This window comes from Sebastes umbrosus, chromosome 4 (genome assembly GCF_015220745.1).
Source record: "Sebastes umbrosus isolate fSebUmb1 chromosome 4, fSebUmb1.pri, whole genome shotgun sequence".
In the NCBI taxonomy this organism is placed as follows: domain Eukaryota; kingdom Metazoa; phylum Chordata; class Actinopteri; order Perciformes; family Sebastidae; genus Sebastes; species Sebastes umbrosus.
In genome coordinates, this window is record NC_051272.1 from 26,783,635 (window position 1) to 26,855,723 (window position 72,089).

Genomic DNA, 72,089 nt, shown 5'->3' on the forward strand with positions numbered 1-72,089 from the left:
TAAACATAAAATAATTAAGAAATAAATTAAAAAAATAAATAACTTAATAAAAAATAAATGCAATAAATAAATAAATGCAAAAATAGATAAATATATTTAAAATTTAATAATAATATTAATTAATACATAAATAAATAATGTAAAATAATGAAAACTCGGGTCGTTATACCTGTATCAACCACAAGAGGTTGCCAGGGAACAATAGATTTTCCATATTTATTTATTAAAAAAACATGCGTATATGAGTTGTGAGACAAAAAAAAAAAAAAAGACATATCTGGTTCTGGTTGTACTTTTTTTAAAAAACATTAAACACTTGAAAAGGAAGCTCTCTGCATCATTTTATTTTGTAAGGGTAACTGTTGGTGCTTCCGGTCGTCAGCTTGACGCAGCTCGGTCCTTCAGCGGCTCTGAGCAGAGAGAGAACAAGAGAACAAGAGTCCAGCTGGATACGAGGATGATTTACCTTCACACACTGTTGCGCCTTCCAGGATACTCCGGATAAAACATGGCAACTACAGTTTTCACTCTTTGGTAGAAATAATTAAAGAAAAGAAGCTTTGGGTGATTTTATTATTAGCAGTTAAAAGAAATAGTCAACTGAGAAGCGGCTGAAGAAGTTGGACGTGATTTACTGAGGGTGAGTGTGACACCAGTTTTCACATTTTGTTCCTCTGATATTAATTTGTAGAGGTTTTAACAGTTAAAGCTGGTGTTTGCTGTGAGGAGGATGCTGATGGGGGCTGCGGTTAGAGAGGTTAAATACGGAAGAAGGATGTGGCATTTTACTGAACACCTTGTAAACACACAGAGCTTCTCTGTGTGTGTGTGTGTGTGTGTGTGTGTGTGTGTGTGTGTGTGTGTGTGAAGGAGACAGTTGCTGCTTTATTGTTTTTTTTTTTTAATTAATTTTATGTTTAATTTAAATTTTACAAATCCCTAAATGATTACTGTTTACATTCATCTCTATTGGCCACTTACAGGACAGGTAATTAGACTTAATGACTGAGCTCACTCTGCTATTATAACAAGTATCAAACAGCTCCCATGCTGCTTTGCTCGTCAGCCAGTCACACTTCTCTCTTTCTTATGCTTTGTGGTCTTGTAGAGAGGTGGCTTAAAGGTGTGGATGTGAGGTGTGACTGGGTGTCTTCAGCAGGGTCAGTACAATAGGGACCTGAACAAGGTTGCCAGGTCTGTGTGCATCATCCTGCTATATATTAGTCCATGCATACCACTCAAACATACAGTATAGTGCTGCTCCACCCTCCTTATCACAAAGTGCAAAATGGTCCTTGTATAATGACTAAAAGGGAGGTAATGTGGTCTTAATAGCAGGTCCAGGTTGTTTGCAGCTGCAGTAAATAGTTAAAGTGGAGATGGTTCAGCAGGTTATGGCATCAGCAGCTTGAAAGACATTAAAATTATGTTTTTTTTCCTGACTGCAGCCTTGAAAGTTAGTGTTTCTAGCTGAACTAAAACACATAATGGAAAAACATACTTTAATTGCCAGAACAAAATATAGCACAGACCTCATGACACAATGTTTTTCTCCCGTAGATAACAGCTCTGATAATCACTCCTGACAATTATAGGCAGGATATCCTGCTGTAACACCTGCCCTCATGCACTGTAACATCATAATTAGTATCTGTTAACGGTAGGTGCAAAACAGACATTTTGTGACTTTAATTTTCACGAGCTCATCTCGGAAATAAATACTTTAATTATTTCATCCATTCATCATCCATGACTGAATGAATAAAAGTATTTCAGCCAAGTCAAAGCGAGCTTTTCACCACCTGTGAATGGCTGAGTAAATGAATGAAAACATTACACTGGTATTCTCAGTACATCACCACTACCAGTGTGACATCACAGGAGCAGACCGGGAGGAGCACGCTGGTTATGACACATTAGTATCTTAGCAACAGACAGCATCCTTTTTAGCTTGCCGCTCTGAGAACAAAAACACCTTTATGGACACAAGGTGCTGTGCTGTTTATCTGTCCTTAAAGCCTCTAGGAAATTATTTCAAATATGACACAAGTTATCACTGAGAAAAACATGTTCAGACGATAGTTTTTATTACGCTCAAAAAGTGTTTCAAGACATACATGTGTCTTTCTCTCATGCCTTCTTTTCCTTTGCCTGAGGCTTCTCCATTTTGGAGGTTCGGCGGTGACTTTGATCTGTGTGTGTGTGTGTGTGTGTGTGTGTGTGTTCGTAATGTTTAATACTGGTTATTATTGGGGTTTCCAGAGGGCAGCCATGACCTACACCAGGGTCAACCTGCATGGCCTCACATTCTGCGTGTATGTTTACGGCTCTGTTTAAATCTTCCTCTGTGGGTATTTCTAGCCAAACAGTACCATTAGTCTAATTAAACTGAAGTCTTTAGGGCTGTAAAACCACAGGAGTGAAGTACTTACTTCTGTACTTTTCCCCTTCTTTTTTGTTATTTTTCTGAAAGAAATAAACATTGAAATGTTCCCTAAATTCAACAAATTTCAAACACTTTTGCAACATTATTTTATGATAATATACTTCTGTAAATCTCTGATTTCTGTAGGGAAATGCACACTCTGCCTGGCAACAGATACGGACACCCAGTGTGTTGCTACCGTAGCATCTTATTTTCTCCCTGCAGTGGTGTTTCTAGTAATTTATGATTTTGTCGGCTGTCGGTGTAAGACACACATAACCCACACTTGCTCCTGTAAAGTGTTACGTAAGACCCCTAACGAGTAACTGCATGTTATCCTGGACACCAGCCATCACCGTGTATGTAAACAACAACCTACAGTACAGTTTAATTCACAGAGATTGTGCTATAATTCTTTATGTTATATTATAGAAACGTCTTTGTTTATTCATTGTTCATTACGTTGAGGAGAGATCCCTCCCTGACCACAGGTTACCAAAGTTTTTGTGATATTTTTGTGCAGTTTATTATGGCAATTTTTTTTTAATTTTACGACAAAGAATGATCTACACAAACAAATTGGTACCTTTTTAAAATACATTTTTCAGAGCAAATTGAGCCTTTTTAAGCCTTAATTATAGAGATTACAGCGATAACAGGAAATGAAGGAAAGAGAGCGATGCCTGGGCTGGACTTGAGTTAAGGAAGTTGCAGGACATGGTCGGCGTCTGAAGCTTCTTTCACATGATAAGAGATTTGCTCTTCACTCACTGTGAGGTAGGGCGCAGAGACTTGCAGAGGCAGCAGGTAAAATATCTCCCCAAAAAGAGCGCAAGGAACGCCATCCACTGTTTCTAGGCAACAACAACAGTTGCAGCTGTTCTCATTGGTTGCGCTTTGAAAGGTAAGCGCCGGCAATAAGGTCAAAGTTGAAATAATTTGAACTTTGAGCGCAGTGCTCGCTGGCGCCACGCCAAGGGTAGTGCTTCCACCTAGTTGGGCGACACCGCTCTCCCCATACGAAAACAATGGCACTGCCAACACAGAGTGATTTTACATGTGTCGACAGCTTTACTAAGCTTCATGGGTTCCTCAGCCTTTTAAAAGCCTAAATTAGTTGAACATTAGTAAACAAATCCACTCCTGTATGTTGGTTGATGCAGAGATGGTATGTTGGTAATAAACTGCTTTTAATGTTTGATTTCATGTCTTGCTCTGTGCCACCATGTTTCTGTGTTTGTACTGTGTTTTAGTTTTGTGGTTTTTAGCCACGTTGGCGATATAGGTGGCAATATCTGTTGGTCGGTCCGCCCATATTACTGTCTAGACTGTAATATCTCAACAGCCACGTGACGGATTGACATGGCATTTGGTACAGACATTCATGGTCCCCAGAGGATGAAGTCTACTGATTTTGGCGATCCCATGACTTTTCATTTAGTGCCACCAGCAGGTAAAAGTTCTCAGTTATACAGTGACAAATTTCAACATCTACTAGACAGATTGGAATTGGAATTTGTTCAGACATTCATGGTCCCACAGAATGTGTCCAACTGAGTTTGGGGATCCCCGAATTTTTTCCTCTGGCGTTATCAATTTGATATTTTGAGTGAAATGTCTTGACAAGTTTGGTTCTGTACAGACAGTCACCCTCAGGATTATTTGTAATAAGTTTTGTGATCCCTTAACTTTTGATCTAGCGCCATCATCAGGCCAAATTTGTAACATGTCCAATAACATGTCCATAACTATTTAGATAATGGATTACTCATTTTTCAAGCAACAATACCGAATTTGATAGTTCCAGGTTCTCAAATGTGAGAATTTTCTGCTTTTCTTCAGCCTTTCTTTACTAAAGTGATTATTTTGGGGTTTTGGGCTGTTGGTCACACAAAGCAAGCATTTTATGACATCACCTTGTGCTCTCTAGGACATTGTGATGGGCATTTTTAATTTTTTACTGTTCAAAAAAATTTATCTTTTGAATGAGAAAATAATCTGCAGATTAATCAATAATGAAAGCTAGTAATGCAGCTAATCCAATGGTTTATGACCAAATACTTGCAAAACTAATGACACTCCCACCAGCTTCTGCTTTACTTTGTGTTTAGGCTGCATCCACGGCATCACGGTCCCATCCACCCACCCTAGCCAATCATGAACCGAGCACAGCCATAGCTTGTTAGCGCAAGCCACCTAGCTGCTACGTTAGCACTACAGTAGCTGTTTGGCTAGAAAGACACAACAACTAACCATAATATCTCTATAACTACATTTATGATCAAACTGACACATGTTCTATTGCACAGACTCAAGACAGTTATGGAAAGTTGAAGTTACATCTCCTCTCTCGAACAATTCCCGAGCCTCCGGCTGCACGACTGCTTCACTCAGAGCAGCTGTCAGTCATCACATCTCATTCCCCTTTAATAGCATCAAATAAGAAATTAAAACCAAACTTATCAGAAAAAATTAACACTAGAACAAATATCAGCGTGATGAGAACTACCTAAAATGACAGAAACCATCTTTGGGAAAAATGTATTTGACGTGTACTTTGATTTTTTAGTTTAGCCCATGTCCCATCTGCTAACATGGAGGGGACGGGACTGCAGCCAGCCACCAGGGGGCGATCAAGATGTTTTGGCTTCACTTTTGGGGAGCTATCATGTCGTCCATCTTTATACAGTCTATGTAACACACTAAGCTATAATTACACATAAGAATGTTTGCATACTTATGCATGTAGCTCAAAGCACCACTGTGCCAAGAAACAGCCAGTGTGAGCATGTAAGGAAACTAAAGTTTATTCTACTTATTCCTCTGTTTTCTTTCCTCCAGGGTAATTAACTGTGACCTCAGACCATGGCCTACACTCTAGGCTCAACCACTGAGGGCCAGACGCGAAGTGTTGGACCTCAGCACTGCGTCACTCGGGTGGAGCTGTCCGTCACCGCCACCAGCCTGCTGGACCGAGATGTAGCCTCCAAGTCAGACCCGTTCTGTGTTCTCTTCCATGAGGTGGATGGAAACTGGGTGGAGGTAAGGATGGAGGGATGATGGGATAAGAGAAAAAACTGACAGATGGCGAGAGAGATGTGGAGGAGGAGATATATTAGAGAAAGGTACAGGAGTGAAGAAGAGGCATGTTTTGTTTTAACAAAACAGGTGGAACAATGGAGAATAAATCAGCAGGGGGATGAAAATGGCAGATTGAGGAGAAAAGGCTGAACAGTGAGATAATATATTAGTGTTCGGATCATAGGGAGTCAAATCCATTTCTGGTGCTTCTCCGTGCTGTTTGCTTCAACTCCATGGAGGTGGAGAGAAGAGGATAAAAGGGAGGCATAAATAAAAAGAAGATTGAAGGGAGGATGGAAAATTTGAAAAGTGTCAGAAGTGCTTTCAAGGTCGCGTCCACCATGCTGGCTCCTCTAGCAAAGAAAGACTAGAGGATTTTGTTTGTTGTCTATGTTCCTTTGCCGACATTATATGTTGTGAGCCAGATCCACACTCATGATGTCTTGACCATCTGGCATGAGCCCCGGCGTGCTGAGCCCAGTAGGATGTTGCAACATTTGTGAGCGTTCTTCCAACGTTGGTCTGGCACCGCGCAGACGCCATTAAGGATGCCAAGTTAATGATATAAAGTTCCACGAGTAGGTTCCATAATGGGCCGATTTTAGCTTATTGCAGCTATATCTGTATTAGTGTATATGTCAGCCGACAAGTAACAAGACTTTTATTTTAAACTATACAGTCTATGGTTTTTACAAACTAGTACAAATTCAGTATACAATTTGTCTTTTAGGTTGCACAGTTAAACCTTATTATTTTGTTCACTATTTAGTTATTTTTAATAGGGCTGTCAATCGATTAAAATATTTAATCGTGATTATTCGCATGATTGTCCATAGTTAATCACGATGAATCGCAAATTAAACGCATTTTTTATCTGTTCAAAATGTACCTTAAGGGGAGAGTTGTCAAGTATTTGATAATCTTATCAACATGGGAGTGGGTAAATATGTTGCTTTTTGCAAATTTATGTATATATTTATTATTGGAAATCAATTAACAACACAAAACAATGACAAATATTGTCCAGAAACCCTCACAGGTACTGCATTTAGCATAAAAAAAAATGCTCAAATCATAACATGGCAAACTGAAGCCCAACAGGCAACAACAGCTGTCAGTGTGTCAGTGTGTTGACTTGACTATGACTTGCCCCAAAAACTGCATGTGATCATCATAAAGTGGGCATGGCTGTAAAGGGGAGACTCGCGGGTACCCATAGAACCTGTTTTCATTCACATAGAGGACAAAGGACTGGTCATGCCAGTTTTTTTCTCGACAAAATATAGCATAATTTAGGAGTGTTTTTCAGCCTCCTTCGCGACATGCTAGTTTGACATGGTTGGTACCAATGGATTCATTAGGTTTTTCTACTTTTATATGATGCCAGTATTTTCACTCTAGCTTTAAAACTAAGCCCACTACAACCTAAAAATCGCAAGTTGCGTTAATGCGTTAAAGAAATTAGTGCTGTTAAAACTGATGTGCGTTAACACGTTATTATTGTGTTAACTTTGACAGCCCTAATTTTTATGTAAACTGCTGAAAACCACACAATGTGCTTGTCAACATTGTTCACATAATATGGGATGGATGATTCCCATGTTTAAGACGTCTGAACATTTACTTCAGCACAAAACTCCATATGGTTGTATGATTGCAGAGTTGCTCATGTGAGGGGTAACAATACTGACAGTATAGCTCTATCACTTAAATTTGAGTTTAAGAACCTTTGATGATGGACCTTCGCTGACATGAGGCACCCATGCTTTTTTTGGCTTTGCGGTTTCAGTCATAATCATAACTGGGATGTTGACATGAATGGAAACTGGCAGTTACAGTAACACGGTGGACCAGAACTAGCAATCAAAAGTGCACTTAAAGCCCCTGCACACCCATGGTAAAGCCACACGTGGTTATGATTATTTTGTTTGATTAGACCTCCTCTCAGGACTGTGTGGGCAGGCATATACAGTATGTGCTTCACTGGCATGTCCATGTCTCTCCTGTTAGCTTTATTGCACCTGTTAGGGCAGGACAACTACAGCTGCAGTAAGTGAAAACACCTGTGTGGGTGTTCATAGCTTTCAAGCCTCTTTAAGTGTTCATTATACTGTCCACAAGAAAGGTAATGAATTCCCCCTCAAAATTCAAGGCTTAGTTAATGATCAAAAGTAAATTATTGCTTGGTTGTGTTGGACTTCTTCCAAGTGTTTGCTGCCTCAGTCCAAAGACATACAGGTTAAAGGCTTGGTCACACCAGCGATGACATTTCACGGCAAAATCAATTCATTCCAATGAATTAGTGCATCCGATTGAGGAGGTGAAATGAACTGAGAAATCGTTCCACGTAGAGTTCAACTTGGCAAGCATATTCATGCCGTTGACCAATAGTAAGCCATCTTGACGGGGACAAAGAGCCTTAGAGTCCAAAATGGAGGAAGCTATCATAGATTATTAGCTGTGTTACACCATTCACTTTTATTTAACCTCCTCTGTCGGAGTAAAAACTCTTCCACAAATTAGGAACCGTTAGCAGGCTGTTATTAGACAGGAGTTGATGGTACGAATACATCTTTTGAATTAACTGTGTGAACTTATTTTCATGTTAGCGATCGAGCTACTCTAACAAGTTTGCTAACAACTAGTTAGCAAGCTTGTTAGGTCGTAATCTCTATGACCAGATTCTGCATTTATATGTAGAATCTGTAGGCAACGGCACAAAATTTCGGTACCGGAAGCGTTGTGGTTTCCATTTGTAGTCCGAGTAGTATCGAACAATCACGTTCGAGGAGGCTTTTAGTTGAATGCTGGTAAACAGTACGTGTGGAGAGCAAAAGAGGCGGAACGCATTGGCCGAAATGCAATCTCGGAACCCATCGTCTATCGTCCAACGACGATTTATCTTTTTATTGGTTTAAATTTAGCTTATAAACTGGCTACTTGTGAAACAGTCGGTCGTACACATCCTCTCTCAACTCCAACTCCATTATTGCCTCTCAAGTTGGTAATCGGACTGTAAACAATGAGCAGCGCACGGAAGAGGAAGTCTTTGCCTGGATATCCGCTGGCTACACTGGAACCCCCAAAATATAGCCCCTTGCCCCTAGAGGCTTATCCGTCATCCGACCGGAAGCCGATGGGTTCCGATATTGGTTAGGTTATAGAGCTTTAGTTTCCCAATTTAATAACTTTGTATTGAACGAAATGGCATGGGCAAGTAGATAGAAAACTGGAGAGAAAATAGAGAGACGCTCCGAGAGAGACTGAGAGAGTGACCAGCGCTAGTCCGGCCGAGCTGGCTTTCATGTAAATGGTTAGCTCACCAGCTACGGCAGTTCACCAACTAACCCTTTGAGTAGTCACTATGTCACCAAGCTTCCGGCCCCACCTATTTTGGATGGACGAGCAAATGTCACTTTGTGGTGTGACCACCGCTTTAGCCCGGTGATGGACTAACAACCTATCAAGGATGTAACCCACTTTTTGCCCCAATGTGTGCTGGAACTGGCTCTGCTCCCTGACAACCCTGCACAGAATAAGCTGGAATAGAAGATCGAAACCAGGATTAGTTAAGAATCTAAATTAATGAGCGCTGTCAGAACTACAATCAGAATTGATTATATTTAAACAACACTTGACCACAGGTTTGATACATAGAGCTTTTCAGTGGTGCTGCATCAATCAGCAGTTGAGTTGAGTCCAGGCACTTTCTATTTTGTGTTTTCTATTTGGGGAGCCTTATCCCTTCGCTTTAATTCTGTGAAAAAGATGTGGTGTGAATGTATGATACACAGTATTTTCATAGAAAAATAAAAATATGGGCGCTACGTAGAAGCTGCCGAGGAGGAACATGGTGATGAAGTTTTGGTGTGTGTAGGCTGCTGCTTCAAGGCTTTCTGTAGCGAACAGCTGGTCAACAGGGCAAACTAGCTTTTTGTATGTGTGTGTGTCTGTGTGTGTGTGTATGTGTAGGCGAGTGCCTCGGGTTGTAGCTAGCTGTCGGTCAGCAGGGCATGTGGCTCCGATGTGAAATTGCCAACGGTTACTATGGCAACGGGAAGGGAAACAAAAGCTTAGTGCTCCTGGAGTGAGGGAACGATGGAGGAGGCGAAATGAGACCCGAACCTTTTCTCGGATATTATCCGCAGCCTGCTCTTTCTCTCACATCCCGGCTTTCTCACTTTCTCTGATCCCCCTCCTGTTAGCTTTGTTTTCTCTCTACCCTCCTTTCTCCGATTGTCTTTCTCATTTCTGTCACCAGACTTCCCCTCTCTGTCTCTCTCACTTTCTGTCTATCTTCGTCTGTCTTGTGAGATGGAGGTGTGAGAAGCAGCTGGGTCCTACAGGGGGAAAGAGAGAGAGAGAGAGGGGGTAAGAGTGTGAGAGAGAGGAGGTGTGAGAGAGGGAGATGAGAAAAGGGTGGAGGGGAAAATTAGCGATAGAAAGAGAGGATTGAGAAGGAGGAGAGAAAGACTGAGATGACAACGTGAGTGAGCGACAGATAGAAAGAGGAAGTGAGTCTGAACAAGACGAGATTGAGGGAAAGTGGTGAATGAATGAAACCGTGATGGGGAATTATGATAGCAGCTAAAGCTGGTGTTAGAGAGGCTTTAAAGACCATGATAGGCCTACAGAAATATGGATCTCAGCTATGTAAATGACGTGGCACCCAGTTTGCAGACTGCTTTGGCTTTTTTCTAAATTCCTTAAAAAAAATGTTTCTCTCCCAACTGTAAATCCTCAAACTAATCTCAACACGTGTTATGGACACAGATATACGCCTGTAACGCTGCAAGTGAGAACTCACATCCAATGTGATGTTGTACCATGTACTGTAGGGATGTTAAACTCAGTGGGGTTCAAAATCACATCTTTAGTGCAGCCTTATGTAGCCTTGTAATGTCATTTGCTGGATCCGTTTTGGTGATATTGAACCATGTTTTCAATGATATTTCTGCTTTATCATACACATTTAAATGGAGCTTCTAAGGGAAGTAAGCTTAATGAGCGCACACCGGCTGTGACCGCTCTGTCCTCCGCGTGGCGATTATCTCATTAACGTTATGGTTCCCTTATAGTGTTGGGTTTAAATCTGAAATATTGCCAAATAGGCGCTTTTGCTTTTTGCTTCGCGTCGTCTTGTCTGTCAACTCTCTCTCGTCTTGTGTGTGTGAAATATGACACCTTCTGCTCTGAGCTGAGACTCTGTATGGAGCAGATGCATTCACGGTCAGTTTACAGCATCCATCGTCCGACTTTGTATTGATAACACGGCGCTGATACGCCAAAATGAAGTAAATGGGTTTTATTTCTGTAAAAAAAAAAAAAAAAACATTGGTGGGGGGCGGTTCGTACGTAAAGTAATCGGTGTGTGCCCGACCACCGTGTAACACCGATAACACCGACTACCGCGACAAGCCTAGTCGGGAGGGGGGAATCGGGACCAAACTCGGCTTGATTCTCGTGTAGTGTGTATCCGGCATAAGAGGGGAGAGCCCTAGTGAATAAGCAACGGGTTTTAGTGTTAAGGTGTCGTAGGCACCTGTTGTTGAAACACTGTAACTGCAATTATACTGATTGTCCAAGTGATTCATTTTTAACAGCAAGTTCTCTGATGTGTGAGTCTTTGAAACCATTTGGGCTCGTCCCTTTGATTCAACCTCCTAGCATTGAGCTGTTCAGCTCTGATGTCTCTCCATCTATTGAACACTAGACACAGAAACTATACTCATGATATTCATACTGGTTATTAACAATTTTTAAATTCCCACACGGATGTACACACTTAGCTCTAAGCCACACACACATTTACCATAGTCACAAAAGTCCTTTTACACACAGACAAAGTGTGAATTAAGCTTTAGGACTATAACAATCACATCCATGCTCGACCTCACTTTAAACATTTGCAGATAGTTTTGAGCAGTCAAACAACTTTCCAGTCAACACCAGCCAACCCCAAAGAATTGCGAATCAACGAATAAGCCCTACCGACAAACAATGGGAAAGAGTGTGCTCATAAAGGAGATGGTAGAGCACATGATGTTATTGAAGGTTGTGTGATATTTATTCTTCAGGTTTGACTACAGTGTTAAGACATTCTTGTTATCATAACCCTGCGGTAAGCTATTGTTGCATCCAGCTGTTCATATTGTTATTATTCCACCATTTGTATCTCAGAGGAAAAGGCTTGTTTCAGTTGCCTGTTTTGTTGGCTTCTATTTTTTTGTTTTCTTTTTATCCGATAGTAAACATGTACGGATAAAAAAAAGAGGCTAGAAAATGGATGAAGTGCCACAAGGGTCTGATTCATTTCCATAGTCCGGTGAGCCAGCTTCAAATCCAGTCACACAAATATGAGACATGCACTTGAGCCTGCCGGGCTGCCATGATGCCGCACCAATATCAGTTTTTAAGCCACAAAGTGCAGTCATACTCCTTTGCTCTCTTCCCATGCGTCAGACAGATGGATAAGTGCTGTAAGCACTGTTAGCAGGCTGAAGTTAAAACCCTTTTCCCTCTGAAGTAGGTCTGTAGCCTGTCTCTAAGTTCTTCAGTAATAATTTGTCAGAGAAATGTAACATATTTTTTAAAAGTAATGACATGTAAAGGGTACATTTTATAGAAGTACCTTATGCCTATACAGTTATTTGATACTACTGTATACTAAAAGTGAAAACACTGACAAAATCTCATGTCAAACAACAGTGGAGATTGTCAGCTGACTGATGACAGATTAATCAGGACAAAGTGATGTATATTTTCCACTGTGAGTCAGTGCAAACAGTTGAGCTGCACACTAGAGGAAAATAAGAAAAGAATGAATGAACAAAGAAGATGAAAGGGGGAGGAGAGCAGCTACATTGTAAGCAGCAAAACCAACTCCTGATGTACCACGTGTGAGAGAACTAGTGTCCACTGAACGGGCCGTGAAGTGGAAGTTGGTGAATAAAGCAGGGAAATTGAAATTCTACATTCCCCAAGTGCCTTCAATAAAAGTTAGAGTGTATAAAAGCCTTGGAGCTTGGAAAAGCAGATTACAACGATGCTGGGCTCTGTGAGGCTGTACTTATAGGCACAGCGATGCTTTGAGCTAAATACAGATTTCACCATACTGAGATGCAGCTGTTTAGTAGGTGTACTGTTTTACCGTTTTCACCATCTTGCTTTAGCTTGTTAGCATACTAATATTTGATAATTGGCACAAAACACAAAGTACACCTAAGGCAAAATGGAATGTCATTATTTTGCAGGTATTTGGTCATAAACCAAACTATTGGAATATTTTAAAAGACAAACAGATGTTTAATGACCAATATATGAATGCAGATTTAAATAATAAAAAGACATGCCCCTCCCTCCCCCCGAATAAATTATAATGGATTTATATTATGAAATATTATAATATAGTTTTCAAAATGTTTAACTTAAACCACAAATGTCTACATCATTGTGGCACTAAAAGAGAAGTCAGGGGTTTACCAAAGTCAGTACGATTCATCCTCTTGGCAGATCAGGAATGTCCACAAAAAATGTCATGGCAACCCATCAAGTAGTTGTTGAGATGTTTTGGTCTGGACCAAAGTGGTGGATCGACCGACCATCATTAATGGCACGCCTCTAAAAAGGACCACTAGTAGTAGCTAAGTAGTAGCACTTTTATTCTGTGTGTGAGCTCGTTCAAATCAGCTCACTTAAATTTAGCACTTGGCAATTTTTAACACTCATCTCCAAACACTGAAACGCCACATCACCGAACACTGTAATTGAATATGACAACAAACAAAGTAAAGTGCTTTGTTTAGTGCTTGTTAATCAGCAGAAGCACAGATGCAATTCAGTTTTGACATTTCATGGCAACTCCGGTCTACCAGTGCAATGACCATTCAAAAATGCTTTTTATATTCACTTAAATTCAGAAGTGGTGACAGGCTAGACGTATACTGACCTCATCTAATGGTGGATAAACACACTATGCAGTGTGTTCAGGGTGAGTCAGACTGGAGAGTAGCTCGGCCAGTGAGTTATTAGTCATCCAACCACCTGGTTTAGAGGACCCAGAGCAAATAACATGACTCTCACAGTGCTCTTACAGACTCCCACACACTCTAATCTGTCTGTGTACTGTCCGGGCTATTTTTTGGGGCCATCAGAATTCAGCACTTGTACTACCTCAAAGCTCGATCCACCTGGGAAAAGTAGTTGAGGACGTGAACAAATTAAGTTGAAGGTTAAACATTAACCTATATTAATCTTTTTATTATTATTATTTTAACATTGAATCAAATCACTCTGTAAGATTCTGAGTCTTTTGGTCTTTTTTTATCTCTTTGGCTTGGTTTTACAGTATATTTACCATGTCGATGTCACCATAGTGCACTTTCACCAAACTGTTTTCATTACCTGCCCAGCACCTCATGGCCGGACAGACAAAGTTAGCAATTAGCTCGGGAATATAGCAGCTAGAGACCAACATATTTTGCGCTGTTCTCAACAATTGTTGGATTGTCCTCAGGATGCATTGTAATATATTTCGTGATCCTCTGATTTTCCAGCTAGCGCCCGCATCAGGTCAAAATTTTAACTTTTCTAATACTTTGGTTTATGACCAAATACATGCAAAACTAATGACATTCCCACCAGTTTCAGTTGTAGTTTGTTTTGTGCTAATTAGCATGTTATTTTTACTCTCATCGTGAACATGTTAGCATGCTGACGTTAGCATTAAGCTCAAATCACCACAGTACCACGGATATATTAAGAAAAAATACAGCCTCACAGAGCGGCGGTAAACTCTTTGTCTTGTTTTTCACGCCTTGGTGGAGAACTAGAGCACCTGCCAGGTTTCTTGAAGAAAGAAAACAAATTTATGTGCACAAATGATTAAAAACACAGCTGCTAATAATGGGGTGCCTACAAATACTGAATTCATTCTTTCGTATTAATATCGTTGGGATATTGCATTTATTCGACCTTGACCTCTTCACACTTTTCTATAAAGGTTCTGATGCTATCTGGACGTTGTTTCAGCAGTACTGGCCAGCTTTTACATTACATTGCACAGTGGAGTCTTTAAGCACAGTCATTTTAACATTTCATCACTTGTGGCTCTTGTAGTTCATTACTGGTGATAAGACGGAGACGCTAAATCCAGCAGAGTGTTAAATGCAGTAGACTCCAGGCAGCCAGACATTAAAGTGGGATCATCCTCAACTCAGGATAGAAGTGACAGTATGGTACAGAGAGATGCTGGGTGGGGAGGAGTCAGAGACAAGCCTGCACTGACACAATCAGAAACCTGCATAATGTTAGAATAATGGGATGATATAACCAGGTTTCCATTGATACAACTCTGTTTTCCATTTAAACATAATATCTTGAATATGATCACAGCCAGGATACGACTTACAGTGTACTAGTGTGCATGTAAACATAAACAATTTGATTTAAACTTGACAGATTTAGTTAAATGGCTAATTGTTATCCACAGTCCCTGGGCGGGTTGATGTTAAAAGTTCAAACTGAAGAACAGACTCTTATTGGTGCCTTTTCAGTGAACCTCACTGTTCCACTGGATGCACAGGTACAACCACAGTTCACTTGAATTGCATGTGTTTAAATCATAGACTGTATGTATAGAACAACAACACAACTAACTATTACTAATCTATTACACAGACTTGTGACGATTGTGGAAAGTTAAAGTTTCATCTCCTCTCTTTGTACAATTCCCGAGTCAATCATGATGTCTCAACCCATTTTTATAGCATCAAATATCTAATTAAAACCAAACTTATCAGAAAAATGAACACTTGAACAAACATCAGCGTGATAAGAACTACCTAAAGTGACAGAAACCATCCCAGGGAAAAGTTTCATTTGACGTGTAATTTGACGTTTTAGTTTGGCCCATATCCCTTCCGCTAACATCCAGGTAGCGGTATTAATGACCAATACTACAGCCAGCCACCAGAGGGCGATCCAGATGTTTTGGCTTCACTTTTGAGGAGCCGTCATGTCGTCCAACTTTATATACAGTCTATGGTTTAAATGCTTTTTTTCTTTTTACTTTAAAAGTCTTTCTTATTGTTTCTTGTCTTTTAGCTCAGCCGCACTGAAACAGCTGTGAACAACTTGAATCCAGTGTTTGGGGTGAAGTTTCAAGTGGACTACCACTTTGAGGAAATCCAGAAGCTTCGCTTTGCCATGTTCGATGAAGACAAGTGTGCCACACAGCTCTACGAACATGACTTCCTGGGAGAATTCATTTGTACACTGGGGGTGGTATGGAATGATTTCTCCTTTCTCAGTTCAAAGTTGGTTCTGTATTAAATAGGATGACAGAGTATAAGTTGCCATACAATGTATTGACCTTACGTGGTCTATCCATTTTTATTTTTATTTGTTCCATTTCCGGTTTAATCTTTAAACTTCTGGTCGCTATTGCCGGCTATTTTAAACACAAGCCCAAAGTCTCGTTCCTGATCAGACTGCTATTCATTGCTCAAAGTTGGGAACACACTTCCACATTTTTGAGGAGTAGGATAAGCTAGAATAAATATGTTCAGTGGTTCATATTTCTTTAGTTTTGTGTTTTCTCTTACTAGATTCATTGCCTCTGTGTATGTCTTAAATTGTCCACTAGATTGTGTCCAATAAGAAACTTCACAGACCGTTGATCTTAGCCAATGGAAAGCCAGCTGGCAAAGGATCCATTATGGTAAGAATCAGTACTCTCTCTCTGCATCTTAAACTTTATTTCTGTCTCTCCTCATGACACACACACAGACACACTGTACCGTGTTATCAAAGGTTGTTGGTCATGTGGATGCAGCCGCCGTTGTTCACTATAATGGGATGTTTGCTATTGTTGATGATGACAGTGATGATCAAGATGTTTTTGAGCCTGCTGCTGTTCGTGTTATTGACGACTGTTATTGTTGCTGCTGTACCTGCTGATGTTGATGTGAATTTTAATAGTTGGCAGTACTTTTGCTGCAGCTAATGTTGTGCTGTAATGTTATTTTAGATAACAGCTCAGGAGCTGTCTGACAACAGAATCATCACTTTGACCCTGAGTGGGCGTAAACTGGATAAGAAGGTAGGCAGTTAGACCCACACACATACAGACACATACTCTGGATGCAAATGCAAGCACACACACGCACAGAAGCATGCACGCACGCATGCACGCATGCACACACACACATGCACGCACATACACACACACACACACACACACACACACACACACACACACACACACATATACACACACACACACGCATACACACACACTGTGCATTGGAGAAACACACACTACTTTAGGACACACAAGGAAAGCTCACCAGCGTTGCAAAATGGGAAATGTTAAACTATCGTACCAGAGGCTTAAAATTATCGTAACAAATAGGTTTATTTATTTACTATTCTGTTTATTTTTGTATTTATTTTATTACTTTTAAATTTATGAATTCATTTTGGCATTTATTTTTTATTTAACCTGTGTCATCATTTTTGATTTTGGCTGGTTCTTTTTTTTTTTTAAAGCAACCTGACGTAGCTATGATGCGTGGAAGGGTGTACAGTATGTGCCCATAAGTCCATCAGTGTGACATTTTTGTAATAGCCTACTATCAAAATTAACTACAAATTGTAAGCGTCACAAAATGCTCAAATTATCGTACTTTATGGCACTTATGGGCATTATTGATCAAACATTGTACAGAGGGCAAAATGATCATACAAATACAATAATTATTGTACATCTGGCAACGCTGAAGCCTACACCAATAAATGGTTACAGTAAATGTTTTCACACCCTTCACCTTTGTCCGCCAAATAATGGCGACAGATAGTTGGTAAGGAAAACCAGGCAGGGTGTATGGTGAAGGGATGAATGACAGCGGGTCAGGAACAGCACAGCTTGAATTGTGATTTGAACTAATGCTGATGTGTGACTGCTGTGCACCCTCTGGTTAAACCAACAGGATAAACACAAAGCACAGTCATTGCAGAAGTATCTTTTAATACATACGTTAATTAAACAAAAAGAAAAGTCTTCTCAGTGAAATATGATGTTTATCTTTATTTTTGGCCGCTGCATTTTAATCTACTATAAGCTATATACTGTATTTATACCTAAACTATTAGTCAAATCATGCGTTGCAGTTTGGCTGAGGAGAGGAGAAATCAAGATAAAACAGGAATCATCTTCAAAAAGACTTTAAAACAAACTGTCTCTGTTCTGTGCAGGACTTCTTTGGGAAGTCAGACCCCTACCTGGAGTTTCACAAACAGGGAGAAGATGGCAAATGGATGCTGGTGCACAGGACAGAGGTGAGTCATGAGTGGGGATTAAAAGCACCTTCGTCTAACTGTCATTATTGTCAACCATGAGTGGTCATTGTCAGCTAAACCAGGTCTAACTTTAACAGTAAGTGTACAGCTCCAAGTGGAGGTAATTCTACTGTGGCTACAACTGCATAATATATCTGCTGCTGTGTAATTCAATGATTATGTGCCTCTTTCTGTGTCTATGACTTCAGGTCATAAAGAACACTTTAGATCCATCATGGAAATCCTTTACTGTGCCGCTCATTTCTCTCTGCGATGGAGATGTGGACAGAAACATCAAGGTTAGTCGTTAAGAGTTTCATCTGTTACAAAACTGTTACAGTGTGGAATTTCTACTTTATTAAATGTTAGCAGTGCAGGTTGACAATTGCAAGAAGGAAAGGACGTAGCATGTTCATGCACTCGCTAGCGATGCATCAAAGTTTGATCATGTTGTTTCGTCATTGGATGCTGTGTTATAAACACAAAGTCTAGACAACAGTGCAATATGAGAAAAGTGTTCGAGTCCAAGTCCAAAAAGTGTTATTGTTCATATAAAATGTAACCAATACCAGAGAAGTAAACACTGTTCACCATTGTAAAATGGGAAAGGTGATGGCATGATGTGATGTGTTCTACAAAATGACAGGTCCTGTGTTACGACTATGACAATGATGGAGGCCACGACTTCATAGGAGAGTTTCAAACCACAGCTTCCAAGATGAGTGAAGCCCAGAACTCAGTGGAGGTAAAACATATTTGACATTAGTGTGATTGAGTGTGTTTGTTAGTTCAAGTTACTGTAATCTGTCAATTCAAGGGTGAATTCAGGAAACCTGGAATGGACCCAAACGCAGATGAGGGAAGTGGCAACTGGTGTGTAGATGGGAGGGGTAGTCAGGTGATGAGGAAGGAAAGTCCGAGGGCATCTGGTGGATGGATGGAAAATGTCAGTAAAGGGGCTGTGGGAAATAGGGAACGTGGCTGGAGAGGTGGGACAGAGAGACAGTTATCTGTATGTATATCTGTATGCTATATTTTATTGCAGTAAATACTGGATTACCTGAATGTTAGCTGTAACTTCATATATCTTTATTATAGGGCTGTCAATCGATTAAAATATTTAATCACGATTAGTCGTATGATTGTCCATAGTCAATTGTGATTAATCACACATTTTTTATCTGTTCAAAATGTACCTTAAACGGAGATTTGTCAAGTATTCAATACTCTTATCAACATGGGAGTGGGCAAAAATGCTTGCTTTATGCAAATGTATGTATATTTTTATGACTGGAAATCAATTAACACAAAACAATGAAAAATATTGTCCAGAAACCCTCACAGGTACTGCATTTAGCATAAAAATATGCTCAAATCATAACATGGCAAACTGCAGCCCAACAGGCAACAACAGCTGTCAGTGTGTCAGTGTGTTGACTTGACTATGACTTGCCCCAAAAACTACATGTGATCATCATAAAGTGGGCATGTCTGTAAAGGGGAGACTCGCGGGTACCCATAGAACCCATTTTCATTCACATATCTTGAGTTCAGAGGTCAAGGAACCCCTTTGAAAATCTAAGTAAATCATCTCTTTTCTACTCTTAACAGCATTTATCTGATCTTTCACAAAATAAACGAGAATCATGCTCTGTTTTTAGCCAATGGATAGCAGTTTTATTTTATCTTTTAGCTATACCCAATAACTTTGCCCCATACTGGCTAATTTACAGTTTAAATGCATCCAGTCGCATGTATCAACAATGAAGCAGGAATAATCATGCACTGATTTGCATGGCTGCATTCACACATTCTGGCCACTTAGGACCAGTTGGGTCTTAAGTCTGAGCTGCTAATTTAGAAATACTACTGAGATGTATTATTTTCACTTTCGCATTTCTGGCCTGCTAAAGATATAAAGATGCAGGGATCAGAAAACCGTTCATTCATTAGTAGCTCTGTGTGTGTGTGTGTGTTTATGTGTGTATCTGTGTGTGTGTGTGAGAGAAAATGTGTGTGTGTGTGTGTTCATTTGTGAAACTGCGTGTGTGCATGTGCCAAAGCAGCCTCATGACTTGTTCTCCCACTGAGTCTCTTCATGTGTGGTAATGATGGGGCGACACACACACACAAACACACACACACACACACAAAATAACAAGATGGGGGATGGAGAGAGAGAGAGAGAGAGAGAGAAAGAGATGGTGTGAAAAGAAGGATGAGAAAATGAGAGGTGCTTTTGAGATGTAAAACAGCCTTTAGCTGAGCCCTAGTAACACGACAAGGCATTTAGAGCTACCTGTCATATGAATCACCAGCTGACTCAAGGCATGTGAGTCTGTGTAGTGTGAGTGTGTGTGTTCATGTCTCAAATGTCTCTTTTCATCAAACACATTGCTGTCTAATGTGTATTTGTGTGACTTACAGTATTAAAGAAAGTCATTTTTCTTTCATCTTCATGTTCGTCACGTAAAATGTCCACAAAGTGTTGATGTGTTTTCTATTTACATGTAGCTTCCCATAAACTGTAACTACACCACTATAGTATAGTTTGCTTATAATACATCTCCAAGTTTGACTGTCAAGTTGTAGTTTCTGTAGGCGGTGTGTTGAATACATGCAGATCCAAGTCACAGCCTCTCAGTCGTCTGTTCATTTCCCCCCCCATCTCACCGCTACTCTTTACAACTATGCTGTCATCTCTCCTCTACCATCCCTCATCATTTCCTCCCTTATTTTGAAGTTTTTTTCTGGATTTCCTTTTTTCTGATACTGATACATGCCATCTTTCCTTTTCTCTGCAATTGTGTTTCCCTCTCCTCAGGTGGAGTTTGACTGCATCAACCCCAAGAAACAGAAGAAGAAGAAGAATTATAAAAACTCTGGCTTTATCATCGTCAAGTCATGTAAGGTGAGGATGGATGGATGGATGGATGGATGGATGGATGGATGGATGGATGGATGGATAGATAGATGGATGGATGGATGGATAGATGGATGGATGGATGGATGGATGGATGGATGGATGGATGGATGGAACTTTGGTCTCGTAATTTTCAGCAGCATCCATGTTTGTTTCACAATCTTAATCTTTGGTTGCGTTTAATTTAGGGATGTTAATAATTAACCGTTTAACCGTTAACCGACATTACGAATTTTAACCGATTAACGCTATTCAAACGGTTAAAAGAAATATTAATAATTAATAAAAAGCTGAGCAAAACTCAGAGGAGCGGTTTGTCACTCAAAGGAGAAAATTTGTTTCCACCTTAAGAGAGTCTGAGCTGGAGTTACAGATACACGAAGATGGCTCTGGTCTTGACACACACTGTCTGCTACAGCTACGTTCACAGCTATAACGCCACCGACTAACCAACACTCACCGCCGCCACACACACACAGTCTGTCGGACACTCACTAAAGTTACGCCGCACTGACAGACCTTATGTGTGTGACTACGGGGAACACAAAGCCTCCAGCAACGCTTCAGCTGCTAACGTAGCACAAACACACACACACGTTTTGTCGAACCCTCGCTATCATTACGCCGGGCAGTCAGAGTATCGTTACGCCGGGCAGACACACAGCTGACAACCTGCTAAACTAAACTAAATGATGCGGTGGTGGTGGCAGACTTTTACTAGGAAAGTGGCTGGATGTCCGCGACACTACACGCAGCACTGTGGCTGCGACAGTAACGCTCCCGGACGGGTGAACTGGGGACTCAGTTGTCTGTTGTGCTCATACACTGCAGCTGGCGCATCGCTACATGAGACGCACTAATCTTGTCTGTCAACGGATAATAATCGGTTAACGAGGGTCGGTTATCGGAATAATTTTTTTTTCAAAATTAGCATCCCTAGTCTAATTTATGACTAGTGGTATTGGGGCAGATAGTGTAAATGATAAGACTGATGGTTGTGTTCTCACTGTCACAGCTATAATTAGCCCGGCACCTAGACCTGTGGATTCACATGTAAAGTACATTTCCCACATCATCTCTTTGCATCTCTCCTTATGCAGTTTTTTGCATCGGCCTTAGAATAACTTTATTATTATACCACTGCAGAATCCACAGTTGAAGTATCACAGTAATTAATGTGTAATTAATGATGAATAAATTCAAATAAGATCCACTATCAAGTTAAATCCATTAAAATTCAGAGCTGGAGGAACAAAAATAACTGTCTTGAATGTCCAAGAAATCTCTGCAAGTCTTGTCACCTCATAATGACCCGTCTTACCCTCGACTCAATAGAACATTTGATTAAACCATCGTGGTTTTGATCAGCTGACACACTCCTTACTGGGTGTCCATAACTCCCTCTTAATAACTAATTAGTGCGGTAGCTTCGAGCCCCACAGAGGACACATTAAGCTGGAACACTGAGTCTTTAGATGCCCATTGGAATGACATTAAAGCTGCGTGCATATGATGACAAGCTTTCATAATTGATTCTTTTCCTTCTTCCTCTTTTCTTGCGCACAACCATGAACAAGCCTTTGTACGGACATTTACACATCCAGCACATGCACAAAACGGCTAATACAGTAATTATATTTGTTGGCTGCCGGCAGGGATTAGACTAATGACAATAAAATCCATGCTAAATATTCATTGTAATTGGAGTGGAAATTTTGTTCAAACATGATAGTAATTGGTGCTCCATTGGCGGTACCTTGAATCAGAAAACATGGGCTGTTTTGTCATTGGAAAACAATTGTGCTTATGAAAAGTGTTAATGTATTTATATATTGTGTCTGTTTAGTTAGGTTGTTAACTACATGGTGTTAAAATAAGTAGACAAGTAATTAGTCAGACACTGTACCTTAAAGACATAGTTCAGATTTTTTGAATCGGGTTATATGAAGTACTTATCCATAGTAAATGCATTACCTCCAGTAGATAGCGGTCAGCACGCCCTCCAATTTGGAGAAACATACAGAAGTACCTGCACAGGAGCAAAGCAATGTACTGCTGTGGACAGGGCCGGCAGCAAAATGTATTTTAGCCACCTAAAAAAAAAATCATTATCAGTTTAAGTGTACATTGTAGAATATTTTCTCGGCTTTACCTTACCGTCTGACAGCCCTTTCTGACGGGGAACTTAAGCCGTTATCAATGCTCTCTTCAAAGTGTTTTAAAGGGTTAGTTTGGATTCACCAAAGTCACACAATAACACAAACAAACTAACCGATCGAGGCAGCGGTAGACCAGAAGCTCCCGTGTTCTCCAAGGTATAATTACTGTTTTTGTCAATGGAGTCTGGTGGCTTTGAAGAGAGCATTGATAACGGCTTCAGTTCCCCATCAGAAAGGCTGTCTGACAGCAAGGTAAATTGGTGAAAATATTCTAAATATAGCATACACCTAAAGTGATATTGATTTTTTTTTAGGTGGCTAAAATAGGTTTTGCTGCTGGCCCCGTTCACAGCAGTACATTGCTTTGCTCAGTGCTGGTACTCAAGTCTGTTTCTCCAAACTGGGGGCGTGCTGACCGCCATTTGCTTTAGGTAATACACTGACTATGGATAAGTACCTCATACAACCCCACTTCGAAATAATTTAACTATCCCTTTAAGTAAAAGAATAACAATAGTCTGTGTTCTTATTTATAGCAGAGTTAACAGTGTATGATGCTGGTGAGATTCACAACAATCTAATGATTTAATTTATTTGATCAGAGACAATGCTTAACAATCCTACTTTCCTTTTCTCAATAAATCAATACTCTCCTCCTCTCTTACTGGTTATATTTATTTTCCTAAACTGTTTTCTTACTTTGCCCTGTGACTCTCGTCTCTCTAGATTACAAGAGACTACACTTTTCTGGATTACATACTTGGAGGATGCCAGCTCATGTTTACGGTGAGTTTAATATCAGCACGCCTGTTTTTCTGCTTCTGCAATGATGTGGTAATGAGATACATGTTTCCGCATGCCTTGCTCTCGAAAAACAGATGGAAAACATTCCGATTTTCTATTTTCATCTCCCGGGGTTACAGTTGGATCACGATCATTTACATACAGAGAGGAAAAGTGTGAGGGACAGAAAAAATGAGGGGAGTAGAGAAGAGAAGTGTAATGGGATTTTGTGAAACATTGAAATGTGGTGGGCACTTCTCTTGAATTGTGAAAACAGGAGGGCAGAAAGGCAACAGGAGAAAAACAGGCGATTACAGGAAATGTTTATTTTGAAATGATGAATAAGTTAGCGTGAGATTAAGATATGGGGATAGAAAGAGAAAGAGGTAAAGAAAGCGATAGGGAGATGGGTATTTCACCAGACGGAGGGAGAGGGACGGAGAATCGTCATAGTGTATTTTGGTCTCTTGTTAGGAGAAACTCCTGTGTGTCCCTGGTGATGTCACACCTTTGTGTGTAACTGAGTGAGTGAGAAAGAGGCCTGTTTTGTAATAGCCAATCACACACACACACACACACACACACACACAAACACAACATATAAACACACATTGTGTTGTTATATTAATATCCTCGGTGCATTTGTCCGAACAAATACAACGGCCCTGCTGATAAATCTCAGGACTATTCAGACTGTCTCACTGTTACTGTATCACACTCTCACTCACACAAATATCCACAAATTCTGAAACAACATGCACACTAAGATTAATGCACACTTACAGCACATATACAATTAGAAGGGCACTCGGAGAGAGCAGACCTCGGCTAAGGCCAATTGTCCAGTCTTCCTTGATATGCAAATCTGCAAGCGCAACCACTGTATATGTGTGAATATATTTCCAAAACTATTAGAATTATTTCAAAATATGGTTGCGCTTGAGTTCTTCCTTGGCCCATGCTACACCTTTCACCCAGTTTCATCAAAATCGATCCTGTAGTTTTTCCATAATGCTGCTGACAAACAAACCAAACCGAAAACATACAACAACATGAGAGAACATGCCAGCTATAGGCTACATATGCACATACACAGTGTCCCTTTTTTTCCTCTTCTCTATCTCTACAACAATTTCCCAGCTTTGTGAGCTAGAACCAGACTCCAGATGCAGCAGGGTACAGATAATGTAGTTTGTTACACGCTTGATTTTGTGGCATTTTCCTTTAAGTGTGTTCCGGGATTAGACACCTGTGCACCTCCTTGTATTTTAATATTTTTTTCTTTTTTTGTGGGGTTCTCTTGAAATGAGATGTTCACAAAAACAAGCGCGCTTAAATGTGGTCCTGCATTTACACTTCTTTGGTGTTATGTTGGTACGTGATTGTACAAAGCAATTTCTCTAACGATGGAGCAATTATAGTATATCCCAAGGCATCATTTAAAAGAACTGTACTGTACAGATTGTTTTGCATGTTTCAGCCCATTCATTTAATTCCATTTTGAGACGGTTAATATTATAAATTGAGGCATGTATTCTGTGTATTTAGGAGAACACAAGGTAACACTTTCTAATAACCATCAATAATAAATTGTAAAGTGATAGTTAAGTAACTTTAGTTAATAGTTATTTTACTGTTAACAATGAAATGATAATTAATAATGATTTTAAAAATATTAGTAATGACATCATTTATGTTATTTTATTAATAGTTTGTGTAATATGAGATAATTAGTTTATAAATTATATATTGTATCATAGCTGATAGGAGACAATAACATTTACATTCTGATTATATTAGTAAAGTATTAATAACAGTTTACTGTTATTACACACATTAACATTTGTTATACTATATTACGTATTTTTTAATTACTAAATGATTTGTAAACCTTTAAGAAATCATTTGTAAAACATCTATAAACATTACATAGATAAATGGATCAGAAACAAATTATTAATCAATGACAAAGTCTTAACTATCTGTCTAAATGTTGTTTATAGATGCTTTAAAAATCAATTATTAACCATTAACAAATTGTTAATGTTATGTTTATGGATCATTTACAAGTGTTTTTTAAAGGTTTACAAATCATTTGGTAATCATTAACAAATACTTAATATAGAATATATAATGTTATAATGTGTATAACAAAAAGCTTTTAAAATAACATAAATTATACCATTACTAATTATTAGTAAACATTATTAATTATCATTTCATTGTTTGATATCAGTAAAATAATTATTAATTCAAGTTTAATTAACTATCAATTTAACATTTATTAATGATGGTTATTATAAAGTGTTACCGGACAGTGAATTACTGTGTGGCCCCTCATAACTATGTGGGTGCAGAAAGTATAATTTGAGCTTTGCTCTGTTGCATATACTGAGGAGCGCTGACTCCAGACCATTATGTCAGTGAAACGTAACAATGTGAAATTGTAATAAAACTGTTATTTCCACTGTAAATTGTAACTGTAAATTGAAAAACAAAGTAGGAGAAAGAAAAATGGTATGCACCCTATTTGCTGAACTGACCCATAATGATTTTAAATATGTTTCTTTAATTGCTAAATTTATTCAACACATTGAACTAATAAGTTCAACCTTGAACGTAGAATGGACATGTATTATTTCAGACTATTGCAGATCTTGTACATTGCACCTCTTGATTTTATAGAAGATAATGCTGTGATTGTAAGGATTATTTTTCTGGCTCAAGGTCTTGGTCAAGTACAAGAGGGTTGTTGTGCGGAGGTGACTGCAGACATGCCGTCAGTGTCAGAGGATGTGTTCTGTTACACCGGGGTGCAGAAAGCAGCTAAATCCTCTCTTAATTCAGGGCATTGTTAAGGAGCACACACACGTATACAAATATAGACAATGACAAGCGTCACTGACAGCCTGTTATTTTCACCTTATCTTATTGTTGGAAATGAGGCTTTAAAGCAAAGAGCATAGGGCTGTTGCCATAGTGACGCTTTGTGCTGTTGATCATAATGTTTGCACCATGACGAATAAGTCATTGAGGAAAATATGTTCAACGGCGTGAAAAAGGGCATTAATGGTATAATGTATGTTTCTCTGTATGTAGGAATGTATTAATTTTATCCTCATTATGCATTCAGAGTCCAAAGTAGGTTTAATTTTAGTAAAATTCAGCTCCGTATAGACAAAACATTTAAAACGAATTAACTTTTATTTCTTATTTGAAATGACCATTTTAAAAGTTATTTTTTTGTTATTCAAATTTGTGACAAAAACAACAACAATTTGACCAATTAAACAGTGATTGTCAGTTTACAGCCTAGCAACTGGCAGGTCAGTCAAGCTTTGGATTTCTCCACATGTTGAATCAGTGTTCATGGTGTTGTAGTAAGAGCGATAGGCAGCATTTAAAGAAGTTTGGAGGTTGGTGTCTTTTTTTGTAGCTGTTCCAAAACCAAAAACACCAGAGCAAAAATGTATGAATGGAACCTTGTGTTTATCTGCTCTAATGCAAGCTGCAATCCGAGTGTTACAAGGCCAGGGAGCCAATAATTAAAGGGTCCCATTTTCAAAACTCATACATGTTATTCCTATGGTCTAAGACAGTCCAAAAAATATTAGCAAACAAGAACGACTCTCTCCCAAATCCAAAAACTAGAGCGCCAAACTTGTGTTTATCATAGGGTATAAAGTCTGGAGCTGCTCCATGGACAATGAATGGGAGACTGATTTTGTGGACCCACAGAATGTTTGTTCTCTTTTTTTATACCAAAATGAGCTTTATTCTACTGTAGTGTTCTCAGTTGTGAAACAGAAAACATTCCCATATACTCAGATCATTCGGCGTTCTCAGTGTCATCTAGAACATCTCTCCCCATTCATTGTCTATGGAGCAGCTCTAGACTTTATACCCAATGACATCACACATTTTGAGTTTTAGCACTCTAGTTTTTGGATTTGGGAGAGAGTTGTTGATGTTTAGTAATATTTTTTGGACTATCTTAGACCATAGGAATAACATGTATGAATTTTGAAAATGGTTGTAGTTCCCCTTAAAGCTACAGCTTTCGTAAAATAAAAACAAACAGCCCTGTTCACGACTATCCACTGTGTAGTTTCCCCACTGTATGGAAGCCGATTCTGGATGCACTCAGAGTTCTAAGTAACATTTACTATTGGAGCTAACATTAGCTTGGTTAGCTAGTTAGCTAAAGCTGATAAAATAAAATAAGAAAGCTATTTCAGCCAGCAAAAATGTTGGTCGCAGGCTAGAAATGAGAAGCTGCTTTTGTCGACCTCAGTTGGGTTCTCGACCCAACCGGTCGAGGCAGATGGCCGCCCACCCAGAGCCTGGTCCTGCCCAGTCTCTACCCTTTAAAGGAAATGTTTTTCTTGCCACTGTCGCATCAAGTGCATGCTCATGGAGGATCTCTTGTTGGGTCTCTAAATTATAGAGTACGGTCTAGACCTGCTCTATATACAAAGCGTTTTAGCATAACTTGATGATTTGATGAAATTTTGAGTGGTTAATCTGCCCTGTTATTATTGTAAACTGCATATCTGCCATATGCAAACGGAAAGCTTGACAAGCGTAGCAACAGTAACCAAATGAGGCAGGGTTTAGCGAATGGTTAATTGCAGCCAAATGTCAACTGATCCCATTTAATTGCTGAATATCTGATGTAGCAGTAATTCCTCTGGTCAGCTCTTGAAGACCAGTTAAAACCAGAGTGGGGAGTTTTTGACTTATCCGGCAGAGATGTGCTTTGAAGTTTACGGACGTTAGGACGCTTCTACATCCAGCCTGCTCTCTGTTGGATGACACTGGAGAAACACTTCCCTCTGTCATCAGCCAGCGGTCAAGTGCCTCAGTAAAAGGTTGGACCGCAGCTCTCAGCCGTGGACATATTTCACCGCTCTGTGGGAATCAGGACGTTGCCAAAAAGGCACCATACTGTGTTAAAATAGAAATATCACAATTTTGTAGAATTTGCAAATGGGTGCTGGGAGTTATTGACAGACTGATGTAAGTCTTTTAATAATTTCCTCACTCAGGACCTTGCTTGTTTGTAATGAGCATCATTTCAATGCAATTGGAACATTTTCCTGTTCTAGTGGTGGTGAGATGAGCAAATTTAAGGCGGAATGGGAACTCTTAAATCCTCGCTGCTCCCTCCTAATCTTTTGCCTTTTGTCACAGACCTGCAGCTCTTTCACTGATACACACACACACACACACATACCTCCTAATTCTGTCTTAACACAGATACTTCCTCTCTCCTTACAAACTCATTTACATACACATACATGCACACGTGTGAGCACAAACATATAATGTCCTCGTCACACTCCTGCTTTCACACTACGACCGATTTGCATGCAAACTCCCAAACCATGACTTTGGCACACGCGCCACACACACACAAATCCACACACAGTATCTTCCTCACACAGACATTTTATCACACGTACCTCTGCACTCTGTACAAGAGACTTATACTGTAGGTGTGCGCACACATATACAATATCGTCAAACGTGCACCTTCCCCGCTTACACACACTGACTGATTTAGACATGCACAAGCACACATAATCTCAAGAAGACGCTCAGTCACCGATGACATCTTCTCCTCTCGTACACACTGCCACTTATATGCACAAATTCTACACACACACCACACACATACAGTGAGGAGCAGCCGCGTACAAAAAACACACCCGCACACACACACACACACATGCAGAAAGAGCTGTTTTGCGGTGTTCAATCAGACTTAGTATGGCTCTAATCCTAATCTCCAGGAAGGGAAAGTCTCTCCTCGGGGCTGTGGGAGCTGGAGGAGAGAGAGCAACGTTTCTGTGTTACACACTCCAACACAAAGAGACAGCCTGCTACTGCTGATGGGCTGTTTGTGAAAGACTCATTTCAACAGAATTACGCTATTATTCATATCTTATGTTTGATATCATTCAGAGCTGTGTCGAGCGTAGTGCTCCTGTCCCTGTGGATTCATGGAGAAAACAAACGTTTCATGAATGAGAGCACAGGCAAGTCTGTTGACAGAAGATATCAGTTAAGATACTGTTTTTTCTATTTCCGCCTGCTCTATGACACTCTTTAGATATAGATATCATATGTCATTCTCACAACAGATCTCAGGGCCTTATCATTTTATCCAGTGAAGTGGGGCCATACGACATTGGCAAAATATTAGATTGTGATATGTTTTTCTAAATTCCCAAAGCCTGACAGTATCTGATGGAATTTCTGTTACTATTACATTACAAACTGGAGGTAAAAGATCCGGGTATTTAGAGGACAGGAGGATCTAATAGAGAGGTGAAGTCCCACCCCTTCTGGTGGACCCCATGGGACCTTATTTCGGAATAAATATGTACGATAGTCAACGGCAAGAGATAGAGGTACTGCATTTAGCATAAATAATAATTTAAAAAAATAACATGACATGACAACAGCTGTCAGTGTGTCAGTGTGCTGACTTGACTATGACTTTCCCCAAACTGCATGTGATTATCATAAAGTGGGCATGTCTGTAAAGGGGAAACTCTTGGGTACCCATAGAACCCATTTTCATTCACATATCTTGAGGTCAGAGGTCAAGGGACCCCTTTGAAAATGGCCATGCTAGTTTTTCCTCGCCAAAATATAGTGTAAGTTTGGAGTGTTATTTCACAACAAGCTAGCATGACATGGTTGGTACCAATGGATTCCTTAGGTTTTCTAGTTTCATATGATGCCAGCATGATGTGAGGAAATGCCAAAATTCCCCACTGTGGGACTAATAAAGGAATATCTTATTTTCACCATGCCAGTATCTTCGCCGGCTACAACCTTAAAATCCCAAGTTAATGCGTTAAAGAATTTAGTGGCGTTTTGATCGCGTTAATTGTGATCTTTGAACTTTGAACTTTTGAATCAAATACATTTTAATTAGGATTAAAGGCCGGTCTCCAATATCACCCTGTTTCTATCTACAATTAAGGTACCTAAAGGCCTCTTTTTGAGAATGTACGATATATCATTAAAGGCTGTAAAACATCCAACCACAATGCAAAATGATCATTGTTATACCTCATATCACTGCATATGACGCATCCCAACGTCTGCTGTGAGCCATTCACCAATGTATGCTTGGAGCTATACTGTACTGAACTATACTATACTTTATTGTTTTAAAAACATGTAGTGGCTGTTATGTGTCACACAAAACTTGTCATGAAGGACACAATACCCCAAAATACAAAAGAACAAATGTCATTACACCATAAATAGACTTTCCCACAGTAAAAGTATGGCGTGGACAGCAGCTCCTAGTTGTCACTGGGAACACCTTCGAGTAACTCCAGAAGACGTTCACACAGGCTCCAACACACTCTTCCATCCAAATTCCCCTCCATCCATATCTGTGGCTGTGTAACTGCAAATGAGTTTGAGAGGTCCTGGCGTGAGAATTGGCTGATACTCGACAAGGCACAGCTGAGAAAACTCTAATGTGAATGTCAGTATGTCAGTTATTTGACAGTAATTTGGCAGTAGTGGAATCCCCCTAATTTATTTCAGTCACAGATGTTTTCTGCCACATTGCTGCTCTGAAATATACAATAATGAGATGCTGCTCTGTCGCCCCCTGTTCATTTTGATTCGGTGCACTTGCTTGTTGAAACTGTGTGTTTGTCATATTGTGTTTAGTCTACTTGTGTGTTAGCAATTACTAATAGCTTGGGGCAAGGAATAAGTTGGAAACAGAATGGTGTCATCTCCCGCTGTCATCAAATTCACAACCATCAAACTAACTATGTCTGTCACCGGAGAGGGCACTGGAGGAAAAATGCCGTAATCGTTTTGGGCGCCATCAACTGTCAGTTTGGGCGTACGTATTTTCAGGTTCATAGTAAGACAAAATAAATAGATACCAGGGCTGTAAAATGGACATCACTGATATAAACAACAGGAATATATGAAAAATACTCTCCTTCCCTCTTTAGCAGTGTACACATTCATGCATGTAAACCAGCACATGTGCAGGCATGCCCAGAGTTCATTGTTATGGATCAAGGGGTTTGGGACAAAAATGTCTTTGCCAAAAAAAAAAAATGTTTAGTGGTTCATTTGGTAATTCAAATGGAGATATTATATATGGCCATTTTAGAGCCACCGTTTACTTGAGTCTTAATGGGTTGGACTTACATTTTATTTCCTTTCATAGACTATTTTCAACATACCTGCCACCTGTGTGCATTTATGGGACAGAAATGTAAGAATGTAATTCCAGGCCTGGGAGTGCTGCTCGAGGCTGTTGGCTGGGTGACTAAAGAAACTCTGAAAATGCATTCTGGGTCTCATTCAACATGACCTGTCTCTGGGTAAAAAGAGCCACGGTTTGGTGCAAGAGCTTCAGAGGGAGCAGCTACTGTCTGGTGCTAAGCATCTAGATGGGAAGGAAGAAAACTCAGACACATTGTGACAGTTTGGAGTCTTCTAGGAGAAGGTGGGTCGGGTGCTGAAGAAGGCTTTGCCCCTTGTAGTCCTACTGGGAGACTTCTGGGGTCTTACTGGTGTTGACTGTCAGGTCACATGAGAGATTGGCATTCACAAGCTTCCATTGCTGTTGTAAACAGGTACTCACCTGTGGTCTTTTTAAAGTTCTTATATCCTGATTGATGAGGACAATCAAGCACATAGGTGTTTGGCCAGGTTGTCCAATAGAAAACAAGTGACTTTATGTTAGATTCCTGAGTTTTATGCAGAGCACAGTGTGCAGTGTGTTGCTATATTGAGTTGCAAATTGGGTGCAAAGCAGAACATGTGTTTAGAGTTTTTGGAGACTTGAGCAGAGTTTTTTGCTGTCTGAGTGTCAATTTCCATAATTGTGCTTTATGTGTCATTTCAGTGTGTTAGCAATTGAAAAAAAAAAACTGTAATCGACTATCCTTGCAGCTCTGTTTGACTTTGAGATTTCTACTGTAAGCTATACTTATCAGTATGTTATTGCAATTCCACAGTTCGCCGTAGAGTTTCATAAATTGACAAAATACTCAGCATCCCTTTAAGCTATTATGCTGTTTCATTTCCAGAAACTAGCTGTGATTACAGGCTAAATGACTTGTTCACTTGGCACCCTGAACCAGGAGTAGTATATGCTGTATGTATGGGTCTTCTTTTCACACATATTTCGTTCCAGGACTATCACACATGCTGTACAAAATACGCAACAGCACCCTATTTCTGTCTCCCTGCATCTCTGTGTCCGTCACTCCTGCTGCTCTTTATGCTCTGTCTCTCCTCCCATTCTTTGCCTCATTTGTCCAATTTCCTCTCTTGTACTCACACATCTACCACCTTTGCTCTCTCTTCCTGCTTCTCCATTTTCTCTTTCCTAGATCGTTGAACCAGAACATTGTTGTTTTATAACCCGACAAACAAGAAGAGAAAGAAGGAGATGCTTTAGACTATCTTTAAGCTGATAGGACAGAGGCGGAGTTTCTGGGTTGGGTTCTTGTCAGCACACAAACCGTTATTCACCGCCTGAGGAAAAGCTTGTCACTCTTAATCTTATATTATGTTAGGCTGTGTGACTGTGTGTGTGTGTGTGTGTGTGTGTGTGTGTGTGTGTGTGTGTGTGTTTGTGCCTTTGTACTTTGGGTACATGTGTTCAAAGCGTCTGTGTGTTCACATTTGTTTATAGGCCTACTGTATGTCATCGCAGTGTCACCCTGTGGTCATCCGTGTTAAAAAATACGCCTCTGTGTGGTTTCAAGGACATTCTGTCTTTTTTTAGACACAGCTGCGCTACAGTATTTTTTTTAATCTGTCCCCAATAAAAATGTTGTATTTTCAAGGATGAAGTAAAACGTATTAATTCCTTGCCTGGTGACCTTGAAGTTTTGAAATTACAATGTTATTAATATGTTTGATGACTTAGGAAAATTATTGAGCGGACAAAGGACCGTTTTTAAATGTCAAAATTGCAGTCACAGGGTTTGACAGATATAAAGGCTGTAATGATATATCATGGGACACTATTTTATGATACAAAAAAGCAAGAACTTTCATTGTGGAGTTTAAAAGGGAATCACAATATCAACTAAATCATACCATTGGCTCTCAAACAAGGTATGTGAGTGGTGCCTCGCTGTTCTCTAACTCCAAGATAACAAGATGTTCCAGCTCAGACACTGTTATCAAAACTTAACAGCAACTCTGGTTACTCTGTTTTTTTTTCCCTTCAGACGTTCACTTCACGTTGTATAGTGCCACTGAATGGCAGGAATAAATACTGTCAGTTAGTGTTGTCACGATACTTGGATTTCTAACTTCGATACAATACTTTGAAAAATATCAATATTCGATATTATTTCAGAAACCACCGGGAAAAATTTACAACATTGAGGGCATAAAATTCGATTTTTATTAAAAGATAAATAGCAGTGTGTGTGTGTGTGTGTGTGTGTGTGTGTGTGTGGGTGGGTGAGTCAACTCGCTGTTGGAGAGAAGAGAAGAGAAGAGAGAGCAGAAAGCTCAGCTGGTACCTGTGTAGCGATAGATATTTTTGACAACACTACTGTCGGTTTGTTAAAAATAGCATGTGTGTGAATATTGTACTATTTCATACTAGGGCTGTCAGTTGATTCAAATATTTATTCGTGATTAATCGCATGATTGTCCGTAGTTAATCGTAATTAATCACAAATTAATCGCACATTTTTTAACCATTCAAAATGTACCTTAAAGGGAGATTTGTCAAGTATTTAATACTCTTAACAACATGGGAGTGGGCAAATATGTTTGCTTTATTCAAATGTATGTATATATTTATTATTGGAAATAAATTAACAAGCCTCACAGGTACTGCATTTAGCATTAAAAATATGCTCAAATCATAACATGGCAAACTGCAGCCCAACAGCCAGCAACAGCTGTCAGTGTGTCAGTGTGCTGACTTGACTATGACTTGCCCAAAACTGCATGTGATTATCATAAAGTGGGCATGTCTGTAAAGGGGAGACTCGTGGGTACCCATAGAACCCATTTTCATTCACATATCTTGAGGTCAGAGGTCAAGGGACACCTCTGAAAATGGCCTCATTAAAATCACTAATGTAAAAACACTGCAGGTTTCTAAGATGACCTCTAATCTGTCACTTCTCTGTGTTTCCATAGGTCGGTATAGACTTCACAGCATCTAATGGGAACCCTCGAGAGCCGTCCTCCCTCCACTACATTAACCCATTGGGCAGCAACGAGTATCTCGCTGCCATTTTAGCTGTGGGACAAATCATACAGGACTATGATACGTGAGTATCGTCTTCTTTTTAATCAGTTAGGACTACAGTTATCTTCAGGGTGCTAAATTCAAAATTCAGAGCATATCTATGATTGAGGGATTACCTCCACATGACTCTCAACATGTCGGCAGCTAGCAGGTAACGGTGCTAACAGCACAAACAGTGCAAACAACGGAGCTAACAGTGTTAACCTGGGGGAGGAACCGGAGGATGGGCTCTTTGCTTCCATGAGGACACCGTTAGACAGGACGCCATCACTCCACTATATCTTTACATAGCAAATAGTTGTTTGCTGCTATGTTAATGCTCTGAATTTGGAGTTCAGCACCTTTCACTTCACTTCAATGATAAAACGTGTCTCTTCAAACACCAAAGTGACAGAATTTTGCAAAGTTAACAGTGACAAAGAAATGGTTTAATTTCCATGTACGTCACTGTGGGCTTTGCAGTAAAAATTAAACTGGTTTATCAGTTCCCTAATATCCATCCTAATCCTATCAAACCCAAGAACCACTGTACTAAGCTTTAGACTGCGTGTCAGTGGTGCACGCCAACACACATAACCAGTAAGCGATTTGAGTGGGGATGCCATCCCCCTTGCTAGCAAAATGATCAAAATGCATGACCCTTGTTAACCTGCCATCCCCCCACTCCATCTCCTAGTAGCAGAGAAAGTGCAGGGGGCAGAGGAGTTGTTTAGTTTAATATGTTAGTCTAGTCTTATTGATCCTTTATCAGACTGATGTTTGTGCAAGTTAGAATCTATGGCCACGACCACACCAACTGTGCTGTGTATTGATGAATCGTTGCATCCGTGGTGCTGAAGTAGCAGACAGATTTGTAATTGTGACTTTATCTCTGAGTCCAACCCTCCTGTCAGTTTTGTCTTGGATGTATTATATTCTCTAAACTATATAGCTGGGGGTGGGGGGAGAGTCACAAGTCAGTCTCAAAACGCTTCACTCAACTAGAGACTGAAGACATACTCCCTGGTTTCTTTACTAAAATTGGGTGGGAACAATTATAAAAACAATCCAAAGTCTTTAGGGCAGCAATTCATATTGAGGCTGAAGAGTTGAGTGCTGTATCGTAATAGAAACACATGCACAGAACAGTGTTGCTACAGCTGCTCTGCTAACAGACACACATATGGTTCACTCATTGTTGCTGCTGTTAGTTAAAAAAAATCTCTGGAGCTCCCTCTCGGCTCTCTCCCCCGGAGCCGTGTGTCCGGCTGCTGAGTCGACCACTAACAGCGAGTTATCCTTTCGTATCACCCCCATACGTCCCCAAGCATTTAGATAAACGGTTGTGATTGGCCTTTTTCGAATCCAGTACATGTAAGGGGCAAAGGTTTGTTAGCAACTGTTCCAGCCGCCGTTCTAGCAACAACTTTGCATTTACAAATCCCCAGACTTTGGTAGCCAGTCTTGTCTGGTATCGCGAGACTACAAATTAACAATCTCCTCCTGCACATAACCATCTGTTTTTACTGTTATTAAGATTTTCAGAGTGAAGTCCCAAGCTGTGTCACTGAAAACCAACATATTCTATATTTTTTTGCGTTTTCCTACAAATGTCCAGCAACACATGTCAATTTCCGGTCGTTACACGCATAGTCTTTTCAAAATATACTTCAGTCTTCACAGGAAATAACTTCCTTAGGTTTAGGCAACAAAACTATTTGGTTAGGCTTAGGAAAAGATCGACTTGGTTAGGATTAGGCAACAAAACTACTAAGTTAGGTTTAGGAAACAATTCTAGTTTGGCTTAAAATAACTCCGGAAGGACAAAGGACAGAAAAAAGTCCGGTATTTTTTGACCCACCCATCCAACCTGACCTCCTTCCTACGCAGCATTCGCTGCTATTTATATTTCCTGGTTCACAATTCCGTTAATTACACACAAATTGATTTTGTGGGATATATACAATTCACTTGCATTACTTTTTCTAGGTATAGCTACGAACAGTGTATGAGACCAGCCTGCTGAAAACATACAGACCAAAAATTCATTTATATGGCATTTGTAGGATAATATAAAATGAATCAGTTTCTTTGAAGTGTGATGAAAATCACTGTAGGTAAAAAAAAAAAGACAATACGTCAGATTGTTTGTGTGTCCTGCCCTTCAGAAAAAAAGGTGCTTCTCTTAGTGAGAAGCCATTTTACAACATTGCTTCATTTTTCTGCCAGCTCTCTACTAGTTTCTCTGTAAGTGTCTTTGAATGTGTTTCTTTGTGGAAAAGGTAACAGGATTTCCTCTGCTGTCTAAATCCAGCTTGTTGAATTTGGATGAAAAAAAAAAAGGTTTAACTAACGTTCCAATCTGTTGTCATGGTTTCCTCCTCAGCGACAAAATGTTTCCTGCTCTGGGATTTGGAGCCCAACTCCCACCAGACTGGAAGGTATGTGTGTGTTTGTCTGTGTTGTTGTTGTTATAATTGTTGTACGTGTGTGTATGGATGTGTACTAGACACAGATATTGTATGTGTGATATATGTTTGTATAGTGTGTGTGTGACAGACAGGAGGGGAGGTTGTCATATGCAAACTTACAGTTATAGCTAACCTATATCATACGTGCATTTTACACACCCAAATACACACACACACACACACACACACATACGCACAGATAAAACTGTAAGCATTATACATGCATATTCACAAGATTACGCAACTGTCAACCCATCTGTGTTGCCATGGCACTGAGCTGATGAAAAGGACAAAGGAGAGAGAGCAGTACAGAGAGAGAGAGAGAGCGAGAGAAAGGGTGGGAGGGAGAAAGTGTTGGAGAAATGGACAGTATTTCTCAACAATATTTTACAGTGCAGTGAAGGAAGGATATCAAGTTTGTTGTCTGTGTTTCTTGTCTCCTCAGGTGTCACATGAATTTGCCATCAACTTCAACCCCACTAACCCCTTTTGTTCAGGTGAGTTACTGTGTAGTAGAAGGGAGATTTTTCAAGTAAAATACTTTTATCAATATGGGAGTGGGCAAATATGCTTGCTTTATGCAAATGTATGTATACATTTATTATTGGAAATCAATTAACAACACAAAACAATGATAGATATCATCCAGAAACCCTCACAGGTATTGCATTTAGCATAAAAAATATGCTCAGATCATAACATGGCAAACTGCAGCCCAACAGGCAACAACAGCTGTCAGTGTGTCAGTGTGCTGACTTGACTATGACTTGCCCCAAACTGCATGTGATTATCATAAAGTGGGCATGTCTGTAAAGGGGAGACTCGTGGGTACCCATAGAACCCATTTTCATTCACATATCTTGAGGTCAGAGGTCAAGGCACCCCTTTGAAAATGGCCATGACAGATTTTCCTCGCCAAAATTTAGCGTTAGTTTGGGAGCGTTATTTAGCCGCCTTCCTGACAAGCTACAACCTAAAAATCACAAGTTGCATTAATGCGTTAAAGAAATTTGTGGCGTTAAAACTAATTTGCGTTAACAACTTATCGCATTAACTTTGACAGTCCTAGCTGATATTTTAGACAAAAATATCTTATAAAAATCCCCAAAAAATTGTATTATTTATAATAATTAAAGTTTTATTTTATTAAACGTATATGACCAAAATTATGTAGTGCGCTGGACATTTACAGTTGAAATAAACTGTAGTTTGTAGTGTACATATACTGTATGTAGTACATATATAGTGTTTTCACTGATCTTAAATGCCTCAAACATATATTTGGCATTTCTGGACTGCAGTATCTTTTTACTTATTGGCCAATATACTGTAAATGCAGATACCAAAAAGGTAATATTGCAACAGGAATGAGTCCTAAAACCCACAAATGAGTTCACATTTTAGCACTTCCGGTTCCCTCGTCTGGAAGTCAATGGGTTTTTAGTTAGATGCCTGAAATAAGGTCTGTGGTTAACACAAGCTTTAGAGATTTAGCGTTTTGTTCTACGATATAAAATACGTCAGTAAATATCCCACTGGTGAATTTTCTGGCGTTTGCATTTACGCATCAAAAATCGTAGAAGTGGTGTTCATTTGATTATCAAGATTATCTTGCTGAACAAAACGTGTAAGTATCATAAACGTTTGTTTGAAACAGAGCTTATTTTCTGCAGTAATCCAAAACCCAATGGAACAATCCCATTGACTTTTTGTCAAGGGAACCAAGGGCGATGCTAACTTCCTGGTTGGCCTACAAAAATACATCATCCCTGGAGCACTCTATATATCTGTCTTATAGAAACTTGGGCTGGTGCAGTAAAGCCCATTGCAACATTTTATGAGATATTGTTACAAACAAACTTGACTTTAGTTCCATCCTTGACTTTTCAACCATCTGAACCTTTGCCTCCTCTCGATGCCTCACTAACATACTGACTTGTTTTCTGTTTACAACTCGACTCCATTTATAATAACACAAGCTGAAAACACTATCGCTTATCTATGCTTACAGGTTGTTGGCTTCTTTGTGGCCCGGATCCACATCTTCTGCCAGACAGCTGCATTAATAGATAGGAGTTACTAAGCTGTTTCTTTCCCTATGAAGATGTAAAACATTGTTCTATTTGTCTACAAATATCCTGCCAGGCCCTTATTAAAATATGACTACACTAGTGTTGCAACAGTAAAAAGGTTGCCACCACTGCTTGCAAGATTGAAAGTTAAATTGCAATAAAAGGACAGTAGAATATAGTCCCATTTTCTCTATAAACATTCAGACATAAGGCTGCAATGCCATTGTGACTTTGTGGCAGCGTCGCCGCTAGGCACAAGCTCATCATGGGCTGTGCGTGGGGCACAAAGTGCCGGAGGGGGCACAAACAGTCTGGCCAAAACAGTGCCGGTTGCCACTGAGGTGTCGCGGACATCGCGGTAAAGACAGCTCAACTTTGGAGCGATATTCAGCCCCTTTCCCGGTAAACTAGCATGACATGTTTGGTATCAACAGATTAATCGCAATCTCAAGATTCACGATGATACCACTGGATGTCCACTATCTTAAAGACTGAAACCCGAAACAGCCTTCAAATGACAGTAATGTTAATGCCAGTCCGATGATCCACCATTGTTTTCAGAGGGTTAAAAGTAGGCCAGTGAACCAGTAACTGGGGAGGAGAATAATTAAAATTTTAAGATCATGGTGACGAATGACAGAGACATAGTCCAGTCAAAATATAACCTATGGTTCTATTTTTCACTTTTAGATGGTTAAATTATGTTAGAAATAGGCCTACCCATAGGCTGCAGTTTAATTTTTGGCCTATCACCCAAGACAATTTCATTTAAAAGCTATATATCAGCTTACCTTGTTGTCTTACTGTTACTGATGCATCCTGCTCAGAATTAAAAAAAAAAATTTGTCTCACAATCAAGGTCAATATGGTAGCTATAAGCAGGTTAAGAGGCTATGTCAATCCTGTATGCACAAAAATATCCTTGTTCCCGGCAGGGCACACTTTGCGAGCGCTGGAAAAGAGGGAGGGGCTAAATACACACTGTAACTAACCAATTTCCTTACCGTCATCATATCTAATTAAATTTTAACAGATTTATAAATCATCAGTATCTTGCATTTTTGTTTTAAAGAACCACAAAGTAAGCATACCTTTTTTTAATATGGTGCATTCGTTTACGCAACATTAGCATTTGAAATGTGCAAATGTGTTAATTGACAAATGCAAACGACTTGAGTACCGACTGTGAGACCCAGAAGGGAAATTGTGCAACACATATTTTAGCCTGACAGAGGCAGGAGGTTATGTTAAATACGAACATGTGAAAACATCAAGTTCTGTGTGCTTCTTCGAAATAGATGTACAGCTTGGCATTATTAAAACATGTGCCTCCACAAACGCCCTTTCTTTTTAAGGTTAGCTGGTGAACTGCTCCTCTACAAACTACGTAAGAGAGCATTACAGCTCATCTTTTCTTGGAAAGGCCAATTCAGCCTCCAGTGCACTCTAAAATGAAAAGTTCCAGGCAAAACAATAAAGCCTGATTTGGAGGACTGCAGTCACAGTACTGCTATAACTGCCATATAAAACCAAAGTTTTATATGTTACCATACCTAACAAGGGATTAGCATTTGTGTAGCATGTTTTAATTCCTTACCATTCCACCCCTTTTTTTAAGGGGTTACAGGGGGTCTTTAGGGGGAGATAGCAAGTCAGCAGTATCTGTCACATAGAAGTGGTGTACATCATCTGAACCTGAAGATTAATTTGAATGCAGCTCAGCACTGTGTCCAGTTGTTCTATAGTCATAAATCAGAAATAAAAAATAATTTATAAATGAAATAATTCATTAGAATAAATTGTGAAAGTGTATAAGGGCTTGGCACATTATAATAGAAGTATATGATGGGCATTCCCATGATCTATTATGTCTCATAAATTGTTGCAGCAATTTGGGGGTTGATACCATTCGTTACACAGATTTGGTGCTAAATTTGCTAAATTTAAAAAAAATGTTACCACTTGAGAATTGATAAAAAATTATCAATTCTCAAAATACCACATTAGGACACCAAGACCTGAGAAACATTATAGAAAAAGCCATGCCGTGATTTGGTATCAACAAATTTGGAGATTTCTACAAGAATTAAATTTTTCGGCGATTGGATGGCGAGCACTTCTGTTCTGGAAACTGCTCAGAAACCCCCTTATTGTCAATCTAGCTAGGGAAGCCATCCATCCTCTGAATGCTCTAGGCCTGTAGTTTGTGGCTGTACAGTTTCATGAGGCTGTGATTATCCCAGAGGCCACCACAGTCATTTTATACAGCAAAGTCAAGTTTAAAAAAATGGTCTCACTATAATGAAATGGGGATTAACAGTGATACCCAATTTATGCAATTCCAAGACTGTTTATGGACCCCAGTATGCAGAAAAATTCAAAGACACAATTTTTAGAATAGGAGAAAATAACACATTTGTACTGCATGAAAAAAACTGCATGTCATTATCATAAAGTGGGCATGTCTGTAAAGGTGAGACTCGTGGGTACCCATAGAACCCATTTTCATTCACATATCTTGAGGTCAGAGGTCAAAGGACCCCTTTGAAAATGGCCATGCCAGTTTTTCCTCGCCAAAATTTAGCGTAAGTTTGTAGCATTATTTAGCGTTCTCCCCAGCAAGCTGACATGGCATGGGTTCCATACGTTTTTGTAGTTACATTTGATATCAGGATCGTCACTCTAGTTTAAAAACTGAGCCTGCTACAACCTCTGACATACAGAATAGTGGCCGGGTATTTTGGGGTTTTAAGGGTTTTTAAGAAGGTGTATATTTTTATGACATTTAGATGTGAATGAAGAGAACACAACTTTTATACCAAGAAATAAACATGAACCTGGAAACTGTGTTTAGACTGCAGTGTTGACTTCCCAGTTCCCTTAAAAAAAAGATAATACATGCAGGTGACTGAATCAGGAGGCAAATGTTCAGCAAATGAACCCATTCACACATTCAATTGTCTGGTTGTTTAAGCTGATTGGAGTCTAAAATAGACCTGCTGATGAGAAACAATCATTTTGCTGAGCTACTACCCTCAGTTGAAAATGTCTCACTTGAGTTGGGAGATATGCGTAAAAAAAAAGACACTTTTCTCACTCATCTTTAAAATAAAGTTTTGTTGAAATGTAAAGTCTTTCTGTCTTTCTCTCTATGTAGGTGTGGAGGGTATTGCCCAGGCCTACTCTGCCTGTCTCCCTCACATTCGTTTCTACGGCCCAACAAACTTTTCTCCAATCATCAGCCATGTAGCACGTTTTGCTGCCCAGGCACTTCAACAAGAGAAAGCAGCGGTAGGTGACTTACTTATTTTTCTGCCTTTTTCGTGTTTTAATTATTCTTCAGTTGAACCTGTATAATGCAGACACAAATGATGAGACACAAAGGGACAATACACTAAGTAAAACATCTGCAAATTGCTGGTTGCACTCCAGTTTCCACTACAACCAGTAACCACTAAAATTCCATACTCAAACACAACCAGCAATTTATCGCAATCTGTCAGAACACTCTCTTCTGTCGACACACCTGTAGACCGTTATGGGCAGGTGTGTCAACAGAAGAGGGTGTTCTGACACACCTGCCCATAACGGTCCACATGCCCATGTTCTAGACATAGAAAAAGGTACGTAGCATCTGTGATATTACCCATAGTTACCTACAGATATACAGTACAAGAAATGACATTTACAAGTTTGTCTGACTTCGGATTCGTGGAAAAATAATAGGATTCCCCAAATTCTTTACAACAGTATCTCAAACTCCTGGCTTCTTTGTGTTTTCAAAGTTATATTATACTTCCTGCTCTTGTTGCTCAAAGACTACTGCTCCTCTCTTTGGTGAACAACGATTTGACAGCTAACAGATTGTATAATGCTCCACTTCCCTCTTTCATTTCATCTACTCACAAGATTCTCCACCCTTCTCAGTGCTGTCAAACAACTACGTTTACTCGGTCCTTTCCCTGACATCCTCTCTTTAATCTTCTGATATCTTACTTACTTTGTTCTCAGTTGTACCTTTTGCCTGTCTGGTGCCATTTTTTTAAATCAGTATTTGGAGATTCCCATCGTGTATTCTCTCTGGCACCCTAAGCATTTCCCTTGAGGATTCTGTCCAGTGATATTTTCCCATGAACTATGAGCTACTGTCCATTCATATTTTTACCTCTGAGGCATGGAGACACCACCCTCTCTTCTTCTTTGCCTTTGTAGACGTCCTGTGTCTCTGTAATCCTTCACTGTCAATCCCTCACATTCCCATACAAGCAAAGATTCAATTATATTGGTTATCATTATCATTCTATAGGGCAAATTACACCAAGAAAACACATACCACTAAATAATATGATTTACTCACCAGAGCAGTCAGTAGTGAGTGCCTGTCCAGTAAGTTTGTACTCTTAATTTATCCACTCTGATGGCTGACTAGACAAACAAGTGTGTGCATCTGTTGGCACTGAGTCCTGTCATGGTGACCAGAGTGCCAGGGTGGAGGGTGACAGACTGGAGTGACAACTTTTGTCCTAATCTTCTTCCATATCACACCTCTTTTCAGCTGAGACACTGACCAGGCATTTCACACATTTCCGGGCTAATTAGCATGATAGGGAAGCACCCTCCATCTCATTTTCTACGTAGTTGACTCTTTAATGCTAGTGGCGTGGCTCTAGGGATGTCAATTTTGGTTGGTATGTTCACCACTTTATCACATTTATGTCAACAACTAGGATCGATGTAGCTGTGAACATTGCAGTGTGTTTGTGTACAGTTTAGGCTGTTGGTGAATAAATGCTACAGCTGTGTGTCTTGCTCTCCACCTGCTGATTAAAGTGAAGGGGGTTAGCCCCAAAGTTAGCGTCAATGCCAGCCCAGGTTCACTTAAGGTGGGCTGTTAGGGTGGACCAGCTATTCTCATTTTAGTGACAAGCCGCTCCTCTGCGTTTTGGTGGAGGGGCTGCTGAGTCAAGTGCGACACCTACAGTAGTAGTGGTAACATTCGGTATACCGGTCCGGTTCGCTGTTGTGGCTTAATATCAAACCAGTTTGAACATTTTGACACCTTCCCAACTCTATCAACAACTACTGGATGGATTGCAATGAAAATGTTAGCATGTTAACATGATAAACTAAGATGGAGAACATGCTAAATATTATACCAACATTAGCATGCTAACATTGTCATTGTGAGACTGTTAGCATGCTGATATTAGCATTTAGCTCAAAGCAATTTTTTTGCCTAAATACAGCCTGACAGAGCCACTAGCATGGCTGTAGACTCTTATTCTTCTTTGTAGATGACCGGCAGTTATGACTAAATAAGACTCGTTTGATTCTACCAATATTGTGATTATTGTTGGTTTCTTAAAAGGCAACCTGTAGCTACTTTTCACATATACTTTCACTTTTGTAGCCATCCATTATAGAGTGCTCCAGGGATGACGTATTTTTGTAAGCCAACCAGGAAGTTAGCATCGCCCTGGTTTCCCTCAACAAAAAGCCACTGGGATTTTTCCATTGGGTTTTGGATTATTGCAGAAAATAAGCTCTGTGGCAAACACACATTTATGATACTTACACGTTTTGTTCAGCAAGATCGTCTCCTCAAATTAACATGACTTTTATGATATTTGAAGCGGGAATGGAATCGTCACATGTAAAAAGCTAAAGTAATATACATATAACGGCTATAAACGAACTGCACCAGTCGCATGAGCGCGAGTTTACACAACAAGGCTGTAAAGGCGTGATGACGTTTAGTAGTCTCATTTAGCCACTTGTTAGCAACCGCCTTTTTTAAGACACATAAAAGCTTCAAAATTCACGAGAGCCAGACCTTATTTCAGGCATCTAACTAAATTCCCATTAAAAAAAACCACACTGACTTAACAGACGAGGGAACCGGAAGTGCTAAAATGATAACTCATTTCTGGGTTTTAGGAGTCATTCCTGTAGCACTCTATACAGTGGTCCTTTCACATTGGTGTGATTAAAAAATGTGTACTCTATTCAGCTTTATATGTCACAAATAAGATTAGTGGCACATCTGTCGTCATCTCTCCTAGAAGAGCAAATCACAGCACAGCTTGTTTGATCTGAGTGTAGTTTTAGTAAAAAAAAATCACTGCACAACTGTAACAATGCTGGAGGTGACAGAGACTCAGATGCACAGAAATACTCAGGACACAAGGTAAGTTCAAAAAACAAGGTCTTTACTCAGAATCAGGTTGGTGATACACAGGTAATCAGTCCATACAGCAACAATACCAGGTAAGGAGTAGACAGTGATCCAAATAACGGGAGACGAAGCAAAAGGTCCAAATACCCCAAAAAACTAAACACTGGGGAAACTCACGGGGACAGGAACTGAAATGACGAGAGAGGTTTGTGTTTCAAAATAAAACCAGACAACAATAATGTGCACCAATATCAGGATGTAACAATAATGTGCTTCCATCTGGTGGGCCATTGGATAATGTATCTGAGGCAGTAACACATAAAATCCAAATTAAGAACAAGCCTAAGGCTCTGTCTCACACCCAAGAAGGTTTTCTATTTTGGTAGTATTTCTCATTCCGGTATGTCTCATAGGAACTTACTTTTAGGTCACTTGAAGATCAAACATAAATGTTTATGTCAACATGTTACTATGTAATTTATCAAGAATGTGCACTCTCATATATTTGATTGACCTGGCAAAGTGACATTGGACTGTACTGATTCACATGTTAACCCAGGATCAAATTCATTGCCTGATAACCCCACTTTTTTTTTTTTTTTGTACCAGAGCCCTCTGCACAGCACCTTTACTGTGCCTATGCAGTGGTCTCATTGAAGTCTCAAATGAGCAATATTTGGCTCTGCTGCTTAGAGACTATTCAAACCACAACTAAATGTGTGTAATCACTGCTGCTGCTCTAGCACAGCTTCTAAATCTGTCACTTGGGGAGCCAAATAAGAGAAGTATTTGCCTTTGAGCCACAGACTTGTTCACTGTGAGGCAGCAGTGGTTAGCATTGTCAAAGGTCCGTGGTTCCTACTCCAGTAAGGCCCACTGGTGCCGCAGCACAATCACGTCATGCCAGTTTATTTATTTTAGTGGGGCAGTTAGGTTGACATATTCATAATTGTGCATTTTGCGAAAAGAGTAACACATTTGGCACAGATGTAAGTTTATATGTTACGAAAAGATATTGCTATTGGGGCGTTGTAACTTTGGTCCCTGAGGGCAATGGCACTAAATTTTCCTGAATTTTGCAGGAAACTGATTTTATGACTCTTGATGATTGCCATGGTGTGTTCAAACTGATTAGATCAGATGTCAGAAGACCACAGACATGTTTTTCCCCTCTTTATATTTTTAAGGATGCTTTTAAAAGCCTTTAACTTGAGGAAAAGGCAAAAAAATAAATAAAATAAAAGGAGCATTGTCACTTCAGGGTCAAACTTATTCTAATTTCCAAGTACATGTTTCTAATTCAGAGCTAGCAATGCAAAAGAAACAGAAGTAGTTATTCTGTAACAAAAAGAATCAATGCTCTAAATAAATAGCAGGCTGTGCAGCTGGATGAAGCTTGTCCTCGTCCATGGCTCAGTCAGTTTCAATTTATTTTCATGTTTTGGACTGCGTGACTACACTGCAGCTTAAACAAGACGAGTTTGGGCACAAACAAGAGGTCTCGCACATGTTGCTGACGTCTGTAAGGCAGCAAGACTCGGGATACATTACCTGTGAAGCTCAACATGATGTTCCCACTGGGGTCATTCACAAAAAAATAATGTACAGATGTGTGACACTCGCAGGAGCTTCGGATCTATGAACTTTCAACAAGCGGTACATGTCCCCTTCTTGTATGTATCCAGTGCACGTCTCCTGCCTAAATCTGAAGAGAGTGCAGTAGCTGGGTATCATTATGCTCCCACGGTGCTTTTTGTCCCTAATTGTATCCTGTCACCCCGTGGAGAACAAATACATGAGCAAAACACACAAAGGATTGTACTCGTCTGTGTGTTGTGTGCCAGAATCCTTTTGTTTCTGTAAGGAAATGATTGCAGGCCCTTTTCTTGTTTTATATTACAGTGAGTTCAAACAGGGGTGGAACATAGGAAGGAGTGACAGACAATGAGATGTGACAGCCGCAGCAGAAGTGTGTGTGTGTGGACCACATACTGGGGTAGTGGTTAGACTGGTGTGTGTGTGTGTGTGTGTGTGTGTGTGTGAGTGTGTGTGCATTGGGGTAAGTGGGTGGGTAGGTAGGCTGCACAAATCGGCTGCTGCTCTGCCTCAGTCTTCCTGTTCCTCAGATAATGAGAGAACCTGCGACTGCAGACTGTGTCACTATGTGCGAACACACTCCCGTTTGTGACACACACACATTCACACACACACACAGGCTGCAGGCCAGCGCAGTTTGTGCGTGTCCCAGTGTGTGAGCGACCCTGTCTGTCTGTGTGATAATGATTCTCTAATGAGCGCTGCTGTTAGCACATTAAAGAGACAGGCTTCAGAGCCCTCCCTGTGTGTGTGTGTGTGTGTGTGTGTGTGTGTAACATAACATAAAAGTGTGATTTTGTCCCGATTAAAGTCAGTGTGTGTCTTCACGTTGTCTGTTCTTATCATAGGATAACCGTTTGCATTCTAGTACGCAGAGCTGATGCACGTTATTTGTGTGTGTGTGTGTGTGTGTGTGTGTGTGTGTGTGTGTGTGTGTGTGCGTGCGTGCCCACCTATCGTCTGACTTATATGAGACCACGACCGCAAAGCAAGTTCAACAACGTCTGGCTTTTTGAGAGCTCTCTCAAACAGCAGAGCCTTTTCCGACAAATCTAACTGAATAACCATTTGCTATAAATAGTCATTTGCATAACAGTAGTGGATGGAAACATGCATTAATCTGCATTTTATTTAGCTGGTTTTCTGGAAATTTGTTTAAAATTAACATTGAAATTGGATGGGAACTTTTACAGTGTGTCTCTCTGTCTGTTGAAAGCCTTGTTTTAAACCCAAACTTGTCTGTTAAGTCAATGACAGTCAGCGTCCTGTTGCTCGCGCTTGTGCTCGCACTACCGACACACACGAGACTGAACGTGATCGGCAGGCATCATGTTGGAAAAAAACACAATAGCCCTATATGTTTCACATGCTTGGCACTAATGTTAGCTTAACAAACACTCACTCAGCCGCCGGGAAACAAGACACAGGAAACAGAGGACACAGGAATATTCTCAAACTTTCTTCCGCTCCACTGCTTGCTTGTTTTCTCACACACTTGCTGCAGCTCTCTCTCTCTCTCTCTTGCTTCACCACTCACTTCCCTTTTATCACTTTATTGTAAACTCAATAATTTTGTACCCGTCATAATCCTGTCTGTGATCTGATTGGTCAGTAGGCAGGCTTTTGACATGTTTTGATAGGATACTCTAAGGTTAACTTGCTCAGGAGCAGCATAGGTTACCATGGTGATTTACCCAGAATAAAAGAGAGCCTTTTCCAGATACTGGAAAACCCGAGCTAAGTCCAAAGATAGCTGGCTCTCGCTTCGTGGTACAGGCTCCTGGTGTTGAGGATAAAATTGGATTCTCCTGTTTGTTTTTACTGTCGCATTGAAAGGAACCTGATTTGAAGAAGAGAGAGTGATGCATTGTGTGTCATGTTTGATACCGGTAATAAATGACAGGCGTGTAATCATGATGTTCCTCCTACCATCTGTCTGATGTCTCTGTCCACATTAGACACACGTTGTATCCTTGTTCTGTCTGTGTGTGTTTTTATTTCTGTGTGTACGTGCAGTAAGATGGTAAAGAAAACTGTATGATAAGCATTACAACTATATTTCACAGCTTTGTTGTATTTGCACGTCTGAATGGCTGATTCTTAGTAGCTTGTAAACATGTAACCTCACTGAAAATCTTTCATGTCCAGTGATCACAGTTGTCCTCCACAGCAGCTGTACTTTGAGAAGTTTCTGTAGATGTTTGGATGATTTTGGTAAATATGGCGTACGAACAATGTACAGTTTACTCATAAATCAGGTGTTCAGACACATATTTTAGTGTACTGTTCAGCTGTAAAATGAGAAAGTTTGTGACCCGGCCTCCATGTTGAAAACAGTCGAGGCAAAAGCAAGCACCGCCCACCGGATAGTTTCTTCATTCATGTCAGACTGCAATAAAAATAATGATAGTACCTTCCTAAAATAGCATTTTATCTCTCTCTCATGCTAGCATTTATGTAAATATATTTTATAGACTGGACATGGTCTCCTGAAAGTGTTTTATGTATCACTTGTTTTTTGTAAATAAGAATACCAAGAGACAGGATGAGTGCCATCTGTGTGCACAGTCCAACTCCAGACTTGGCAATGAAACATGTTTTCCAGTTTTTACAGACACAAATTTCTGTGTGCCCTTTATGCATACATTATATTCCACTCATTTATTCAGATTTGTCCTTTAAGTTGTGGTTAGATTTACAGAAAAAAATCCAACAAGAAACTTCAACACGTATGGATTACAACATGTTACAAGTTATTTCAGTCTCATGCCGAAGCCTGACCCCTTTCCCTTCTGATTCACTGCAACTTATTCACTATTTGTTCATCCTTTCTTTTCTCATCTCTGCTCATCTCTCGTTCATCTGTCGATTTCTTTTTTTTTTCTTTCCACCATTTTTTTTTTTTCAGGACCAGATGGTGTGCTCCGTTATATGAATGGAGCCCAACGTGCTGGAATGCAGAAAAGCTTTCATTCTGGTTTCTATTTTTCTCTCCCTCTCTCTCTCTTCTTGTATCATTTCCTTTCTCTCTCTTCTTCTTGTATCATTTCCTGTCTCCTCTTCACTGTCACTCCTAACACTCTGAAATGTCCTTTATTGCTTTTTTTCTGTTTCTCCCATGTCTCGGCCTTTGTCCTAGCCTTCCTTTTTCCGCCTCCACAACTCTACGTCTCTCTGCTTACCACTATTGACAGCATAATCATAATGATTGTAACTGATTGTCCCAGTCTTTATTCTTGATGCAGATTTCTCTTCAAGTGATCTTAGAAAATTCAGGATTTAGAAGTGACATCACATTAAAGCAGCAGTAGGTAGGATTGGAGCAAATATAATAAAAAAAGTTATTTTTATAAAACGGTCACTATATTGTGACAGTAGTGCATGAGACAGGTAATCTGAAAAAATCATGTGCCTCTGTGTCCTCCGGTGCTCCTAATGGCATCTGCAAGATTTCACCGACCGGAGGAAAACAACCAATCAGAGCTGAGCTCGAGCCTGCTGTCTCTGAGCAGCTGTCAATCACTCGTGGACTTCGATCAAACGGTCAAACTAGGCAGCGCTGATCAAATATGAATCAATATTCTGTTACTGTAATGCCTATTTCTCGCATAAAATGTTTTCAGTAACATCTTACTGTTTAGCTGTAAAATAAGAAAGTTTGTGACTCGGCAGCCATGTTGAGATCAGGTGAGAAAATACCAAGCACCGCCCACCAGCCGGAGCAAGTAGAGAGATTGACCGTTTGATCTGAGTTTGCGAGTGATTGACAGCTGCCTCCGTTGAATGAACAGCCAATAGGAACGCTCTCTTTCTGAAATTACCTGTGATTGGTCAAAGTCTCCCATTACGGGCTAGATTTTCTAAAGCCTGAAAACAGAGCCATGAGGAGGTGCAGAAGTCTAGTTTTCTCTCAGAACACTTGAATTACGATATGCTGAAAGGTTATTAAGGAATTTTTGCCCAATGATGCCAAAAACTTTCTGCCTACTGCAGGTTTAAGAGGATTTCTCATTTCTCTTTGTGTCTTCTTTCCCTCATTTCTCCCCTTCCACCATCTCTCTTCCCCTCTGCAGCAGTACTTCAATCTCCTCATTATAACCGACGGTGTCATCAGCGATATGGACGAGACGCGTGACGCCATCGTACAGGCGTCTAAGTTACCCATGTCCATCATCATCATTGGTGTCGGCAACGCAGACTTTGCTGCCATGGAGTTCTTAGATGGAGACGCCAGCGTTTTAAAGTCCAACACTGGAGAGGAGGCTGTTCGGGACATTGTGCAGTTCGTCCCTTTCAGGGATTTCCGAAATGTGAGTATTGGTCTCAGAAAACCAGGGGGAACTTGCATACACTAAAAAAAAACAGAAATAGAACTGCTTCACGTTGTGGTTGATGTTTACTATAACAAGACGATTAAGGATTTAGATTGCTGTCAAGTAGGTTAAGTCATTGACTTCCAAATGCTGTATTTAAATATAAATATTTTAAGACTTATGGCACTGTGCTATGTATATAAATGCACATATGCGGTAAAGTATAGGTACAGGTTCTTTTGCAGTTTGATGGGTGACCTGACCTCCATTGCTTTGAAAGTTTCAATAGCATATCAGCGCTCTGTAACCATTCTTTCATTGAAATGAATGATGCTAAAACCCCTTAAAACTTGGTTCAGTATTTCTTCATAAATTTAAATACTGATAACTTGATCAGATTTGATTGACAGTAGCCTGGCAACTTAAGCAAACAACCCCATAAGTGTTACCAGATTCTGATTCAAGTGTTCCTAAATAGTTATTGGTAAATGCAAGTAAATGGCATGATCTCTTTTCTAGTCCCGTCTGCTGCAAACCAGTGAGAAGAGCTGAGACAAAACAGCACAGACAGAAATCTCTGATGTGAAACAAACAAAACTCACATAACTTTGTTGGACAATTTTGTGTTCATGTAGGATAGTACGTTGATTGAGAAATCCCAGAGGTGAAATCATTGCTGTATCCTTTTCTTAAGTAAATATCAGTGCCACAATTGAAAGTATTTCAATACACAATATTGGCAGTACAATGTACGGTAAAGCTTTATAATAACCATCACTTATAAATTGTAACTTGATAGTTAGTTACTGTTCCAGTGCTCCGTTCGTTGCATGCACGCCATGGATGTGTTCTCGTGCTGCAGAGGGCAGAGCTGGCAAGCTGGCACATGTCTGGAGAGTGAACCGGATTAACGTTTAATATTTCTTTCCTAATAAAAGTGCTAAAAAACACTTTCATATGACGTTTGTCGGCCTTAAATACAAGGTGCAAATCCTTAGTATCGATACAATCGATTTTTGCGTTTCAAATCGATTTTATATCGATATACGTCTCCCGTGAAGGACAACTTGCCGAATACCTATCAATGTAGTTGGATTGTAGGAATATAAATCGATACATCGATGTAGTAGATGAATCATTACACCCCTAATATATAGTATATAAAATGTTATAATATGTGCAACAATAAACTGTTAAAATAACATAAATTATTACTAATCATCAATCAAGCATTACTAATACTTATTAAACATTATTAATTATCATTTCATTGCTTGTTAACAGTAAAATAACTATTAACTAAGTTTAATTAACTATCAATTTACCATTTATAAATGATGGTATTATAAAGTGTTACCCGATGTACAAGCATAAAACTACAAAACGGACAAAGTTAGCAACAAGATGGTGAACATTTAGCAGCTAAAGAGCCAGATATTTCCCTCAGGAGTTGGTAGAGACCAAAAACAGAGCTAAAAGAAGATTGGCTATTGTATTTACAAATTCATCAGGTGGCAATAAACACATCTCCAAATAAATGCTAATGTTGCTCCATATCGGCTTGATGTGTAAATAGGCAACAGTTTACTAACACGTTCACCATATCAACTTAAAATGTTAAAATATGTCAATGCTGTGTTTACCGCGTGTTTCTGCTTCCCCCAAGTGGCCAAAAAATCTGTTATTGCAGGTTTATGTTTAAAGATTGATTTTAACAGCGCTTTAGTAGGCTCATTGGACAGTTTTGCACATTATATTTTTTATACCTAAAAACAGCTACAACAATCAGATAAAATACTCAAGTATGAGTACCTCATTTTTTTTACTGTAGTAAAATACTTGACTAAATAAACATTGTTACTTTACAGCAGTGGAACGGTGTTGAAACACGGATATTTAGAATAAAATACACAATCGTCTCTTTACATAGAGGAGAGTTTCTGGTGAATCATCCACAAAGTTTGACAACCGAACAGTTCTCAGTGAAGTTTGACGTCTTTCAGTCACCATTTGCTGAGATGCCACTTCAGCTAATGTTTCGACTTGCCGATGTGATTTGCAGTGTCACTTTGACTCCATCTTAGTTCTGCGGTAGCGACTTTACCTAATGGCACGATGTCATGCTGTCTGACTGTGAATGTGTTACCGAATGGCAGCCTGTTGCTACTCAGATTGTAGCTGCTCACACACACTACACACACACACACAGGGTCTGCTAGATGAGGAGAGCTGCTTGGTTTTCTCAGACCCGACAGAGACACTGTGAGCCCTTGTGTTAATGAGCATACATACAACACATGTAAAAAGGTTTGATGTGTGTGAGTGTCCATACGTGTGTGCTGTAGATTAGCACGAGTCATTAGTGTGTGTGCACATTTATAGGCTCTGCACCGAAGGATTCACTTAGTTCATTTTTGTTCATTTTTGTATATTTTTTGTTTGTGTGTGTGTGTGTGTGTGTGTGTGTGTGGGCTGGTGGTGGGCGAGCTGACTTCCTCTGTAGTGGGAGGAACACAGTGTTTGTTGGCTTCGTTCCAGTTTATCGGTGGGAGGGTGAGAGACAGCAGCAGACATAATGGAGAGGAAGAGGGAGAAATGAAGCTGAGACAGAGAGGAAACGTAATAATGAGAGTGACCTGAAATGATGAGCTCGCTTTTACTATAAATTATTGTCTTTATAAAGTTGGTGGTGATTAGATACTTCAAAAGTTAGTAGCTATTGTTTTAATAGAATGTATTAGCACAAATCACTACTAGATGGGATCAATAAAATAAATCTAAGAATGAATAGGTTTAACCCTATCCAGATTAATTTCCAGAAGATTAATTTGAGATGCAGCTCAGGACTGTGTGTCAAGTTGTTCTAGTCATAAATCAGAAATAATTAAAATAATAATAAAACATTAAAATAAATTGTTTAAGTGTATAAGGGCTAAGAACATTATGATAGAACTGTATGATGGCCATTCCCATGCTCTATTATGTGTCATAAGTTGTTGCAGCAATTTTTGGGTTGATACCATTTGTTACACAGATTTGGTGCTAAATTTAACAATTTTTTACCACTCAAGAATTGATAAAAATGATCAATAATCCCTCCAGAATACCACATTAAGACACCAAGACCTTGAGGAACACCACAGAAAAAGCCATGCTGTAATTTGGTATCAAAAACTTTTCGGCAATTGGATGACGAGCGCTTCTGTTCTTGAAACTGCTTAGAAACCCCCTTATTGTCAATATAGCTGGGAAAGCCATCCATCCTCTTAATGTCCTAGGTCTTTAGTTTTTAGTTGTAAAGTTTCATGAGGCTGTGATTATCCTAGAGGTCACAACAGGTCCTTCTATACAGTGATGTCAAGTTTCAAGAAATGGTCTCACTTTTTGAAATGGCTACTATGGGGACTAACATCATCACTAATGAGTACAATCGGGCTCATTGCATCTATTAGAGTCTCAGCTTTACAGTGATACCCAATTTATGTAATTCAAAGACTGTTTAGGGACCCCAATATGCAGAAACATTCAAATACACCATTTTTAGAATCGGCAAAAATAACACATTTGTACCGCATTTTGCCCCAAACTGTATGGGCTTATCATAAAGTGGGCATGTCTGTAAAGGGGAGACTCGTGGGTACCCAAAGAATCCCTTTTCATTCACATATCTTGAGGTCAGAGGTCAAGGGACCCCATTGAACATTGCCATGCCAGTTTTCCCTTTGCCAAAATTTAGCATAGTTTTGTGAGTTATTTACCGTTCTTCCCAAGAAAGCTAGCATGACGTGGTTGGTACCAATGGATTCCTTAGGTTTTCTAGTTTCATATGATACATTCACTCTAGCTCTAAAACCGACCCTGCTACAGCCTTTTAAAAAAAAGTAAAGTCGGCCAAGGGCGCTGGCGTCCTTAAGGAGGTTAAATACAAGAGGTTAAATAAGATTTAAAACGTTCAACAGAGTTTGCTGATTTGACTCCCAGAAGGAGACTGTTCTCCCGACTACCTGACTACTCAGTAGTAAAGTTCATACTCCTTCCTGACTGTCAAAGACTAAAAAACTTGTGCAAGTTGGTGGAAACTATCTTTATGTATTCCTTTAATTGGATATACAGTAAGGGGCCGACAGTACACAAGCATATGCGGAAAAGAATGTCCATAAACAACACTACTACAGAAGACGTCACACAACCATCAGCAAGCACTGGACGTGTAAATATAAGGGCTAGTCTGAAAAAGTCAGAGCTAAAAACAGACCACAATCACCAGTACTCTAACCTTTTTTCAGCCTTCATTTTACTCTGTGTTTCTGTAGAAATGAATGTGCTCTCTTGCTCGTTTTCTCTCTTAGGCACCCAAGGAGACCCTCGCCAAGTCGGTCCTAGCCGAGCTGCCTCAACAGGTCACCCAGTACTTTAAGCAACGGAATCTACCGCCCGCCAACACAGCACCGAAGTGAGACACCCCAAACACAGAAGCCCAAACGCTGTACAATAGCTCAACAAAACCTCTCTTCTCGTTAATGGCAAACAATACAGAATGAGAGCGCGTATATCAGCTGTGAACAAAATGAGTTGTGGACAAAAAAAAAAAATCAAACATAGAAGACATCCTTGCCATTTTATTTGCAAAGTTGTTACTGGTTAACGAATGTTTGGTCAGTATCCAGTGTGAATCAGAAGTGATATTATCTGTTTCTTAAAGCTTCCCAGCACACAGAACCATGGTGATAATGTCTAAAGGACCTTGCATGTCTACAGTGATGGCAGGTGTCTCCAAATTATATGGATATTTATGAATATGCAGGCAAAACACTGGCCCTTTTTTTTTTTCTTTTTTCTTCAAGAAATTAAAAATATCTTGATTTATCAGGATGTATTTTTTTTGCTTTTTGCATGTGTGTGTCTTGTGATTGATACCATGTGATACATACAACTCCTTGGTGTAGAGTCCCTTCTAAGCTGAAATATATCAGTGGTTGAATCCCCTCCTGTTGTCGTAAGGCTCTTTTTCCGGTCGCGGATCAGATGGAGGCTGTTTGCTTTTGTGCTCACGTGTGGCAGACTCACAGACTGAACCTGAACAGAGCACTATTTCTTCACCCCTGCTCCGTCGTCAGGGGGGAGGATTTACAGTAATTTAGAAGTTCTGATCACCCCAGTCGTCCGAGAGGCAGGTTTTAATGCTCCGCTGCTTATTTGATTCAAGAGGACAGAATCAGAGGAGGACGAGGCCGTAGTGGCAGCTGTAGCACTAACACAGGATAGATGTGGGATACTGTGTGAACTCATTAGGCTGTTAAATATGGGGCCATTTTGCTAGCTTTTGCAAAATCCTTGTATTTCTTATGACTTCAGTTCATCCTGCATGTTGCCAATATCTACTCACTGTTTACAAACTGATGATCACAGATGCATGTTTGTCATTTTTCCAATGATGTATTTATCAGATTTTGTAAATAATTTAATGAGATGCTGTTGAAAGGAAAGGAAGTGTGTCAGAGAAGGCTGTTACCGTCAGAGTTTTAATGATTGGAAGCAGAGGAGGAGTTTCTGATATGCATATATATCGAATGTATATTTATATGACGCTGTTCTTGTTCTGATAAGCCAATGTTTCTGACATGTTTTTAATGTACTTTTTATGCAGTGCTGAATTGTGTACTTAAACTACTACTATGTGTATTGCTGTGCATCTTTGTACTAAATGTGTTGCTATTAATTTTTTAAAGTTATGTCTATGTCTCAGGTTAATAAACTGAAGGAAATGTCACGTTCTCTTCGTCTCTGTGGATATAAGAGCAGCACACCACAAAGATACGCAACAAAACCACAAAGAGAATCAGAAAAACTTTATTGTCTGTTGCAGAGCAATGGAAATTTATCTTTGACGTGGCTCACACAGATGCAAAAAAAAAAGTGCAAGTGCAGAGTACTGATTCCTTCACAGCTTGTTTATCATGAACTGTATTCATGTGTGATGATGTTAGTCCCCATAGTAGCCATTTCAAAAAGTGAGAACATTTCTTGAAACTTGACATCACTGTATAGAAGGACCTGTGGTGACCTCTAAGATAATCACAGCCTCATGGACCTTTACAGCATAACAGAAGTGCTCGCCATCCAATCGCCGAAAAATGCAATTCTTGCAGAAATCTCCAAATGTCAAAAGTTGTTGATACAAAATCAAAGCATAGATTTTTCTGTGGTGTTCCTCAAGATCTTGGTGTCTTAATGTGGTATTTTGGAGGGATTATTAATCATTTTGATCAATTCTTGAGTGGTAAAAAATTGTTAAACTTAACACTAAATCTGTTTAACAAATGGTATCAACCCAAAAATTGCTGCAACAACTTATGAGACATAATAGAGCACGGGGATGTCCATCACACACTTCTATCATAATGTTCTAAACCCTTATACAATTTACCATTCATTTTAAATAATTCATTCATTCATGTTTAGTTCTGATTTATGACTAGAACAACTTGACACACAGTGCTGAACTGCATCTCAAATTAATCTTCAGGTTCCCAGCTTTCAGGTGATGTACACCACTTCTATGTGACATATACTGTTGACCTGCTATCTACCCCTAAAAGACCCCCTGTATCACCCTAAAAAAGACAAAACCGGGTCTATTGTAGGTCTCAGGCAGTTGGTCTTGTAACCCAGGCCACAATGATCATCAGGACAGCATACGCTAGTCCTGCTGCTGAACGGCAAAAGTCTAACTCTGATAAAAGAGTAAAAACACAATATAACGTTGCCAAATATCGTAACAGCATTTACTTTTATAAGCCCACAGATGTTGCTAGAGTAGCCCTGCTCACTGCAATGGCAGTAGATATTTGTGTGTATCGTTAGTCTTTTGAAGAACCAAACCTTAAATTTGAGTCACACACAAACACATTTTGACTTATTTAACAAATTTGTCTTCCTAAAATTATGACCCCCCCCTCCCTCTTATAAAGGGTTATAAGAGAATGAAAGGCTGTAGAGAAACAGAGGGCTGGATGGTGACAAAACTCAGTTGAATCAGATCTACGTTTAACTCCACACTGTCATTTTTGCTTGGACTGCGATAATGAATTTCAACCTGCTGCTACCAGTTGAACACACTGAACAGAGTGAATTCAGCTTACACAAAACGTGGCATCAAAGAAACTCTTAAAAGTTTCAAAGAGAAAAATTCAGTCCAGATTTCAGCCTCGTAATACTTACATCCTTCAACTTGTTGGCCAGTTTGTTGAGTTCTTAGTGCTCCGTCTTTGGCACAAACCACCTTGAACATACTGTAATAATTGCCAGATTGAAATAAAATGTGGTTGTGGAAAGATTTTCATCTAAAACGCTTTTGTTTGGTACGCCTTAAATCCTGAACTCATATTTTCTTTATGTATGTTTGTTATATTATTTGTTGTCATAGCAACTCCTTTCACAGTTACACCAGTGATACTGAGCTTCATCTGTCGGTTAAACCGAGAAACACACTGCTGGTTTAATGATGTCAGTGAACTGTCCGAAGGCAAAATGCTTGTTACTGGCCGAAGATTTAACATTATCTTCCAGTCTCATCATCACTCTGTTTACAAAGACTTGGAGTCACTCTCATACCTTGAGCAACAGACATTTTCTCCACTAAAGAGGATTTCAAAAATTGCACTGCTTAGGTTGTTTAATGAAACTGACAGACTTCAGTATATATTGATATCATCTCACCTTGACTACCACCCTGGTTTTCTATCTCAATCAGTTACTGAGCTCAGCTTCAGATGAAATATTCTCCTGCCAAGGTTTTAATGAGGACTGAATACACATCCCAGAATCCAATTACCCAAATTAGTTTTGATCTAGTCCAATTTTACACATTCATTTTATGGCCCATGTAGGTCTGGCTCTGAACCACATCTCAGATCTTTTAACCCCCAACCACCTGGCAGACCCATCCAGGTCTGTACTATGACTTTTTATGACGTATTACTATGACTGTTTTTTTTTATTTTCATAATCCTTTGTCATTGGCTCCAACAATTTTAAAACAATTTTGATTATAGAGACTGGCAAAATCTTTTGTAATATTAACTTCCAAATATTTAAATTGATCTGAGACTTTGAATGGGAAGCAGTTAAGAGATTGCTTATCCCCGAGAGGAACAGGATACTTTTATTAATGTTAAGTTTATAACGTGATATTCTTCCAAACCTACTTAAAGTATTCATTATCACTGGAATAGACTTGGAGGGGTTTGAAATATATAATAATAAATCATCCACGTTTAACGAGACTTTATGCTCGTAGTCTGCTCTAACAATACAACTGTATAATGTTGATGCTCTCAGGGAGAAACCAAATCCAAACTTTGACAAGGTTGAGAAGAGGTAATCCCACTCAACCCTGTCAAAGGACTTTTCCGCATCCAAAGTTATAAGTACTTCCGGTTGAACACTGGAGTGAGTATGTAAGGGTCATTGTTGTGAAAGAATCCCTGACAGGGGGATGCTGCACCTCATCGCCCTGAAGGGGATTATTTCACAACAATGACCCTCATTATTTTTTCAACATACTAAACTGTGACTTTTTTTTTTTTTTTTCTTCACATACTATACTATGATTTTTTTCGACATACGTCGACATTTTTTTATGACATTTTTTAGAAATACTATACTATGACTTTTTTATTTTTCGACATACTATACTATGACTTTTTTCAACATACTATACAATAATTTTTTTTAATTCTTAGACATAGTATATTATGACTTTTTTCGACATACTATACTATGACTTTTTTTATTTGTTAGACATACAATACTATGACTTTTTTTCATAAAATCTTTCGACATGCTATAATATTACTTTTATTCATGACATTTTTCGACATTCTATACTATGGCTTTTTTTTGACATACTATTTCATGAGTTTTTCATTTTTCGACATACTACTCTGACTTTTTTTCCGACATATTATACTCCGACTTTTTTTGACATATGACACTGTAACATTTTTTTTACTTTTCGACATTCTATAATATAACTTTTTTTCGGCATACTATACTATGACTTTTTTTTGACACTACACTATGACTTTTAAAAAAAAATGTATGACATACTACACTATGTGTCATGTTCTGGCTGTGCCAGTCTTTATTAGTTATGTTTATGTGATTTTGGTTTGTGTTTGGTTTCTTTTATATTCTCATTCCAGTTTCCTGTTTTATTTTGTAGTTCACTCCTCCTGTGTCTTGTCTGGTTTTACTTCCCTCCTTTGTTTGTTTTCCCGCCTTTTGTTGATTGTCTGCCCCACCCTGATTTGTTTCACCTGTGTGTAATCATGTCTTGTATTTAAGCCTGTGTGTTTCCCCTCTGTCCTTGTCGGTTCGTTTGTCTCTCCAGCCCCGTCTTCCTTGTCCTACATGTTACCTGTTACCTCCTGCTCTGATCCTCGTGTTTCCCTGGTTAGTGATTTTTGGTTTTGGTCCTCTGTTTGGTTTTTGTTGTTTGTTCCTATTTTGTTCTTTTGTACTTTGTTCCCCTCCCTGCCTTTTGTTGTTTTGCCTTTGGTAGTTTTGGATTTCTCAGCTTTGTATTATTAAAGCTCGCTTTTATTTCAACTATTTTCCTGCCTGTTACTCTGCATTTGGGTTCCATGTTAAATTCACCCCACACCGTGACACTATGACTGTTTATGACATACTATACTATCACTTTTTATAACATGCATACTATGACTTTTTAAAATTTTTTTATGACATACCATACTATGACTTTGTTTATTTTTTTTAACCACTAAACAATGACTTTTTTATTACTTTTTCCGACATACTATATCATCACTTTTTTCTTCGAAAAACTATACTGTGCCTTTTTAAAAAAAAATTCGACATACTATGACATTTTTTCCACATACCATACTATGATTCTTTTCTACATACTACAGTATGACGTTTTTATAATTTTATGCCGACATACTATACTATTGCTTTTTTTTGATGTACTATAATATGACTTTTTTTCGACATCCCATACTATGACTTTTTTCAACATACTATACTATGACATTTTTATCACTTTTTTCAATATACTATACTATGGCATCTTTTGACATATTGTAATATGACTTTTTATAACATGTATACTATTATTTTTTTTTTAATTTTTCACAACATACTATACTATGACTTTTTTATTACATACTATACTATGACTTTTTATAACATGCATACTATGACTTTTTTGAATTGTTTATGACATACCATGCTATGAATTTTTTATGGCATACTATACCATGACTATACTTTATAATAGGACTTTTTTTTTTTTTTACCCTTTCACATAACATACCAACTTGTTTTGTTTTTTTTACTTTTCATGATATACTATATTGATTTTCTTTTCCTTTTTATGATTTTTTTTTTTTATGACATGCTATGACTATTTATGACATAATGCTATGATTTTTTTTTTTCATTTTTGTTATATTATACTGAGTTTTGTTTTATACTATACAGATTTTATATGGATTTTTTTCCTTTTTATGACATACTATACTGTCTTTTTTATTATACTGTACTATGACTTTTTTGTACAGTATACTATGACTGTTTAGATTTTTTTATGACATACTATACTATGACTGTTTTATGAAATATTATACTATGACTTCTTGCCTATGCCCTGGCGACAGGGCATAGGCAAGAAGGTCACTGTTACCTCACGTCCATCCCACTCTTATGAAAGCGATATCTCAGGAACGCCTGGAGGGAATTGTTTTACATCTGGCTCAAACATCCACCTGGACTTAAGGATGAACTGATTAGAATTTGGTGGTCAAAGGTCACTGTTACCTCACAAAATATGTTTTTGGCAATAGCTCAAGAATTCATATGCTAATTATGACAATTTTACACAAGTCTAATAGGATAAAATGATGAAGGATGACATTTTTGACAGACATAGATGTAAACTGCAATTTGATTGGTTGGCGGAGGCATACAGCTGTGAGGCGGTAATTCTAATTTTGTCTCTTTTTTTCAGGATGAATTGTAATAACTTTGGTGATCCTCTGACCTTTCATTTACCGTCCTCATCAGGTACATTTTTTAATGTGTCCAGTACTGTGTTTTTCTGACCATGCTAACACACTAAACCTTGGGAGCAAGGGAACTCTGACAATTTTACACAACTGCATTTGTTAAAACAATTGTCTTATGTGACTCCAGTGGAAGATACATGAAATCTGAGAAATTGGGGCTGAAAACTACAAATTTGAAAATTAAAAAAATCTGGAGGTGTGGAGTTAGAGAGAAGTGTGTTGACCAGACCTCTGTAGCCATGGGGCTCATCTCTGCTTGAGGCCAGCGGCTACTGGCATAATACACCTGAATCTCCAACTGAAATGTCGGTTGTCGAGTTGCATTGTGGGTAATGTAGGTGCCTGGTTTTGGAAAGGAAGAATGCATGTGTCTTTGTATATATGTCTCTGGTTTTGCTGCATCAAATTAACTGTCAATCATGAGTCTGACAATGTAACAGGAGTGTAATGCTAAATCAGTCAAGTATTTAAAAAAAAAATAATAATTATACACTATTACCATATTTTAAATTGGAAGGACCGTAATATGATTGCAATAAAGATTTTTGACCATTATATAAATTTTGCTTTTTTCTTGTGAAACACTGCATACTTTTACCTCTTCAGGCTTTCATTCCTTGAAAATGAAACAACTTCAAAAGGAAGAGTCATTCTTTGGTACTAATTATTCATAATGCATGTCCACACGCCATACCTGTGATGAGTGGTGAAAAATAACTGTTGAGAACCACTGACCTAAGGTAGTGGTGTCTAGTGAGCACTAGACCCCAAAAAAGGCTGAATTAATGCAGTATATACTATTTCCAATCCATAATTGGTCCCTGATAGAAAAAAAGAAGTTTCACTAGTTTATACTAGCTCTTTGCCTCTCTGTCACACACACACACATACACACACAGTACAAGGGAAAGCTGTTTATTTATTTCTGCTCATACTTCGACCAACAAAACAAAGCGCCAACGCTTGAGACCGCAGCAAACAGTCCAGCATCTTTCCAGCACAATGCAGCTTTAAAACAAACTACTGATGAGAAAACACATTACATCACACAAATAAAAACATAAATTTGTCAAACCACTCAGACTTTGCATTTAACCCGAACAGAGAGCGAAGTGTCCTGCCCCGGCTCTCTCTCTCCTCTGCTGCTGATAGCTAAAAGGTGCGAGTCATTTGACTCAGTCTAAAGCAGTCTCTTCCGTGCTCCACAGCTGTCAATCACTGTTCCCTCAGCCAACAGCACAGCTTGCAGTCGCTGTGGCTTGGGTTGGGAGTAGGGTTGGGTGTAGGGGGGGGCAGGATGTCGTCGGGGTAGGCAGTGCGGGATTGGTTGCTCGGCTTAAACTGCGTGAGATGTGATTGAGGGAAGGAAGGGTAGGAGGTATCACGTTTGAGTGCCACAATAGCAAAAACCACAAATAGATACACAGATTTAGTTCAGAGTAGAGTTTAAATTGGTTCTTAATGTTACCGTTTATTAGGATTATACTGTATTACTCGGCTGAACTTTGTCTGATGACAAAGAGCAACAGTTCAACTCACAGCTGTGAAAACAACAGGAATACTGAAAATGTTTGCTCAGTGTGTGTGTGTGTGTGTGTTGCCAGTGTATGACTCTAACGTGATATGAACTTGTGTGGCCTGCCTGTATACTGCAGGCTCTCTCTTGTGTGTGTGTGTGTGTGTGTGTACCTCTATATCAGTGTATGACCTTTAAATCTGTCTCTGTGTGTTCATATCCTGGGTGAGGATACCTTTTCTGACTGTTTGCTAGCCATTCTGAAGGCATACAAACTTACTTCACTTGTGTGTGTGTGTGTGTGTGTGTGTGCCTGTGTGTATTGTGGATGCTGTTGTGTGTCTATCTGTAGGCCCTGCTGTGCCGGGGGTACGGCAACATAATTGCGTCCACGCTACCTTCGCTGTCCGAGCTGCTGTCAGAGTCGCTGCTGCCGGAATAAACCCAGAGTCCTGGTAAAACGCCAACGCACACGGCTGCCGACGGCAGGTGTAGCACGCCTTGACCGGAGCTCAGGGGAGCCGAGGGGGTCTTCGCCGTCAAGCCGGGGACTGTTTGTTGATCTTCAGCTCCCCCTGCTCCTCCTCCCGCTCCATCCTCCTGTTCTGAACAGCACAACATACTGTCAGATTCAGAACTTGTACATGCAGACTCCCCATATAAGGCTCTTTTTAAAAAGGTCAGAGATGAAAATTTGGAGGAGTAACTATGTAACCAAAGACAAAGAAAAATTAAATATGAGGCATACATGTTTTCCCTGTGTTAATAGGCTATTTTCAATGCTTTAGTCTGTATAATTTGTCCCGAAGAATTACATTTTTTTTTTTGTAAAAACATTTGCCTGCTGGTTATAAGCAGAGAAGCGCCAGTACACTGGAAATAAGACAAACTGACTATATAACCAGGTTTCCCAAAACCATCTTGCGGACAGTTTAGACATAAGATACAAGATAAATGCAATTAATTAGTTGTAAGGGGAGAAAATCAGCTGTTGGTGAGCAATTACACTGACTTCAAAAGCCTAATTAGAGACATACATAAACTAGTAGACCTGTTAGTTTAAGGCTCCACTAATCAATATTTCTATATTAATAATGGATCAAATAATTTGGTCTAATGTGAAAGGTGTCGCTGGTAGTGACAATCCCACAGAGAATGTTCATGCGACTCTGGAGTTCCCCTCAGCTCTGTGGATCATTTTAGTCACAAAAAGTTATCTTGCTAGCATTTAGCAACTGAAAAGCCAGATAGTTGGGAAAAATTAGCTAAAAGGAGAAAATTGGCCAAATGAATGCTAATGTTGCACCATGTCTACATGATACATGATATAGGCAAACGTTTACCAATATGCCATATCAACTTCATAAAGGTAATAATATGTTAATGTATTTTCAAACTGCTCTGCTGCTCCCAAATGGCAGAAACAAAGTCAATAAATGCTGCTTTAAAGGTTTAAAGTTTAAAGGTTTAGGGTGGCCTTCGTGCGAGTTTCTTAGATTTCTATTATGAGGCAGACTACTTCCACTTTGCAAAAATGGTCAGTCGTTCTGTCCAATTATTAATAATAGTAAAGTAATTCCATCTCTGCATGTAGAAGGAAAATGCACACTGCATCATTAAATCACAAGCAGTGAGCTGTATACAAGTTTGTGTATTTCTGGTCTAATACTGTCGTTCTATCATTTAGCAATTCCAGGAATTGCCAAAGAGGTGCACAACTAAATTTTTGTCCACTTCAAACAGACATTCCTCCTTATAGGCCTCAGGCTGCAGCCCACCTGTGTGTCTGTCTCCATTTCCTGTCGTTGCTGTTGTTGTGATTTCCGTCTTCTGTTTCTTACTGCTGTCTGACGACTGGGAGGAACTGGGGAAGAGAGCAAAGAGGTTTTGAAGATTTATAGCTGCTCTAATCAAGATTTTCATGCCAACAATGGGTCAAAGGACTGATTACAGTTCCCCTCAGCTCTACGGAGCGTTTTAGCGTCTTTCAGCTCATTGTTTTGGTTTTGTAACGCACAACTTAACTTGGAGGTCCAGTCTTGACATATTCACAGTATTGTGAGAAAAATTGTAAGCTCAAGGTTCACTTACTTAGCTATTCCTCAAGCTTTCAGCAGGTGGACCAGGGTGGTTATGGTTCAAAGCTTCGGGAATACTTAAGTAAGTGAACTTTGAGTTAACAAGTTTTATCACCCAATTCAATCTCACCAGCGACGTTTTTGGCTGCAACAGGCAGCAGTTTCTTGTGAAAAAAGCTCTGATAAAGCAAGCTACCTTCCCAAACCCCAAATTAGCGACTACCGAACAGTAAGTGGAGCATTTAGCAGCTACAGAGAAATATGTTTCCCTCAGGAGTCGGTGAAGATTAAAACAGAACTAAAGACGAGTGAAAGGGCATTTATTAGTCAGTCACATTTTACTCACTGTGGCCTCGTTTTTCACTGCAATATATAAGTCCTGTACCTCTATGGAAATTGGAAACAGCACAATCATGGCCATAAGTAGAGAGAACTCAAAAAATGTCTTTTGTGCATTATAACACAGTTACAATGTCGTAAATCATAAAAAAGTGAAAAGCAAGTTTGATTTCTTTGATAATTTATTTAAAAAAACAAAAAATTGGAAAAAATGAAATCTATATATACATTTTTCCAAGTGCCCGTTATGGAGGATGGAACCTGCCAAAATCAAAAATAAATAAATGACTCAATAAATAAATAAACATGTCATTAAATAAAAAAATTAAAAATAATTGCAGCTATTATTTTTATTGATAAAATGTAACAAATTGATATTTCTGTTTTAATTCCCTTCTTTATTTTCTTATTTAGTTACTGTTCTGTTAAATTTTACATTTATTTTTATTAATTTTTAAATGTTTTTATTAATTTTTGCATGTATTTTTAATTTATTTTATATTTATTCTTAAATGTATGTATTTATTTATTTATGTATTATTATTTATTCGAGTCATTCATGGCTTTCCAGCTGCGCTTAGGAGCGCCGACTTATGTTTTTTACAGGATCTGGTTCGTGCAAACGGTTTATTTTTGGTGACATTTTAAATGAGACGTGTCCAATAAAGTGATTTTGATGAAATATCACTATTTTAAGCTATATTATTTTTCCTGAAGGAAGTGTTCGTCACATGATTCGTTCAAAGGTCGTCGGAAATTTGAAAATCCGACGGTAATTTCAGATTTTACAGTTGCGGACTATGATACATGGTGTAAATTTGATGATTTTTAAAAACGAAAACATGCATTTCAAACCAGTCCATCTGCTTGTTTGCTGTCCCAAAGTCAAAACAAAATCAGCTAATGCAGGCGTAAAGGATGTGTATCTGTGTGCCTACCTGCGTCTCTTGACGGCTCCAGCCAATAAATGGGCCTGAGACAGATGGCTGGTCCTTTGCTCCACCCCCGAATGTTTAGGGGCCACCTTCTTTTCAGGCTCTCTGCGGCTTTCAGTGGACGCTTGCTTCACTACAGCGCTGTGACAACACAGAGTTAAGGTGAATAAACCATAATGGAGCCTTGGAGGGGGAACAAAGAGTGGGGCTCAGGGGCAAGTAGAAAGACACCACCCATTTAGCAGCAGTCCATTCAACAGGTTACGTTCTGTCCTCCCTTCAGGAGGAGCCATTACATCTCTCCATCAGTGTGCTGGAAAAAGTGACACAGTTTTGAGAGGCTAAAAAAAGCACTCCTGCAGAGAAGCAGAGAGAGGTGACACAGATATAAAGCCTAAAAGAAGACCAGGAGATGGACGGAGCTCAGGAGACATGGAATCAGGTCGAGATGCAGAGATGGAGGAAAATAGACTGAGAAACACACAAAGACAAAGCAAACAAAGTGGAAAACAAAAGGGACAGATGGACTGGAAACATCAGGCATTAGGTATACGTGAGGTACATACAAGCAGTCGTGAGTTTTCACTGCATTAACTAAGGTCTGCATCTGTGTGTGTGCGTGTACTTTGTGTTCACAGCAACTGCTTTAAATGGTCACCGTAGTTACCAGCCTATGATACAGTTTCCACGACAACCCATTCTCTTCTTCATCTGCAGACAAACCTGTCTGTCAGAAAACTGTCTGTCCGCAAAGACAAAGACAGAGTGACAGAGAGGAACAGAAGAAAAGCACAGAGAGCAACAACCAACAACCAACAAGCAAAACTACTGGACTTGTATTAAAATGTGCAGGAATTTCATATGGTGTAGTATTTACACTGGGATGTAAGGCACAGATTACAGGACTTCTGTTTATGAATTAGGTGGTCTGTCCGAAATACATACAATATTCTTAAGCTTCTTTCATGGGCTAAAATTTGAGGTTATGTAATGCAGCGATATGATGCAGATGATATTTGGCAAACAAAATAGGCTGGTTCCAGACCTCTGACCCGCTGCCCACATCTAAGATTTGTTCAGCGACTGTGCCCACTCATAGCTGCTTTCTCCAGTTTTGGAGAAACTGTCAGCCAATCAGAGCTCAGTAGGCAGTAGGGATGCATCGATCTGACTTTTTTAGTCCCGATAGCGATACCTGGGCTTTGAGTATTGGCCGTTACCGAGTACAGATTTGATACCAGTGATTAATTAATAAGCTGTATGCCTCACTGTGCGGAAGTGGATCATTCTTTTATGTGTAAGGCAACATCAGGCGTGACTTAAACATCGCTTTTCTAACTTTGTAAAACAAAATGTAACAGTTTACATAGATATAAAATTGACTGAATTGTTGTTTATTATTAAAATAATAAATCGTACACCAACAACTGCAAAAAAATCTTCAAAATTAACAGGAATTACAATTCATGTGTAAACCAGTTTAATGCAGCAACAAATTAGTCAAAACTTAAACAGGAATTAAAATTCCAGTGTTTAATGTATATAGTATATAAACATAGAATTTAATTTAGTAGATAGGCCCCATTGTCACGATACCTGATCCAGCTACTTGAGTCAGTATCGGCCCGATATCCGATCCAGTATCGGAATCGTGCATCCCTAGTGAGCAGGATTAACAATGCCATCGTCCTACATAGCTAGCTAGTACAGCTAGACCGATAAATCGGCCAGGCCGATATATTGGTCGGTATTGGCTTATTTGCAGATATCAATTAACAAGAAATAACAGTACATAAATGCCACACTAGATTTGTCATTTAGACACAGTGTATATTTTAACTGTTAAATGTTCTGCTCAGTATATATATCTTGTAAGGTAAAACAAAAAAAGCCACACAAATCTAAGGGATACATATCAAAAATTGTAAATTTACGATTAGGGCTGTCAAAGTTAACGTGATAACGCGCTAATGCAAATTTGTTTTAACGCCACTAATTTCTTTAACGCATTAAAGCAACTTGCGATTTTTAGGTTGTAGCGGGCTCAGTTATAAAAGTTAGAGTGAAGATACTGGCATCATATGAAAACCTAAGGAAGCCATTGGTACCAACCATGTTATACTAGCTTGTCGCTTGCGCTACATTTTGGTGAGGAAAAACTGTCATCGCCATTTTCAAAGGGGTCCCTTGACCTCTGACCTCAAGATGTGTGAATGAAGATGGGTTCTATGGGTACCCACGAGTCTCTCCTTTACAGACATGATCACTTTATGCTAAATGCAGTACCTGTGAGGGTTTCTGGACAATATTTGTAATTGTTTTGTGTTGTTAATTGATTTCCAATAATAAATATATACATCTATTTGCTTAAAGCAATCATATTTGCCCACTCCCATGTTGACAAGAGTATTAAATACTTGACAAATCTCCTTTTAAAAGGTCCATTTTGAACATAAAAAATGTGTGATTAATCAAGATTCAATATTTTAATCGATTGACATTCCTATTTACGATATGTTTATGTGATTTTTTTTACTATCCGCTGGTATTACTATCCAATTTTTTAAACTCCCAAATATTGGTATCGGCCTCAAAAACCCAGTATCGGTCGGACTATACTAGCTAGCAAGCTAGCTACAGTCGTGAAAAAAGCAACAGAAAAATGACGAAGTGTGGATGAGATTGATGCAGCTGTACACGTTTTAAAATCGACGTACAGAAATATCTCATAGATTGACATATTTCTTTGATCAATGTGAAAAGCATTTAGTTAACTGCTCCTAGCAACCAGACATTGGCAGGATAGATATGTCAATCACCACTGGTTGGAGCAAAACCAAACAAAAGAATCCCCCCCAAACAAGAATACTGTGTAACATCGACGCAATGTCAGAATTTCAATCTAATTATTAAGCTATAAAAATCCATCGTCAATCACAAAGACAGAGCTTGTAATAAGTTTGTCTTTCAGATAAAAAGACAATGTTTTAGACAGACCAATTTGTGTACAGCATAGTGCTGGTATCACACATGAGGATGGACACGTGTAGAAGGTGTGTGTGTGTTTAATGTATGCACGCTGCAGTCCCAGCAGGAGCTTGACGATGGTGGAGCTATGCCTGCCTCTGCCAATACACATAAAGCTCCTTATCATATATGCACCAAGAGATGAACATTTTAGCAGCAGGGATGTCCTTTAACTGCATGAAGTGCACAAAATTACCTGAAAACAGTGTCGCTGCTTAGCTGAGGGAGATATGGAAACACATACTGAGAAACTCTACACAACATACAGCACTATATATGGAGAAAACTACTGCTCATCACTATGCTTACTATGACATAGTAGTTTAGGGGCAGGGTGCAGGACACTGTGATAAGGTTCAAGATACAACTCCTTGGAAGTGAGTGAGGCTGGAAGGTGTGTTTTGTAAGCCAAAAATCTCAGCATCTGGCAAAGTAATTGCTGCCTAATTTGCATCAATATCGCTGTTATTTTCATTACTTGGCAGTACGAATGGCACCTTTTGTACTAAAGGGTAACTTTTTTTTCCCAACCTGGACACTATTTTCCCATGTTTTTGTGTGTAAGTGACTAATAGGGAAAAAAGTTTTGAAATTGGTCCAGTCTTGAGAGAGAGCACTTCAGTGTAATTACGCATTGTCAATAAGTGTCTGACAATATTATAGACTCACGTTTCCACTGTTGTCTTCCGGCAACAAGTCACATAAAACAAAGACAAACAGAAAGCGAAAGGTAAAGACAAACGTTTTATTTCTCTGTAGGATCCTTTCCGTAATGTTGTCAGAAACTTATAATAGCAATCTGAGTCTGTCAGTGGCAAAAACAAGCACTTTTAGTGGATGTACGTTGACGGTGAGGAACTATCCAGAGTCATTACTTTACAGACTATTCAGCGGCTACCGGCTTCAGCGTTCTCCAATACTGGGAAAATTTAAAAAAAAATTAATGTCCCAATTAATCACTTACACGCAAAAATGTGGGAAAATAGGGTCCAGGTTAAAAAATACAGAAGTTATCCTTTAACCGGTTAATTTCAGCATTAGTTATAGAATGTGTAGCATATAGTTGAAGGTATCTTCGATAGAAATTAACCCTTTTACGGTCTTGCTATGGAGGCAGGTTGAGTGTTTAATTTCAGTTTGAATTGATACTCGTTTTGATATAATGCAAACATTCAGAAAACAAAGATTGTGATTAAGTGTCAGCAGGCATCTGAATGAAGTACATTAATGCTAGTCTCCAATTCTCATTTCATAAACAACTAAATAATCTAGACGCACAAAATGCAACTGCTGTGACTTCAACTACATCTCCGTGCCTATTTTAAACCTGCGAAGACAGTTATCGTTCACTAAACGGGGGGGATAACAGATAAATATACTTTTGTAAATATTCACAGAGTGATACTGGGTAATTAAAACGTTTTTTTATATAAACCAACATGTGATAAAAGGATATTCTGTATTCCAACAGTTCCTGTTTCTCCTCATCCCTGCGTTG

The 72,089-nt window shown here is 39.2% G+C and overlaps 2 protein-coding genes across 2 annotated transcripts in view; one reads left to right on the plus strand and one right to left on the minus strand.

Annotated features, from left to right (window-relative positions):
* The first annotated feature begins 401 nt into the window (after positions 1 to 401).
* cpne2 (copine II) lies at positions 402 to 57,373 on the plus strand. The gene is made up of 16 exons (XM_037766604.1): positions 402 to 640; positions 5,267 to 5,467; positions 15,611 to 15,790; positions 16,152 to 16,226; positions 16,536 to 16,607; positions 17,762 to 17,845; positions 18,055 to 18,144; positions 18,492 to 18,590; positions 20,670 to 20,756; positions 23,654 to 23,713; positions 34,886 to 35,019; positions 37,363 to 37,417; positions 37,893 to 37,944; positions 42,677 to 42,810; positions 51,364 to 51,600; positions 55,953 to 57,373. Exons 2-16 carry the CDS (start codon positions 5,291 to 5,293, stop codon positions 56,058 to 56,060), a joined length of 1,644 nt encoding a protein of 547 aa, XP_037622532.1. The 5' UTR covers positions 402 to 640; positions 5,267 to 5,290; the 3' UTR covers positions 56,061 to 57,373.
* Positions 57,374 to 63,595: 6,222 nt separating this feature from the next.
* psme3ip1 (proteasome activator subunit 3 interacting protein 1) overlaps positions 63,596 to 72,089 on the minus strand; it is an 11,749-nt gene continuing 3,255 nt past the window's right edge. The window contains exons 4-8 of the mRNA XM_037766633.1: positions 72,048 to 72,089; positions 67,568 to 67,707; positions 65,991 to 66,076; positions 64,611 to 64,817; positions 63,596 to 64,037 (exon numbers count right to left, since the gene is read on the minus strand). The exon at positions 72,048 to 72,089 is cut by the window's right edge and continues 80 nt beyond it. Of these exons, the coding sequence (XP_037622561.1) occupies positions 64,033 to 64,037; positions 64,611 to 64,817; positions 65,991 to 66,076; positions 67,568 to 67,707; positions 72,048 to 72,089 (480 nt within the window). The 3' untranslated portion in view covers positions 63,596 to 64,032. The remainder of the gene's footprint in view (positions 64,038 to 64,610; positions 64,818 to 65,990; positions 66,077 to 67,567; positions 67,708 to 72,047) is intronic.

Bases quoted from the DNA above. Each gene is read 5' to 3' on its own strand.
- cpne2 (XM_037766604.1), top strand. From the start codon at position 5,291: ATGGCCTACACTCTAGGCTCAACCACTGAGGGCCAGACGCGAAGTGTT. The intron at 23,714-34,885 runs GTGAGTTTAATA...GTGTTTCCATAG, and splicing joins GATGCCAGCTCATGTTTACG to GTCGGTATAGACTTCACAGC. The intron at 37,418-37,892 runs GTATGTGTGTGT...TTGTCTCCTCAG, and splicing joins AACTCCCACCAGACTGGAAG to GTGTCACATGAATTTGCCAT.